Genomic DNA, 60025 nt, shown 5'->3' on the forward strand with positions numbered 1-60025 from the left:
TGGTTTTCATCTATTTTACGCAGGAAATTACGTCATTACGGAAGATCGATTAGTGCAAGGACGAATGAAAATTAAATAAGTACATTGTATATTTCAAACTATATTAGTTGTACTGTTTGTAGTTTACGAACTGTGGTTTAGTCGTAGATGTAGGTGCAAGCCTAGGCTTACGATGTGTGAAGTACACATATTTCATTTTCTTTTGTTCTTAAAATGCTCCACATTCCGTATTGTGGTAATGCTCAGAATGAAATATATGTGAAACACATGTAAACGTATTCCCGTTATAACTGCTAGTTGTAGACGTAAAGTTATTTTGTGAAATTGGCTCCTGGTGTTTATAAAACTTTTAGAGTCTAGACTCAAGACTCTATTAGAGTCTGAGACATTAATGTCATGGCAACGCCATACACTCTGTATGCGTGTGACGTCATTAGAGATCCGAGTCTAGACTCTAAGGTTTTATTAGCACGGGAACTGATACAATGTTGGCAATACAATAATATAGAGCTTACATAATAATATAGAGCTACATATGTAGATTTTCTACCCCCAAAACATAAACGTTCTGCAATTACATTACATTACTAAGAACACGATCTAGTCTGGGAGTGGCAGTCCTCTTTGTGGCGATGTAAGAAGGATGGAATCTACCGTAAACGATTTCCTCGGGAGTAACAAATATTTCGCTTATTCACCACTAATACACACACTACAGGAAGAAACAAGTCAGCACCTACGTATTTAACCGGAATTGTTGAAAGGGGGTGCTGTTGGGTTTCTTCCTGTAGTGTGTGTATTAGTAGTTACTTTTTAAAGTATTTGTTATTGACAAACTCAAAAATGATCAATGTAAAGGAATTTAGCGTCAAACATAGGATTATTGTTGTATTAGAGTGGACATCTTTGTCTACCGTGTGGTAGGCAGCCATTCCGTGTTTTCGCTAAAGAATAATCTCTGACTGAGAAAGCTACCATAACCGTCCAAATGTCCGTCTAGTTCTCGAACGACAGAGTAGGCCTACTTGTTCGAACTTTTCAAAAATATTTTCCCTGAATTAATGAATGTATGAATGCAAATGACAGCCAACTTGATCATGAAAAATCGACATTCAAGTGAAAAATGTGCATACCCCCTTTTGTGAGGGGAGGTGGGCTGCTCCACAACGTACGTAAAAAAAAACGTGTTGTACCTCGGTTTTTTTGTGTGCTGTTGCTGTCTTCTGTGTTTTCGTTACAGGTGTTGTAATCGTAGTCTGTAGATCTTTGAATGCGCTGTCTGCTTTCTCAGTCTTTGATTTGTTTTGGAAATTTAACTGAAAAAAATTATAAAATCACCAGACATGTAAAATGGCTAATAATAAATTATTCCTAATTCACAAAAAGAACTAAGCAAGTAAAATAAATTAAGCCAAACAAACAAACAAACAGACAGACCTAAAACAAAAACAAAAAAATAATAATAAAAACCCTTTATATACATTTTCAGAATTAAATGCCAAATTTCTAAACTAGAAAGTGTAAATTGTGGACAATATTTATTCCAAATAATGCACTGTAATAGTGCATACACATTCATTTGGTAATGTATCGAAAATGTATTTATTTTTCTATTTTCCTTTTTAATTTACAGATTTAGCTAGTGGCTACAATTTTCTACAATGTAAATGCTGAATCCTACCTTCTTTAAATTTGTTGTCACACGTTTTGTCTTCGATTTCTTCACGCCAGTTAATTTCTTTGGCGCTGACTTCTTAATTTTCTGACCTTTATTCTTTGCCATTGTCACTAGATATGAAATCAAAACATTTAATAAACATCTGAGTCAAACATATGATGTATAAAATACACTGGTGTAGCCAATATAAATATATATATATTATTATTTATTTTATTTTTTTTTGGGGGGGGGGGGGGGGGAGGAGGGGGGTGTCACCCTAACAAACGTTCACCCTTAAGTCATGTCAGCATTGGAAAACAGGCCAATATGTCGGTGATAAAAAAGAGTAAAAGTCACACTTTTTATTTTGAACAGAAGGAAAGGTATATAATGCAGAACCATCTTATTATAGTGTGTATTGATAGAAACATTTTCTACCAATGGGGAACCCACTGAACATCAACCACATGTATCTTATACGATGGTAGATTTCCGCACCATTTTCTTTTCACACACCCCATATTATTTTATATATATATATAGAATCAAAAACACTTCTTTATTTCTACAATTTGCCCTCAGTTTCGAAAATTCCTTTGATGTCACCGACTGTAACTAATATGTCCCACGTGGGACTCCGACTGTCTCTGAAAAAGTCGACAGCTGTCGTACGGACAATTTCACTTGTAGAATATCTTCAAAAGGAATTCTTTACGTGTTGATGGCAAAAACTACACTGAAAAATTAAAGGAGTACATTTTGTCCTGCAACAAAATACTATGGACAGTAAGGAAATATTATGGCGAGTCATTCGATTATTATTTATAGTAGGCATAGGCGTACGGGCTCTCATTTTTGTAGGGGGAAGGGAGATGCAGGCTTCTTCTTGTTTTTTTGCCCGAATTAAACGAAAATTCCCGAATCTGGATAACAACATTTATTCATAATAGCTTTACCGCGAAATATATATAGGTTGCAAACGAATCGCTACGCATTTTTACTAAATTTGCGAGTAGAATGATGGAAATGCACAGTAAAAAGGTCTCAGGTTAGCACATTTTACCAGAATATCTCAATCGTTTTTGCCCGAATTTGTGGATTTGATTCAGCAATAGGGGGACAGTTGACCCCCTCGGCCCCTGTCTCCTACGTTTATGATAGTAGGTAGAGTACATTTTCATTAGTATTACATTTTGTTTTGTATCAAGCATCGTTTTAAAACTAAGACAGATATCAAAATAAAAAAACTGTATCATCAATGCACAATATAATAAACTTGTTTTGTAAAACGTTCAGTATTCTGCATTCCATACGTTTCCCGCTAGTTGGCGTTTCCATGATATAAGGCGGAAAGGACATGGCTACGACCAAACCAGTGATAACATTATATAAACACGGAGTGGAATGTTTAACATTAGTATAAGATAATGAAACATTAATAATTTATTTCGCTATTATTTTTTTTACATGTATTTTAAAGGGACATACCTTAGTTTTTAAACACTAAAGAATATTTTTGACTATTAGAGCCGTTTTTGACAACTGAAATCATACTTTACTTAGATTTTATTGGTTAGATTATCTATTTCCGTACATTCGAAGTGTTTTTGGTCATCCTGGTGTTTTTAATATCACAAAATGCATTTCTCATATTTTTAAAAACGCACTTGCCTCTGAGAAGTAACAGTTATGGAGTCGAGTTTTAGTCTTATTTTAGAGGGTATTTCATCATTTGAAAGTCACAAACTCATGTTTCACTCAATTGTAACTTTATTCAAATGTTTTATAGGTTTGTAGTGTGCATTTTCATGAGCTCAAACTAGGGTCTGTCCCTTTAACACATTATAAATCGGATATTAAACGAGCTTCCATTTCGTATCATGTTTATGTCACGAGTGAAATAATTTTCAACTGTCACGAGCTTTACCGAGTGATAATGAAAATTATTTCACGAGGGTTTTATATCGTATTTATTACCCATAATCAATCTTAATTTTTATCACTCATCTCGTTTCGTTGACGTTCCTATAAGGTTGTAGTGCGCCAATCGATGACATCATAGTCTGACGTCGAAGTATTACGTCCCACTTGGCATTCTAGTGGGAGGACGAATCACTTTAATATGAATCAAGATATTTTTAATCAAACATTAAAATTAAATTATCTCAAATATTCCGATGGACCCCCCCCCCCCCCCCACACACACACACACAACATACACACGCACGCGCGCTCGGTCCGTGTGCCTGGATGACCAAGTTCGGAATATTCCGTTCAAGCGTCCGCATTTTAGCATATCCTACTTGTGACTGTATCGTGTTTTAGACATGAAACACGTGTTTGTCCGTTTTGTTTACGTGAAGCTGTGGACTTGCGGTGTGTCCGACAGATGTGTTGGCTACATACAGCTGAATGTAGTAATTAATCTAACTCTACAGTATAAATACTAGTACTCAATTTGGAGAGTTAAAACAACTATAAAAGTTAAAGTTTGTTTGTTTAACGACACGACTGGAGCACATTGATTCATTAAGATTTCATCGGCTATCAAACATTTGGTAATTCTGACACGTAGTCATCACAGGAAACCCGCTACATTTCTCCTAATACTGCAAGGGATCTTTCATATGCACTTTCCCACAGACAGAAAAGCACATACCACGGCCTTTGTTCAGTTGTGGTGCACTCACTGGAACAAGAAAAGAAAAAAACCCAATCAGCTGAATGGATCCACCGAGGTGGTTCGATCCTGCGATAATAATAATAATAATAATAATAATATAGCGATCAAGGAAAATATCGTCTCGCAACTGCTTATATCGCAGAGACAATTCATAATAAAGTGTGTACCAGAGTGTAAATGTATGTAGTGGACGAAAGAACATACAGTAATCCATTTTATTATTATTATTATTATTATTTTACAAATTCCTGTCTTTTCGTACCCATAGTAAGCATGTTTGAACCCTCGGAAAAGAGTCAGTTAAAATCTCGCATGCAAACAACGAATTTATAGGCAGACCAATCAACATATAATTATGTACAATTCATCATAAAATGTGAACTAAATAACAAGCGTATAAAACGGCAATGAGTACAAAACGTAAACATTAAAATTAAATTATCTCAAATATTCCGATGACCCCCCCCCCCCCCCCACACACACACACAAACATACACGCGCACGCGCGCTCGGTCCGTGTGCCTGGATGACCAAGTTAGGAATATTCCGTTCAAGCGTCCGCATTTTAGCATATCCTACTTGTGACTATCGTGTTTTAGACATGAAAGTTGAAACACGTGTTTGTCCGTTTGTTTACGAGAAGCTGTGGACTTGCGGTGTGTCCGACAGATGTGTTGGCTACATACAGCTGAATGTAGTAATTAATCTAACTATACAGTATAAATACTAGTACTCAATTTGGAGAGTTAAAACAACTAAAAAAAAAAACCTGTTACAACTTTACCTTGTTGGGTATTTTCCTCCCTCTAATGGATGATCCGCTTGTCAAGTGAGAAGACTGTAGGGTATACTATATCAAATAATATTTCATAGGCGACCATGTTAAAGGGACATTCCTGAGTTTCTGCCTTGTAAGATGTTTTCGACTATTAAAATATTTCTACGATTAAACTTACATATTAATTATATTTTCTGGTTTAGAATATCCGTGTCTGTATATTCAATGTGTTTCTGGTCGTCTTAATATTTGTAAGAAGCCCAAACTGGATTTTGTCTTCAAATAATTTCGTACGTACGAACAAAAATATTTTAGGAAACAAAATGAAATTTAACCTAGTACAAATACTAGAACGATCCGAAACACGTTTAATATACAGCCAGTAATATGTAATTACAATCGTTAAAAAGTCTCTGTTAGTAAATTACATCTTAAAAATTGCAGCAAACTCAGGAATGTCCCTTTAACGTTTGTGTTTAAAAACATTATATGCAATATATCAACTAATCTATGACCCATAAATATCAGTACTACAACCCCTACCTCAAAGTATTAATTAAAGAAAATGGTACCTTTCATGGCTCATTTTCGGTATAACCAGATGTTTTTAGAACGCCCCTAGTTTCACACAAAATTTGATTTTTTTTTTTTTACGTTTCAAGCACAAGTCTACTTGACACAGTGGTACTAGATGAAATAAAATTGTATACATTTTTTGTAAAGATGAAACTAATGTGGGGTTTTTTGACAACAAACACTCACATTTATCACCAATGGCAGGACTTGTGGTATTGACTGCTTCATCTACAGTTCGGTGCACCTCGAGCCATAAGCGTACGAGACAGGGGTTGGGGTGAGGCAGTGCTGAAGAAAAACATCAAATTCGTAAAAACATTATACATTATTCGTGCAAAATGTGCTAACCTGAGACCTTTTTACATCATTCTACCCTCAAAATTAGTTATTATTCATGTAAAAATGCGTAGTGATTCGTTTGCAATCCTATATAGCTGTTTGCTAATAACAATAAATGTAGTTATCCAGGTTAGTGCATTTTTGTTTAATTCGGGCAGAAGCCAGCCCCTACAGTGATGGAAGCTCGTACGCCTATGCAACTACAACTACTAGTCCGACGGACGATCTGGTTTTGATAATCAAGGTGTGAGGGATGGAGGAGGGGGGAGGGGGTCTTTTTTTATTTCGTTTGCCATGTGATATTGATCACTTGGCCAACCACGTGTTATTTATTACTAATGTTTTTGTCAAATGTATATCTATCATTTGAAATGTATATTATAATATTGTTAAACAATAATATTTTGATCTATGGGCTGGTGGACTAGTAGAAATACTGGCGGGCTAGTACATTTTGCACCCCAGTAGAATGGCCCGATCGAAGACTTGTAAATAACCATTACATCTGGTACCATAGTTATTCTTTGTGGAACCAATCGCTCAGTTCTATCGCGTGACCACAAGAACGCAGACGCTAGTCTTTAAATTCATGTGCCGGATGTAGATGCCATTCTGATAAAGAATGTTCTTTAGAAAACGTAACAGGGCAGCCTGGGGTGCATGGCACTGATGTGTAACAGTCTTTACCTACATAGTGACCAACCCTTAGACAGGCCCGTACGCAGAAATTTATATTGGGGGGGGGAGGGGGGGGGGGCTTAATCGACGACGTAAAGGGCCAGAGTTGCTAGGGGGTCCGGGGACATGCCCCTCCGACATTTTTTAAAATCTAGAATGCAGGAGATGAATTTTCCTGCATTCTGGGAAGTAAATTTGAAATGTTTCTTTGCCTCAAAATATGTCAAATATATTTTTTACACATCCACGGATGGACCCCTCGCACCCCCCGCGTACGGGCCTGTTAGACCAAAGTAGATGTAGATAATCCACACTTCCGGTTGGTGGAACGCTTCGCAGTTGTCTTGTATAATAATATCAGCGATCTAAAAAAAAATTGGAACCATTTCCTACAGCCAGGATGCCCCACTGCAGTACCCGAGACGAGACGTAGCCTAGTGGTAAAGTGCTCGCTTGATGCGCGGTCGGTGTGGGATCGATCCCCGTCGGTGGTCCCAATTGGGCTATTTCTCTTTCCAGTTAGTGCACCACGACTGGTATATCAAATTGCCGTAGTATGTGCTATCCTGTCTGTAGGATGGTGCATATAACATATTCCTTGCAGCTAATGGAAAAATATTGCGGGTTTCCTCTCTAAGACAATGTCAAAATTACCAAATGTTTGACACCCAATAGCCGATGATTAATAAATCAATGTGCTCTAGTGGTGTTAAACAACAAACACAAAAAATGCATTACCCAAAACGAGCTACCTTTTAAGCTGAAACAGTGAATATCGTAAACAGAATGTACCCACTCCCGAGACTACCAATGCCTGTGAATTGGTTACGTCTCTGGTTGCAAGAGTCTGACTGGATATGACACTAGTTGTGCATGTAAATAGTTCCTTTGGGAGTAAACTGAACTGTATATTTGTAATCTTGAGAAATAAACTGTTCAAGAGAAACTTCTTGCATGTGCAGTGGTGTATGAAACCAGCAAATCATCTTGAATGATAAATGTCCCTACTTGTTGCAATTTTTAATCGGGTTAATCTATATTCTTTATTTCGAAGGCAAATTCTCACGAATAAACTGAATGATATGGGTGCAGAGGTATTGGTACTAATATAATTTTTTATGGTGGCTATCGAAGTTGACTACTATTAAAGTTAAAGTTTGTTTGTTTAACGACACCACTTAAGCACATCGATTCATTAATCATCGGCTATTGGATGTCAAACATTTGGTAATTCTGAGCTTCAGAGAAAACTCGCTACGTGTTTCCTAATGCGGCAAGGGATCTTTTATATGCACTTTCCCACAGACAGGAAAGCACATACCACGGCCTTTGTTCAGTTGTGGTGCACTGGTTGGAACGAGAGACAAAAAACAATCAGCGGAATGGATCCACTGAGGTGGTTCGATCCTGTGACGCAAGCACCTAAAGCGAGCACTTAACCGACTGAGTTAAATCCTGCCTCCTTGACCACTGTAATGTATCTTAGGCAAGTGGTCCATTCTACTGAAGTTGAAAGCTATTTTACCCACTTAATCGTTTTATCATGTAAGGATCTCTTGATTGCCAGCAAAGTAATTATGGACGTTTCATACTTTTCAGTTAGTTTTGTAAATATTACTTTCTGTCGTCTATTGTGAAAGCACGCACGCACGCACGCACGCACGCACACACACACACACACACATATATATATATATATATATATATATATATATACATAGATCTATCTATCTATCTATATCTATATCTATATATCTATCTCTATCTCTATCTATCTATCTATATCTATATATCTATCTATATCTATATATCTATATATATACATCTATCTATCTATCTATCTATCTATCTATATATATATATATATATATCTATATATATATATATATATATATATATATATATATATATATATATATATATATAACAATGACCTATTTAATTACTTGCATGGTATCTATCATTCACATTCAAGGCAGTACCTCACACATGAAGCAGTGATACCATTAACGCCAAGGTGTCATATTTTAACCATCACCATTGACCTAGTTATTAATCCAAGTTATACATATCATATTATATTGGTTTGTAGAAGACTTTAATATCAACATTTCGAGTGGTAATTTGATTGCAAAGTTATGATGTATTTTGTTTCTCCTATTTGAAAAGAATTTGTCCTCGCCTCGTTATATTTTCTGAGTGGTACCCACCAAAAAGCTACTCCTTGCAAAAGTCTATTACATTAGTTTATTAAGTGCAGGCAGATACCAGTTACGGATCTGGTACATGGACTATTTGTTAAAAGACAACTCAGCACTAGTATGGTTATTTCGACACTTTGGTAATTCTGACATATAGTCTTAGAAAGGAAACCCGCTACATTTTTTCATTAGTAGAAAGGGATCTTTTATATGCACCATCCTATAGACAGGATAGCACATACCATGGCCTTTGATATATCAGTCGTGGTGCATTGGCTGGAACAAGAAATAGCCCAATGGGCGCACCGACGGGGATCGATCTTAAACCGACCGCGCATCAAGCAAGCGCTTTAAGCTTGGTCTATGTCCCGTCCCTTAGATCGAGAGACACGCAGAGAGAGAGAGAGAGAGAGAGAATGAGAGACAGACGGACGGACGGACAAATGGTGGGCTGTCTGTCGTGCAGCACGTACACATAGGCGTAGATAGGAAAATACTTGAATAGTTTAAATAGCTGCGGTTTGTGAATGAGTGGAAGGTAACACTTAACAGCTACAATCTCCATTTATTTCCTGGCGGTGTTTCCGTAATTAGTTTGCAGGTTCGCACCTGTTCTTTCTGTTACGAGTATCAGTTTTTTTTAACTATCAACACCTTTGTACAATCACTCATTATAAAATTGTGCTGGGTATGTTGCCGTACTTCTTAACCATCAGGAGCGGGACGTAGTCCAGTGGTAAAGCGCTCGTTTGACGCGCTGTCGGTCTAAGATCGATCCCCATCGGTAGACCCACTGGGCTATTTCTCGTTTTAGCCAGTGCACCACGACTGATATATCAAAAACCGTGGCATGTGCTATACTGTCTGTTTCCTCTAAGACTATGTCAGAGTTACCAAATCTTTGACATCCAATAGCTGATAATTAATGTGCTCAAGTGGTGTCGTTAAACAAAACAAACTTTAACTTTAAAATGAAGGTTTGGCAGATTACTCTCTCTATACTAGTATACATTATGTATATATTATACATTATATTGGGTTGTTTTTGTTTGTTTTGTGTTTTTGTATTTGCTTCAATTTGTGTTACTTGGGCTTATTTCAATTTAGCGTCAGTGAAGCGTGTAACACAATTCAACTGATATCACCATCAATCTTTAAAAAATAAATGTATCATAAAACTTCCCAAACACAAAGAGCAGTTGCATATTGATGTTCGAGGGTTGGGGAAATGTTCCACGTGGTTCCCTTTAACGTGTGGATAAACCAAAAATCATTTTACTGACGCGGTAGGAGGCGGTCTTCAAAGTATACAAACAGAAAGCTACATTGTTGTTATAAAAGAACCATCGTGTCTCATATGTCTCCGAGATTTTATAAGAGACTCAGCATGAATCCCCAACCCCTGACCCGAAACTCTTTTTTTTAATTCAACTGCTTAGATGCATGCTTTGCCCTGTTTCATGGAATTCCTATTGACGAAAAAAAAAGAAGATATATCCTCGCAAATTCTTAACGCTTGGTGGATTTTATACAAGAGACTCTTTCTTTTCGACTTGAATCTGACGGCACAAAAACCGGGCGTTCGGTGTATTGGGCTGCCCAGGTATTGCGTGGACAGTGAAAGCCATTCGGACAGCTTTAATCATTGCCTCTAACTAAAACCAACCCCGAACTCGCATACAAAAAATATTTTAAATTTGTCTGCTGTTGTTGGATCAATACAGCCTGACTTGTGGCGTAGGTCTACCGAGATATGCGCTTGGGATTATAAGGTGGCTGCTCGGGCTATGTTTTGGGACCTGGTGTAAAGTTGAGCGACCACTTTAATAACATACGGTTGAGCGGAAGACTCCGAGTGTTGTACCAACGGGGAAAAGATGGAGTACGGGTTTCTTCCTCTTACCTGATGTTACAGGAATGTATGGAACATACGACTGGACGTATTTAATGAGCGGATAACACACCCCGACAAGGACAGCCATGGAATGTCATTTTGTGGCAATACTCCTGTTGGTCGTCTCCGTTTTTACAGGTGAGAATCTTGTGTGTCTGTGAGACAGCAGCTATTTCGTATTTTATTATCTATTTACAACGAAGCGGGTTTTATTTTATAATTCAATCACTTCCATTTCCAGTCACAGGTTGGATTCGTACGCAATTACGTATTAACAAGACTTGAACCTACCTGTGTGATTGTGAAATGGTACAGTCCATATTTCTTTTTTTATTATTTGTTTTTTTTTATATAAAAAATGTTCCTTTTAGCTTAAAAGATTCATTTCCGTGTAGATGGAAACACAGACAGACAGACCAGACAGACAGATATACAGACAGACAGACAGACGAAAGAATGATAATTATTTGTCTAACTATTAAAATAATCTTCGAAAACCGTTAAAATTTTTCATTTATTACATTATTGTTTTTTTCTTCAAATGTTAGGAAAGCGCTTAAGAAACCATACAAAATTTAATAAAAATATAAACATTGGAGGCGGGGGAGGGGGTATGCTTCCGTATCCCGCTACATAACTATCCTTCACCCATCAAAACCGTCAAACAGCCTCCCTGAAGGCCTGTTGGTGGTCATCTCTCGGCGTTCTGGACAGTACAAGAATAGTGAGAGTTTAATACAGTTCAAATGAATTATTTATTTCTCAAAATCTCTTCCAAGATGTCTTCGGACAGAAAGATAGATATGGACGAAGAACCATGTTATAAAATCCATCATCCAATAATTATAATGTGAACTGTCTGAGCTTAATTTACATTAAAATCAATTCTAGCATGCTAAGAGTCATCTGATCAAGAAAATTAATAACTAAATATGTGGTGGGCAAGGCTCGAACTTAACGGCGGCACCGACGGCAAATGCCGTCGTTGAGATATAAATTACCGTAGGTAGAGAGCATCACCGATGGCACAATGACGAAATGTATACACGTGGTGCACATTATCTGCCAATATTTAACATTTGCACATTTAAAAAGATGTCTACATATAACAAGATAGCCTTTCAGTCAGGTTTATTTGCTGCAAATGTCAGTTTAAAAAAAATTGCCATAGGCAGGTTCAAAATTGCCGTCGGTGGACTGTTTCACCCATTGCAATTCTTTTAAAAATTGCCGTGGGAGACAAATTCTTAAGTTCGAGCCCTGGGTGGGGGTGCAGTTGCTATCCAGAAAAATACCAAATGTTTTGGGGTTTTTCGCTAAGATCGTATATTACTATGTCTCGATGTTTATTTATTGTCCCCCCCCCCCCCCCCCCTTAGTTATTTTATGATATATACAGCACTCATAGTGTGTCTTTCACCTCTTTTATATATGTCATTTCTTAAACAAATCTGAAGATAAAAAATGAAGAAAGAAAACCTTTAATAATAAGAGATCATGCATAAAGTAAATAATTAAATATTTCAAAATCTTTGGTAAACATAAGTAGGTTTACATGTTTTCTAAGTAACGGTAAATAATACTCATGTTGACATTGCAAATTTTGTTATAAACAAACTGATTTTGCAATGAGATACGAATATAATTTTTCTATGTGACTACGATGGTATTGCGCATAATTATATTGTCCAAAGATCAGTCTAGAAATTTTTTCATCTTTTAATTTCAAAAACATAAAGGTTCACAGGGTAACCGATTAGCGGATCGCGTACGGTTCCCCTGCTGAAATGACGGTGTGTACATACGGGCGTTACCCCAGCCTCGCCTGTCAGACAGACAGCAGGTGTGTCTCGGTCTCTGTACGTCTATTGAGTGGTACCAGCTTACAGACAGGTGATGGCAGATTATCACGCAAACATCAGGACGTGAAATTAATATAACATATCCAAAATTAATTACTGCCTGTGAACCAAAGTGAAAAAAAAGAGTTTGTTCTGTTTAACGACATCACTAGAGCACATTGATTTATTAATCATGGGCATTTGGATGTCAAACATTCGGTCATTTGTCAGGATTATTAAAATGTTTGGCATCCATAATCCAATAACCGACGAGTAATAATAAATCAATGACAAAAAACAACAACAACAACACCCCCCCCCCCCACCAACAAAAAAAAAAAAAAATACCCCACAAAAAACAACAACAAACAAAAAAAAAAAAAAAAAAAAACTACCACAAACAAACCCTTCACAAAAACATTGGTATTAGGAACGCTTTCAGTTTTTATTCCTAAGTCCAACCAAGTCGTTTTAAAAACGTACACGTAAAAACAAGGGGCGGGACGTAGGCCAGTGGTACAGCGTTCGCTCGATACGCGGTCGGTGTGGGATCGATCCCCGTCGGTGGGCCCATTGGGCAATTTCTCGTTCCAGTCAGTGCACCACGACTGGTATATAAAAGGCCGTGGTATGTACTATCCTGTCCGTGGGATGGTGCATATAAAAGATCCCTTGCTGCTAATCGGAAAGAGTAGCCCATGAAGTGGCGACAGCGGGTTTCCTCTCTCAATATCTGTGTGGTCCTTAACCATATGTCTGACCCCATATAACCGTAAATAAAATGTGTTGAGTGCGTCGTTAAATAAAACATGTCTTTCGTAAAAAGAAATGTGGTAGAGTATATCGTCTATGTTTTTGTTTGTTGGGTGTGGGTTCTCTCTCTCTCTCTCTCTCTCTCTCTCTCTCTCTCTCTCTCTCTCTCTCTCTCTCTCTCTCTCTCTCTCTCTGTCTCTCTCTCTCTGTGTGTGTGCGTTTTTCTTGTCTGTATGTGTATGTATTTTGTCTTTGAGTGCGTGTGTGTATGTGTGTGTGTTGACATTTTTATCGTTGAGATACGTTTACTGTTTAGTTGGGGGTTTTGGGGTGGGTTTTTTTAGTCGGTTTTTTTTTTCCCTGGTGTAATTTACAATCAGCCACGTTTTAAAAGAGAGTTCTAATGTAAACAAGTTTTCTTCTTCTTATTTTCTCTCGTATTCTGTGTTGTGTAGAAATAAAAACGTGATCTAGTATTCTAGAATTACGCATAACACGTGCATGCATTACCCACTGCCGGACTAACAGTTTTGAAACATTTCGCTAACGTATCCGGCATTTCCTTTAACTAACAGCTGTACATAACTGTATACATACCACATCATCAAAAGCATACCTTACCGACACATTGCTAAAACACCATTTACCTTTATGTCAAACAGATGACACTACCCAGTTAGCAACATAAATTAAACTAGATAACAACATCAAAATAGTAGTATTTGTGTGTCTGGTTTGTTTGGGTTTTTTGTGTGTTTTGTTTGGTGTTTATTGATGGCTTTTTTCTTCTTTTTTTTCACTGTTCTAATTCTTTTTTGTCTTATTCTTTTTTTTCTTATTTCACCACAACAATATACAATATATAAACATATAAGAATAAAATAGATAATGCATTATAAAAGGGGCTCATACGTATTAATATTATAAATATTAACGTAATAAATCTGTATATCAATTTTGTAAATATAATGTACCGATAAATAATTCTGAAAGATAAATATACATTATACTTTATACAGTTAGTTTTCTCCAACAATTCCACTTTTCTTCAAATTGGTTTGTTCTGTTATTTATTATGGAAATATACTTATCTATATTATGGGAATACATGTTCAGACTATTCTGGAAGCCAGTTAACGTTAACATTTTGATTTGTATATGCATGGTTTGGCAATTAGCAGTATTAAACTTATAATATTATATTTTTTTAGAATAGTTAGGTTTGCCTAAAACAATTGTTTGTGCATTCACATGAAGTTTGATTTTAGGTTTTTTTAAAGAATATCCAGTTTATAACACTCTACATAACCAACTGTAACATGACAAAATTCACATTTATCTGAATCTTTTATACCATATATTAGCAAGTGCATGTTTTTGCATTGTTCTTATTCTTCTTGTTTGGTTTTGTTTTCCGTAAATCGGGCATCACACTATCATGTCATTTGATACACCAGTTCTGTAAAGGTTATTATTTTTATGACAAATATTGGAATTTTAGGACACGCAATATTTTAATATTTCGATATATTTTATGTTTAATAGTTTATGCTCTAAATATACGAGGGTGTTATTTTGTAAATGTTATTTTTTTTTACAATCAAATACCCCTTTAAACATGGAAGTACTGCCATTGTTTGATCTGTCTATTGGTACCAAATCCCATCTCCTTCCATCCCCTCCCATCCCATTCCTCCCCTCCCCTCCCGTCCCCATCTCTCCCATCCCTCCCATCCCCTCCCGTCCCCTCCCCTCCCTTCCCTCCCATCCCTCCCCTCCCGTCCCCTCCTTTCCCTTCCCGTCCCGTCCCCTCCGCTCCCCTTACCCTCCCCTCCCTCCCCTCCCGTCCCCTGCGCTCCCCTTCCCATCCCCTCCCGTCTCCTCCTCTCCCTTCCCCTCCTCCCCCCCCCCCACTCCAGTCCCCTCCGCTCCCCTTCCCATATTTTCGTCCTTATATCGAATTACGGTTCAAGCACGCTGTCCTGGGCACATTCCTCAGCTATCTAGGCTGTCTGTCCAAGACATTGAGTTAGTTGTTAGTTGTTAGTGAGAGAGAAGAAGGTGTAATGGTCTTACCATACACCTACCCACTGAGTCGTTAACACTCACTCTGGGAGGGAGCCAGTACCGGGCTGCGAACCCAGTACCTACCAGCCCATGACTTAACACGACATCACCGAGGCCGGTCAACACGCATCACTGAGAAAGCCCGCGGCTGCATGACTCTGCATGACTCTGCTCATCAACCATGACTTTGATCACCAGCCACGGAATCAAGCACGCGAATTGTACCCCTGCTTAGCATCAATGACCAAACTAGTCACTGTTTGTCAGCATTTCAAGCACACGTGTGTGTCCATGACATACGTGCTTGAACACTCGGTGCATGTAGGCATGTCTTAAAATTAATGATTGCTTTGGTAATCCAGTCACTAAATGGTGCTCTACCATGCTGATTTTGAGGCATCCTTCCTGCAGAAATAAACGTACTGGTCAGCGTATCTCTAGATTTATCAGCCTAGGCTTGCAGAGAGAGATTCTTCTTTCATTTGTATTTAGAATGTCTTAGGTTCGCCTTAAGCTGCATTAGGTCTTTGGTCATGTTGGGTCAAACAACCTGCAGGGGGCGGGACGTAGCCCAGTGGAAAAGCGCTCGTTTGATGCGCGGTCGGTTTGGGATCGATTCCCGTCGGTGGGCCCACGGGGCTAATTCTTGATCCAGCCAGTGCGCCACGACTGGTATATCAAAGGTCGTGGTATGTGCTATCCTGTTTGTGGGATGGTGCCTATAAAAGATCCCTTGCTACTAATGGAAACATTTAGCGGGTTTCCTCTCTATTTAAGAATGTCTACTGGCATAGGAAGATGGGGGGGGGGGCAAGGGGGACACGTACCCCCACTTTTCAGATATTTTGCTTTATATTTGCTTTATAATAGTGTAAAAGTGTGCCCCCCCCCCCCCCCCCCCATACTTTTTGGTACCTTCCTACGCCACTGATGTGTAAAAATTACCAAATGGTTGACATCCAATAGCCCATGATTAATAAATAAATGTGCTCTAGTGGTGTCGTTAAAGAAAACAAACTTTTTCATTTGTATTTAGAAATAGAATGTCTTAGATTCGCCTTAAGCTACATTTGATGTTTGGCCATGTTGGCTCAAACAATCTGCATGTACTTGTACATCGAAGTCACCCACATCTGTGCCAGAAGCTACTAGTAAGACGTGTAACTACTCATTTTACAGTAGAAGAGCCATCCTTAAAAACTGCTTCCACTGAGAAGTTAAAGCACGCGAAGTATAATGTTGACACCTGTCGTGCCTTAGCCTAGGTAGCCACCTCATTCTAGCAATTTATAAAAGCATTTAAAGGTATAACGAGGACATCAATGGTGCGTTAACCAAAGTAGCCACCTTATTCCAAGCAATTTATAAAAGCCTTTTAAAAATATTCCTCCCCAGGATGGTTGCCGTCTTATAGAAGTAAACGTGGGCATATTAAGGTTCACCCCACCCCCCCACCCACCCCGCACCGATTAGGGAACAGTGACGATTCATGGACACTCAGAAGCTACAAAATACTAATAGGTGTACATCAATTCTTGTAATTTAATTTGAACCTAGAGTCATAGCATTGTACCAGTTATTATAGTGTTCCAAACATGTGCGGGGTTCTTCAGAAAATAAGATGACATTTTTGTGCGCATCACGTAATTTCTTACACACCCGTTGGTGAGAACACCATACGTTATTTATGATGACACATACACGTACGTGCGTTAACAATTTCAAGACATACGACTGGCTGCTCTTAGGTGATGACCAGGTCACCAGTGCCATATATCCAATGAAAAACAACACGATGGAAATCGATTACATTGTGACGTATAGTTAACCTAACAATCATGTGACTGTGACGCGAAAGTCAGCTACAAGTGCAAAGAGTTGTAAATATCTTTTAGTAAAAAAAGATGTTAAAGTGGAAACCTGGTTTTTGAGGATATGTAAGAAATAGAGTAAGTAATACATTCGTGTCCGTTGATATCACAACTCGTTGTTTAAAAACGTATCAAACTCGCTTTTGCTCGTTAGATACATTTTAAAATTACTCGTGAGATAAATGGTATCTAACAGCCACTCATGTAGTATTCTCAATGCAACTAGCAGCATAACCTCCATTGTATTTTGATTTATTTCAGCAGTTGTAGCCACATATGTTACTGTTGTTTGTGGGAGTCGAATTGATGGTACACATATTTATCTGTTCTGTTTGCTTAGAGGCGGCTTTATCATTTCCTAAACGAATTGCCTGTCACGTTTGTATACGGCCGGTTAGAAAATATATCTAGGATAAATAGGTCGTACTAAACGCGAGTTGTGACATCTATTGAGATTGTTCGACAGGTCGTTTTTAAGTTTAGATGTCGCTGTTTGTTTTGTAGGGTAACAGTACAAACATTGGATTTAATTTCATGTGTAGCATAAAGACGTGGTGTAGATCTGATGTAGATCATAAACATGTCTTTAATTTACTCTCTCTCTCTCTCTCTCTCTCTCTCTCTCTCTCTCTCTCTCTCTCTCTCTCACACTCTCTCTCTCTCTCTCTCTCTCTCTCTCTCTCTCTCTCTCTTCTCTCTCTCTCTCTCTCACACACACACTCTCTCTCTCTCTCTCTCTCTCTCTCTCACTCACACACTCACACTCTCTCTCTCTCTCTCTCTCTCTCTCTCTCTCTCTCTCTCTCTCTCTCTCTCCCTCTCTCTCTCTCTCTCTCTCTCTCTCTCTCTCTCTCTCTCTCTCTCTCACACACACACACACACACACACACACACACACACACAGAGGGTCGAACCACCTAGGTGGATCCATTCAACTGACTGGGGTTTTTCTTGTTTCAACCAGTGCACCACAACTGTTCAAATGCTGTGGTATGTGACTTCCTGCCTGTGGGAAAGTGCATATAAAAGATCCCTTGCAGCAGTAAGAAAATGTAGCGGATTTCCGCTGATGACTGTGTCAGAATTACCAAATGTTTGACATCCAATAGCCGATGATTAATTAATCAATGTGCTCTAGTGGTGTCGTTAAACAGAACAAGCTTTAACTTTTAACTGAAGACCCTCTACATTTTTCCATTAGCAGCAGGGAGTATTTTATACGCGACTACCCGTCTTAATCGGGATATTGTCATTCTCTCCGCTGTTGACGTTAGGCCCATTGTTAGTAGCCGTTTAATATAGTAACATGATTTTTTATATTTTAGAGATAGCTAATATATATATATATATATATATATATATATATATATATATATATATATATATATATATATATATATATATATATATATATATATACATAGAGACAGAGACAGAGACAGAGAGAGAGACAGACAGACAGACAGTGAGAGACACACACACACACACAGAGAGAGAGAGAGAGAGAGAGAGAGAGAGAGAGGGGGGGGGGGCAGACAGACAGACAGACAGACATGCATACATGCATGCAATTATGCAATAGTCAAACCGACATGCATACAATATATAGATATTCATACATTAATACATACATACATCAGTACATACATACATCAGTACATACATACATCAATACATACATCAATACACACACACACACACACACACACACACACACACACACACAGGGAGACAGACAGACAGGCAGACAGTTAGACAAAGAAAGAGAAAACACAAGCTAGACAAATGGTATAACTACCTATAGAAAAAGATCCTCGTGTATTTAAGTGCTGTAAATACCCGCAGAGCATTTTCTAACATATTAACAGCATGCAGGTAATACACCTAAAACTCATCCCGCGGGGCATTCAAGCAGCTGTGAATATAAACGTGTTTTATGACTTGAATAAATATTGTCGCAATCCATACCGACTGGGCTGTTTGAATATGCACAGTGGAGTTGGTCCGTTGATATGAATACCGGCATACAGCGGGCTTTGTTTTATGGTAAATATTCAAATGACGTCTCAAACAGCACGTTGGCTGCCGTGTCACACGTTGTAAAAGAAGTGTTAATGCTTGAACATTAAATTTCAATCGATACTGTAAAGTTATACCTGACCAAACAGGGTAAGTGTTCAGATGAAATGGACACCGCTACGTGCGTTGAATTCTTTTGAATTAAAACCTGTGTAGTGAAACTATTTTAACCTGATGTGTGAAAAGGGTTGTTGAAGAAAAAAAACAATTATATCAGCGGGCTCGTTTCAGTCAGTGCACAACGAGTCACTGGTAGATCAAGGAAATGTTTTATCTAACGACGCACTCAACACATTATATTTAAGGTTATATGGCGTCGGACATATGGTTAAGTTCCACACAGATATTGAGAGAGGAAATCTGCTGTGGCCACTTCATGGGCTACTCTTTTCGATTAGCAGCAATGGATCTTTTATATGCATCATCTCACGGATAGGATAGTACATAGTACAGCCTTTGTTACCCCAGTTGTGGAGCACTGGATGGAACAAGAAATAGCCCAATGGGCACACCGACGTGTATCGATCCTAGATGTATCTCGCATCAGGCGAGCACTGTACCACTGATCTACGTCCCGCCCCTCACTGGTATATCAAAAGCCGTCGTATGTGCTATCATGTCTGTGAGGTGGTGCATATAAAAGATCCCTTGCTGCTAATGGAAACATGTAGCGGCTTTCCTCTAAACCGATGGTTATTAAATCAGTGTGCTCTAGTGTGCACAGCATTACCAATGTAACAGTTCCAGAAAGAAAAAACAAAGAGAAAGAAATGTTTTATTTAACGACGCACTCAACACATTTTTTATTTACGGTTATATGGTTAAGGACCACACAGATTTTGAGAGGAAACCCGCTGTCGCCACTACACGGGCTACTCTTCCGATTAGAAGCAAGGGATCTTTTATTTGCGCTTCCCACAGGCAGGATAGCACAAACCATGGCCTTTGTTGAACCAGTTATGGATCACTGGTCGGTGCAAGTGGTTTACACCTACCCATTGAGCCTTGCGGAGCACTCACTCAGGGTTTGGAGTCGGTATCTGGATTAAAAATCCCATGCCTCGACTGGGATCCGAACCTAGTATCTACCAGCCTGTAGACCGATGGCCTACCACGACGCCGCCGAGGCCGGTCCCCAGTTCCAGAAGTGCAGAGAAAAGACTTCAAGCCAACATGTTGCCGTAGGTGTCTATTGTTCTCAAAAGAGTACACATTTAAATTATTGGCTTTGCTCAAATTTAAGTTTAATCATTCAAGTAAATTGCGGCGCTCGCCTGATGCGCGATCGTTCTAGGATCGATTTCCGTCGGTGGGCCCATTGGGGTATTTCTCGTTCCAGCCAGTGCTCCACAACTGGTGTAACAAAGGCCGTGGTATGTACTATCCTGTCTGTGGGATAGTGCATATAAAAATCCCTTGCTGCTAATCAAAAAGAGTAGAAATTCTCAGTACTTATTCAGTTAAAATATTTTATTTTTGACAAATAGCGTTTGTGCTACCCACTGAGTTATTAAAACTCGCTCTGGGTGCGAACCCTGTACCTACCAGCCTTGTGTCCGATGACTTAACCACGACGCCACCGTGGCCGGTCATGCATTAATCGGTCAAACTTTCTAACATTCTTGGATGACTGCTTACCAGAGTCTCAACTATAAAATATAAATAAAAATTACTGGATAGCTCAATCTAATTAAAATTAGCTCCACTGGTTAATTACTATTACCTGTGGATCTAACAGCACCCCGTTGGAGCTCAAGTTCAGTTGACCTTTCATTCGACCAATCAAAACCTTACTTGCAAAATCATGACAGTAATCTTAAAAGAATTTAAAAACATTCGGGATTATGCCGAGGGTATACGAAATGATTCGGGTGAATTACGAAGCATGCCGGAAATTAATTTCAATATAAAATTTTGAAGAAAAAAAAACCCGTGATGGTATAGCCATAAAATCTGTTTAAACTAGTATACAATCCAGAATGTATTACTGCACTCCCCCCCTCCCCCCCTGTTTTTTTAATGTTGAAATAGACCAACAAGTTCGCCTATTGCATAAATAGTCTCGCCCGATATTTTTAGAATTTGTATGCTCCCAAATAACGCGATAAAAGGCGAAGTGTAATTGGTCGATATTTAAATTATTATTTATAGATGAAATGTCACCTGGGCATGGGAGCCCACGCAATGCTGTTAGATCTACTGGTAGACCAGTAGAGCTAATGTTAATCAGATTGCTCGATAGCTCCATTTCTCATGAAAACTGCGCAATCTTTATATTTTTTACTTAATCCTACGGGACATTTGTCGGGCTGCCGGTGCTTTCTCGCCAGCACGAGCGGTCCCTCCTCCCACCCACCCCCAAACCATTTCCAGTCCTGGATGGAGGAGCCGGCATGGGCCGACACCTGCGCCCATGGCAAGCGTGTGCTAAAACAGCTTGTTCTGAATGAGCATGTTAAAACCTATGACCTGACCTGACCTGACCTGACTTAATTTGTGAGTATTAGAGAACCAAACCACGGAGCGGATATCTGTAATAAGAGTTACGTTTTAGCTTCACTAATAAAAGCCAAATAGAGTTAGCTCATGGAATGTAACGAGGCTTCTTTCCTTGGCGATGACTGAACAATATTAATTACGAGCAGTTTAGCGGCTGGCGCAGATATAGCAGCCAATTAAACGTTGACCAGCTGTGAGGCACTTCCGCGGTTATCAGAAGAACGTCGGTGTTTAGGTGTTACCCAAGTTCTTTATCCAAACTGTAAATGTGATTAGTCGTGGTGTGGGTGAGGCATCTTGTAACTGATGATAGATACACGTGGATGATGTAAATAAGGCAAGACATGAAACTATAAATCCACATGGCTGATAAGAAAACAATAAATTTGCATTCAGTGTACCATTAACAGTTTCCACAGGGGACTGCCAGGATTTTTTTTAAAGGTGTTTATACACTCCGAAATAAATTTAGTACATGTACTAGTATATTTAAATATTTCCCTGAATATCTTGGTCTATGTGGATAAAAATTAGATTTATTATCCACATAGTTCAAGGTATACAGGGGAATATAACCAGTATTATAATCATAATTATGACACACGTGTGTCATACTGGTTATATTTCCCTGAATAGCTTGAACTATGTGCATAATGACATGTGGCCGAAGAGATTCCTAGGATTCCAACGTAAAAAATAAAAAAAATATAATAAAAATATAACTAGCAAAATTTAGGCTGGCGGGCCCCTAGGTAGCTCCTTAGATTCGCAACTGATGCTAGTGTTCAACCATCCTTTTTTTTATTTCTTCCCGCTAAGAGCAAGTTGAAGTTCAGTGGTATATCCAATAATGTTCTACCGTTCCAACCAGAATCCCACTACTGGTATTCCAAAGACTGGGGTATTTAGGGTCCAGTCTTTTAGCAGAAGTAAGCCAAGCCCATTGGGTATATCAAAGGTCGTGGTATGTGCTACCCTGTCTGTGGGATGGTGCATATAAAAAATATCTTGCTACTAATGGAAAAATGTAGCGGGTTTCCTCTCTAAGACTATGAAGAAGAAGAAGGAAATGTTTTATTTAACGACACACTCAACACATTTTATTTACGGTTATATGGCGTCGGACATATGGTTAAGGACCACACAGATTGAGAGAGGAAACCCGCTGTCGTCACTTCATGGGCTACTCTTTTCGATTAACAGCAAGGGATCTTTTATATGCACCATCCCACAGACAGGGTAGTACATACCACGGCCTTTGATATACCAGTCGGGGTGCACTGGCTGGAACGAGAAATAGCTCAATGGGCCCACCGACGAGGATCGATCCCAGACCGACCGTGCATCGAGCGGGCGCTTTACCACTGGGCTACGTCCCGCCCCCTGTAAGACTGTGTCAAAATTACCAAATATTTGACATCCAGTAAATCAATTAATTATAAATCAGTGTGCTCTAGTAGTGTCATTATCCGAAACAAACTTTAAACTTTTGTAGAAGTATCATGTGTGGATATCCTTTTTCAAACCTAAAACCACATGTCGAAATGACACACCAAACAGCCATCGTTTAAAACGCGTAGAGGTATAGGTAAACACACACGTAGCTCATTTCATTCATCCTCTATAAAACTGTAATACTATATATAGCAAGAATAACGTTTAAAATGTATTCAGTGTGTTAAATATCTGCGTGCATGCATGCGTGTGTGTTGGTCCATTAAACTGGTCACCAGTATAATTACTACAGTGGCATATGGCCAAATAACTGATACCAACATTAACTCAAGTGGGTTGATGAATGAAAGTGTGTTGACAAGATAGTCTTGTTTCGAGAGGGGTTTTTCTTCAGCTGTGACACCGCACAATCAGGTCACAGTGTATAAAACTCATTCATCGACACAAGCTTCGTGACTCGACGGCTGTTTTAGCGAAATATATACTCAACAACGAAAGTTCAGCAAATATATTTTATGACTTCTAAATTTGCCATGGTTGAATAAACTTAAAAGAAAACCAGGTCCTCCTGTTGTGTTAAGTCAAAGGTTGATGAGTTTATGCTGTTTGTACATGGTAACCATTTCAGATGTGAATACTAATTAATAAAAATAGGCTAATTTATAAATGTTATGCCATTTCTTTTAACATTAGCTAAACTTTCGTTGTTGAGTATACATCACCATGTAGTATCACTGTTAGGGGAGGGACGTAGCCCAGTGGTTAAGCGCTCGCTTGATGCGCGGTCGGATTAGGATCGATCCCCGTCGGTGGACCTATTGGGCTATTTTTCGTTCCAGCCAATGCACCACGACGGGTATATCAAAGGCTGTGGTATGAGCTATCCTGTCTGTGGAGTGTTGTGTATAAAAGATCCCCTGCTACTAATTGAAAAATGTAGCGGGTTTCCTCTCTAAGACTATATGTCAAAATTACCAAATGTTTGACATCCAATACCCGATGATTAATAAATCAATGTGCTCTAGTGGTGTCATTAAACAAAACGAAACATAACTTGACATTACTGTTTGTTTTATTTATAACAGCCAATACAACAACTTAGCTTTATTCTCCACCACACACGCTTACAGGACGCCTGTGTGTGTGTCGACGTAGGCTTATACCATGTCTGTTTAAACGTATGCAATCATTGTCAGTTCACGGTACATAACAAAACATTCTATGTAATATGGGAACATAGGATGGTTGTGTTGTTAATAAAAAGAACTGTTGTACATGTATAGGGAGAGTGCGTATACTTTTAATGACGGGATATGCAGTCTACGCAAGTCAATTTGTGTAGAATGTCACTTACAAGTTGTATAGTTGATGCGTACATGGTTAATATACACGTACATGCCATTTGCATGTTTAGGTTATTGCTTTGGTTTGCAGGTATGTGTGTGTGTGTGTGTGTGTGTGTGTGTGTGTGTTGTTTGATTTTTTGTTTTGTTTGTTTGTGTGAATTGTGCTTATACCCAAAACCAAGCATTTACAAGTACAGATCGGCGATAGGACAAGGGTGGATTTGGAAAAGAGGGCGAGAAGACATGGCAATGTAAGACAGCAGGGTTAGAAAAATGTTTCAATTTAGTGGTAGCCCACCGGGCTACCAGGTACATAAATTGTGGTAGTTCAGCATCATACTGGTAGTCTCAGGATGAAGGGGTATCTTTTAGTTTTCCACGGGTATCGCCGTCAAGTGAACTACGGTTTGTGTTACTGTTTGTGTCGGTATGCATACCATTACACGTGTACCTTGAATCGTGACATCGATACTGTCGTTTAAAGTACACTGCATGTTCTCTGTACAGTTAACTGTCCATGTTCATGCATTTATCACTGCACTACAAACTACTAGACCCATCAACTACAACAAAAATGCCAACAAATAAAAACAAATGGAATTAAATAACAACCAATAAACCCTCCTACAACAAACAATAACAAATAATGAAGTTGGATATTCAGGCAATAATTCTGAATCAAAAATATTATTGGTAGCAAATCTTAAGGCAGAGATGAATTTTACTTGTAGAATGCAGGAAAGTGCACTTCTGGACATCTAGTTTTCAAACTTTTACGGGGTAGCATACCCCCCGAACCCCTTAAAAACGTTGCTTTGCGCTCTCGATCTCAGTCACCACCCACCTCCAATGTCTATTTGCTTTCGCCGTACAAATGGTTTATGTGTGGGTTTTTTTGCCAAGCTGCAGATATATATAGATATATCTATCCTTGGAAAACGACTTGGTCATTGTAAATAATTGTGTTATGGGCGGCAATGACGCCAAGTCAACCTGCTAACAAGTGACTTGTACAGGAGATGAACGACGCGATACAGAGTTGGGTATACGTTTTCACCGATCTGTAAACGAGGATAATGAGGTGGATTAGTGTGTGTCTAGATTACACCAAGATCTGGCTGCCTGTCCAACTCCACATTCCTAGAGTGACCCCCAACTTCGTCCACTCCCTGGTCCACGCTTTACTTGGCGACTGACGGCACAGTCGGTGTCTCTACGTGTCACAAATTCAGAAGCCGTAATGTCTACGTCATCGAGTTAGTTCGGCGAGCAGACGACAAGTGCAAGTCATTGTTGGAAGTAACTTGATGGGTGTAAAATTAGCGGAGACTCTGAATGCAGTCAAACTTGCTGTAAAGGGCGGATTATATAACAACACGGGGTTTCAAATGGACACTTGTGTGACGACCACCCAAATAACAAAAGACAATTAAAGCACGGCGGAAGCACGTATACATTTTGTGTGTGTGTGTGTGTGTGTGTGTGTGTGTGTGTGTGACTGAGATCTAAGGCGCAAAGCAAAGTTCCTAGGTGGTTCGGGGTATGCTCCCATGTAAAATTTTGAAAAATAGATGTCCTGAAATGCAATTTTCTGCATTCCACAAGTAAAATTAATCTCTGCCTAAAGATTTACTACCAATACAATTTCTGACCCCCTCCCCCATCCCCTCTGCTCCTCCGTGCCTGTACTTTAGATATGCGAGGGATGAATATTAAATATTTGGAATGGTAACACGAGAAGAAGGGTTGTTGGGAAGGGGACCCATTTTCATACTTAAAAAAGAAGAAACAAATCAGGCTGTTAGAAGACTTCTGTAGTAAAGTGCTGTATTTAAAAAAAAAAAAAAAAAGTGTTTTAAAGTTTTTTTGTTTAACGACACCACTAGAGCACATTGATTCATTAATCATCGGCTATTGGATGTCAAACATTTGGTCATTTTGACATACAGTCTTAGAGAGGAAACCGCTACATTTTTCCATTAGTAGCAAGGGATCTTATATATGCACCAACCCACAAACAGATAGCATATACCACGACCTTTTATGTATCAGTCCTGGTGCACTGGCTGGAACAAGAAATAGCCCAATGGGCCCACCGACGGGGATCAATCCTAGACTGACCGCGGATCAGGCGAGGGCTGGGCTACCACTGGGCTACGTCCCGCCCCGTTTTTTTGTTTTTTTTCAAGCCAAAAATGGTGACTACTTCAACAGTATGTCCTCACGTTTAAGTACATTCAGGATATTTTTTATTGACAAAATGTTGCATCTATTTCTCGTTCCAGTCAGTGCATCACGACTGGTATTTCAAAGGCCGTGGTATGTACTAATGAAAAAAGAAATGTAGCGGGTTTCCTCTCTAAGACTCTGTGTCAAAATTAACAAATGTTTGACATTCACTAGCCGATGATTAATGAATCAATGTGTTCTTGTGGTGTCGTTAAACAAAACAAAGTTTAACTATTCACAAACGCCTGGCGCCCCACGTAGAATGTATAAACGTATATATTAGTACTCGGCTGGTTGAAATAAGGTCTTGACGCGACCTACATTTTGGTTTTAGCAAAGCATATACAGATGTCTTGTTTTCGTTGTTCGTCAACATTGTATTAATTACGAGGGCCGCAATGCTTTTATAATACTCTGCATCCTTTGGATCTAATTCTTCCAAACTGAAATACAATACAGTGAAGCTTTCTGTGAAAACATTTGGCAGTTACTTCTAAAAGTTTACTCGTCGTGTCTTTTCAAAATGGCGGGTCAATAGGTGTGTGCAGACGTCGGCTTCACTGTTCGGCTTTTCATTATGAAAACGGTCTCCTCAAATATGTAAACTGGACACCGTACAATGTCGAACTTTTAAATCCGGAATAGCTGCAAACTGTGGAAAATTCCCAGCGATGTTCTCATTATCAGGTGAATGAATTGCCGAAATCTCATCAAAATTCCTTCAGGAACCAATTTGGCAGTTAGAAGAAGGTGTATAATTGCACACACGCGGACACACACACACAGACGGACCAGTCTCGTCACGGTTTAAGAAACGAAGGTCGTCTTTTTCGCTCAGCCGGTTTCGATTTAATTTAAATCCCAACTTTGTATTCAGCTTATTTGATGTCGACCGAATAATGTATAATCCGCCAGGCGATACGGTATTATAGAAATCCATTTCGTATTTACCGGGGATAATACGTCTCGGGTTACAAGGGCGCCGTTTTGTGTGCTAGTCGCTAGGACAGGCCGCCCCACAATTCGATCCTGATATGTGTAAGTGCATTGATAAGTACAATCATCTATATAATAGATAGGCTGCGCGCAGTGTTGTTGACGTGCTATTGAGGTGATAAAAAACCCCCACCAAAGCGATCACAGACTATACACACTAAGCTTACCTGGAAGTTGTAGATGCGATCGTTAGAAAGACGTTACGGTGACAATAAGGCGTTTCCTCATCAGTGAACCAGAGTCAAGGAGTTTGTTTTGTGTAACGACACCACTAGAGTACATTGATTTATTAATCATCGGCTATTGGATGTCAGACATATGATCATTGTGACACAGTCATAGAGAGGAAAGCCGCTACATTTTTTCCATTGATAGCAAGGGATATTTTGTATGCACCATCCCACAGACAGGATAGCACATACCACTGGCACTGCACTGGCTAGAACGAGAAATAGCCCAATGGGCCCATCGACGGGGATCGATACTAGACCGACCGTGCATCGAGCAAGCGCTTAGTAAATAAGGAGATGCTACTCAATTTGCTGCTATTGTAATATGTTTTCGACCAACATAACCTTTCTAACGCCCTCCCGTCCCAGGACTGGCCACTGGCGAAGTCAGATCTCAGACCAGGGATGGGTGTGCCTGAACCTTTTCGATAGGGGCACGTTAGTAGAGTTTCCAGTTCCTTTCTAATGACAACAATTACACATTAAATTTACTTTCTTATTTAGAATATCAGTGTCTGGTCGTTCTAATGTTTTCAGTAGCTACAACGTTACCTTACTTCCCAACGTAATTAATTACGTACGTTCATATATATACACACACACATGCAGACATATGTACGCGGAATCGATCAAGTAGCTTGTAGGCCCCATGCATATGGTTGAGTTAAAGAGCATTATTTCTAAGGGTGACTCGATATCTCAGAACGTATCGTGGCAAGTCTGCAAGTTGCGGGCGATTCGATGTCACATGTTCGAGTCCCAACAACGGCATGAGATAATTTGTGAGGCCAGAAATTGTTTTAATTATCCCCTGCGCCTGTGCGTTAATATCTATGTATGTAATAGTCAACCTCGACATACATACAATATATAGATACACACACACACACACACACACACACACACACACACACACACACACACACACAGAGAGAGAGCGAGATAGAGATACATACATACATACATTTACGCAATAGTCAAACCGACATACATACAATATACAGATATTAATACATCAATATATACATACATCAATACATATATACATCAATACATACATTCATCAATACATACATACACACAGAGAGATATGCGAAATTAATAGAAAGTAAACTCGACATTGGGCTGCTACAGATATTAGGACGGACAGAAAGTCGTTGGACATACCGAGACTGGGATTCTCCTCTAAGCATACCGCACACGAGACCTATCAGCTAAGCAAAATGTTATTGGAGACGTTGTGCTCAACTGATAGCTCTCGTGTGGGGGCTATTTTGTTGATTTTTTCGCCTCGCGTGGTCGTGAAGAAAATATCTATCGTGTTTGATATTTTTGGCCACACGTGGCAAAAATCTCAGTATGTGGACTGCGTGAGCTTATCAGCTGACCTGTATTTACCAACTGATCAATGGAATAGCAAAAATTGCGTCAGAATGACGTCATTGGACAGTCGTAAGAAAATTAGCTCAGCACTTAGTAAGATCTTCGTATGCAGTGAAATTGGAATGAGCAAACAGCTGAGAAAAAAGTAACATTTTGCTCAGCTAATAGCTGTCGTGTGGGGTAGGCATTACATTAGGTGTAAGATATAAATCTACTGTTATATTGACGTAATAAGATGGTTGTCTTGGATGACGTCAATATCTCCTGTTATACTGGAGTCATGAGATGGGTGTGTTAAAAGTTAAAGTTAATTTCTTTTGTTTAACGACACCACTAGAACACATTGATTAATTAATAATCAGATATTAGATGTCAAACATTTGGTAATTTTGACATATAGTCTTTGACAGGAAACCCGCTACATGTTTCCATTATATGCAAGGTATATTTTGTATGCACCACCCCCCAAACAAGATAGCAGATATCACGGCCCTATATACCAGTCGTGGTGCACAGGCTGGAACGAGAAGTAGCCCAATGGGCCCATCGATGTGGAGCCATTCTAAACCGACCGCGGATCAGGCGATCACTTTACCACAGGGATATGTTAAATTGACGTCATCAGATGGGTGTGGTGAATGACGTGAATCTACTGTTAGATTGACGTCATGAGACGGGTGTGGTGGATGATGTTAATCTCTCCATAGCGTGATATTGTGTAAAATGTTAACGTGGTTCAAGTCCGCTGTCCAGAATGTATAATTGTATATATGTATACACCATTCCCTGTATTATTACTCTTTGTTGTTGTTGATCATAGCGTGAGCAAAACACTGCAAATTTATCGTTAAATATTTTTTGGCGTTGGTCTGTATCTCGTGACACGACCACTTCAGGCACGTATACGGGTGGGTGGAAGTGGGGTGGTGTACGAACCCTGCCTCGCTCAATCAAATTTTCTTCTCTTTTGTTTTTTCAAAACATTTGCTAGGGAAACATGTCTCGACAGCTCCATAAACATGGGTTACCGACGTCTAAACCTCCCCCACCCTTGCTAAAACGAAGATCTGCAACCTATGTAACTATGTAAATCTTTCCACGTCTGTAGACACCAGAAACACGTTATATTTAACATAGCTGTGTAAACCACTTTAATAAGATTCATGAATGTAGGGCTTCGGGCTTTGCTAATTTTGTTATTATTGTTTCAACCGATTTGGCGATGGACGTTAACGTCGCTTTGTTCATTGAATTCATGATAATGGTTTTGTTCAGCTGGTTATACAAATCGTGTTTCGCGTCTCATTGGTCAATTTAATCTCTCTCCCCCTCCCTCTCCCCTCGCCCACCTCGCTCTCTCTCTCTCTCTCTCTCTCTCTCTCTCTCTCTCTCTCTCTCTCTCTCTCTCTCTCTCTCTCTCTCTCTCTCTCTCTCTCTCTCTCTCTCTCTCTCTCTCTCTCTCTCTGTGGCTATGCCTTGATTTGTCAATATAATAGTCTGGTTGCTTTTGGTGCATAAACTTGTGTTTATAGATTAAATTAAAGCGTTAGACGAAATCAGAATTGGTCGTGTGGTTATTGTCATGGACTGGCAAATGTCATGCGAACCAATGTAGTAAGTTGACTTTGTGTTTGTACTGACTGGTAACGAGTTGTTGAACGTACCGCGGTGGTCCTCGAACAATATTTCCTGGCTTGCAAAAAGTCAGTTTTCATGAACAAGACAACATCATCAAATTTTTTCAAATGTAATACCAGCTTCATTTACTTATTTATTTACTTATTTATATATTTATATCTGTATATCTTATTAACTTGCATATCAGTTATTAAAACTAAATTATCACGGTCGTAAAGTTGTAAATGTCAGCAATTTAGCTAAAGTCAGTTTTAGAAAACAGTGGCGTAAGAAGGTGCCAAGGGGGGGGGGGGGGGGGGGGCACATTTTTATATTTGCACACTTTTAACCTATTATAAAGCAAATATAAAGCAAAATATCTGAAAAGTGTGGAGGGGGCACATGCCCCCTTGCCCCCCGCTTCTTACGCCAGTGAAAAATAATAAAACAAATCTGGTATACGTGGATGAAAATATTTCACATTATGAAAATATACAATGCGTTATGTTTTCTCAGACCCCTTCATCGACAGTCTTCCGTTAGAAGCCAGACATGACAGCTAGACCCCATACGCTGCATTAGTTGTGTTGACAAAAGTATTGGTTGTGACCGTTTCATTTCACGGCTTAGTGCACAGTAAATCGCTTCGATCAGAATGTCTTTGGTAGCGCTCAGGCGGGAACAGTCGCGATCATCGAGATTTTTCGTGACCACAAAGACGCTCAAAGCCTTGACGAAACTAACAAAGAATGTTCTTAGATCACGTGGAGTTCATTGCGCAATTCTATCTGGCCTGGCAGGTATAATTAATTGCGAGGGGAATGAAAACTTTTGTTAAGTTGTGACCGCTGCGTGCGTGTACACTGTTGCAGACGTTAAATGGCGAATTCCGTGACAATGCCAAAGCAGACGAATGATTTACGACAAACGTCATCCAGTCTGAAGATGATACACCGGAGGCTTGAAATTTCTCATTCAGTATTGGCGGTTCTAGGGGAGGGGCGTAGCGGAGCGCATTCCGTTTTATTTTTAAATGGTGTGTATGCACCAGCCACCTTTCGTATTAAACAGGAGCCTGATGAACTCTGCCCTCGAGACTAAGTACGATGTCTCGGCTGGAATATGAATTGCTGGGTATCTGCTATATGAATTGTTGATGCACCGGGGTCACGGGTGTGGCAGTTGACAGTTGGGCGTTCTCTACTTTGCAAATAGACTTCTTTTTTTTTGGGTGGGGTGTGTGTGTGGGGGGGGGGGGGGGGGGCTGGCTGAGATTGAGGGCGCAGAGCATAGTTTCTAGGCGATTCGGTCGGGGGTATTCTCCCTCGTAAAATTTTGAAAACTAGATGTCCTGAAATACAGTTTCCTGCATTCTACAAGAAAAATTCATTTCTACCGTAAGATTTACTACCAATAATATTTTGTATTCAGAATTATTGGGGTTGGGTAGAGTGGTAAAGCGCTTGCTTGATGTGCGGCCGGTTTGGGATCGATCCCCGTCGGTGGGCCAATTGGGCTATTTCTCGCTCCAGCCAGTGCACCACGACTGGTACATCAAAGGCCGTGGTATGTGCTATCCTGTCTATGGAATGGTGCATATGAAAAATCCCTTGCTGCTAATCGAAAAGAGTAGCCCATGAAGTGCCGACAGCGGGTTTCCTCCGTCAATATCTGTGTGGTCCTTAACCATATTATGTCCGACGTCATATAACCGTAAATGTGTACGTCGTTAAATAAAACATTTCCTTATTATGAATATAGAGTTTTATTTTTGTGATGTCAGTTCTGTTTTGATGTTCAACTTAACAAATGTAACAGTTTATAAATGATCATTACATTTTAGCCTCCAAAATCAAAAGCGGAAACAAACCGTGTGTACATGTAGCTCGAGTGACCTCCAGCCCTCCCCCCACCCCTTATTGATATTGATATGTAGGGGAATACTACTGTACCTTCTTGTGGTGACGTATAGGGGCGTCAGGTTTCTTCATGTAGCGTTGGTAGTGGTTAACAACATGTAAGTTGAATGTCATGACTGGACTCCAGAATAATCAAAGTAAAGCTCTGTCGCATTAGATTTAGGTAACAAATGTGTATTTTAGACACAGTAACTAAACTTGCGACCATTTGGTTGTCGACAACTGCCAAACCATTACATAGAGTTTCCTCTAGCCTTCCCTTACATATCAATATCAATAATGGGAGGGATAGAGGTCACACGAGCTAATGTACATGTAAATGACTACAGAGATGCTAAATTCGTTACGTCTGGATATAATACTAAATCAAACACCATCAATTACAACTAGGTACAAATATGTACAACCTAAACAATGTCAACTTTTTATAATATTATAGGAATGAAATTACTTTTAAAGGGACATTTCTGAGTTTGCTGCATTGTAAGATGTTTCTACGATTAGACTTACATATTAAATAAATTAACTTGTTTAGAATATCAGTGTCTGTATATTCAATGTGTTTCTGGTCGTCTTAATATTTGTAAGAAGCCTAAACTGGAGTTTGTCTTCAAATAATTTCATACGTACGAAAAAAACCCATATTTTAGGAAATTAAATGAAATTTAACCTAGTACAAATATTAAAACGATCAGAAACACGTTAATAATATACAGCTACTAATATGTTATACAGAAAAGTATATTTGATATGTAATTACAATCGTTAAAACGTCTCTGTTAGTCGATAACATCTTTAAAATTGCAGCAAACTCGGGAATGTCTCTTTAAACTAATATATATATATATATTAATATATGTACGAACTGGACATATTATGTTTTTAGCTACAAAGTTTAAAAAATTGTTTAATCAAATTAAATTATCTGTCTCAACCAGTGAATTTTCTCAACGTTTCGTTAATATACTGTTATCATCATCAAGAGAAGAATGGACATAAAAAACCAAGTACTGCAACATTTAAAGGGATATTCCTGAGTTTGCTGCAATGTTTTAAGATGTTATCGACTAATAAAATATTTCTACGATTGAACTTACATATTAAATATATTTTCTTGTTTATAATATTAGTGGCTGTATATTAAACGTGTTTCTGATCGTTCTAATATTTGTACTAGGTTAATTTTCATTTTCTTTCCTAAAAAATAATTTTTCGTACGTACGAAATCCAGTTTAATCGTAGAAATAATTTATTAGTCGGAAACATCTTACAATGCAGCAAACTCAGGAATGTCCCTTTAAAGCAAGTTAAAAATAGTTCAGTTAAAAAGCTAAAAGTTCATTTAAAAAAAAAACCAAAACACTTTATTTCTAAATCCAAAACTAAAACTGCTTCTCCTTCTGCAAATCCTACTTGTCTTCAAGTCGTGACATCCACCTTAAAGAGCTGTCTGTCAGATTGTCGGGGGTCACCGTATGTCGACCAAATTTAGCCACTCGGACACAGGTGACCTGTAGTTTGTTGTGTGCACTCAGACCCATGTCCATCTTTTGTCTGCATTGTCAGCTACTAGAATAATGAAGGACCTTGCGACAGGCATCAGCCACGCCCATTTGTCACCGGACAACACGGACACTCGAGACGAATTCAAACTGTTTGTCTGACGCTGTCACAAGACAGTAGACTTTGTGAGGCGATTTTAGGATAACCCGGCGATGGTCCGCGCGTGCATTTAGCCATTGTTATCCCATGGCTCAGTGGTTCTGGCAGATGTTTTATATAGAAATAGAAACTGCACATATTTAACTACTAATGTTGCTGGAGATGAATTTCATCATTTCATTATTTATTTATTTATTTATTTATTTATATGTAAAAATGTACAGAAGAAAGACGCAACTATCTTAATGAACACTATAGGCCGAATTTACGAAGCCTGTTTTTCTTAAACGCAGGTGTTTAAGCATTAAAAATGCATGTAGTTACACGTGTGTAAGTCATAAACAAGCTTTGTAAATTCGGCCCTATGTGAACAGACCAAATACATGTGCATGTATATACAAATTCCAGCAACTGTTTTCTTGTACACGTGTAGGTTTTCTTTAAAAACGTGTGTAAATTTATATTCATACAGGTCGTGGTTCAGCCATCGGACATAAGGCTGGTAGGTGTTGGGTTCGCAGCCCGGTACCGGCTTCCACACAGAGCGAGTTTTACACCCTCTTCTCTCACACTAACCACTGACAACCAGAGCCGGTTTAAGGATCCGTGGAGCCTATAGCACAAATAACAACGGGTTCCCCCTTTCCAGGATATATATTTTGCAACCCACTCGGGGAGAGGGAAAATATTAACTGGAGAAAATATATGTACACATGACCGCGGAGCCCCCTGAAGCGCGGGGCCCGTAGCACGTGCTGCATGTGCTACTGGGATAAACCTGATCGGCTAGCAATTAACCCACTGTCCTTCTGTCTGTCTGTCTTTCTGTCTATCCGTTCGTCCGTCTGTCCTACATATACTTTTCCGGATTTTGTTTTCAGAATGATTTGAGATATTATGTATAGCTGTATCATTTACTGTTACAGATTAAGTTTGACTTCCATGGCGACGTACCCATTTTTCATGGAGTTATGGCCCTTGAACTTAGGAGATGTGAAAAGTTGTTTTGCGGACTTTTGTTTCAGAAGGCCTTGAGATATTGACCTGGAATTTTTTATTTCTCTATCATGTACTGTTACAGATCAAGTTTGACTTTCATGGTGATTTAATCATTTTTGACAGAGTTATGGCCCTTAAACTTAGGAAGGGATTATAGGTTTTATCTCCGTCCTTCTGTTTCTGTCAAACTGTCTTTCAATCTGTCTGGCTGTCTATCCGTCCACCCGTCCGTCTGTCTGTCCCACATATAATTTTCCACATGTTTTGGTTTAGAATGCCTTGAGATAATGAGCTGAAATTTTGTGTATAGCTTTATCATTTACTGTTACAGATCAAATTTGACTTCTATGGCGATTTACCCATTTTTGACGGGGTTATGGCCCATGAACTTAAGAGATGTGAAAATTTGTTTTCCAGACTTTTTTCTGAAGGCCTTGAGATACTGACCTGCAATTATTTTGTGTATAGCTTTACCATTTACTGTTACAGATTAAATTTGACTTCCATGGTGATTTACACATTTTTGATTCTATTTTACAGATGGCTCCGACACAAACAAGAGGTTCGACATAGCATTCCGTAACTTCCTAAAGGACCATGGCTACAGAGGAGGGGCGGTTGCCGCCATGAAACAGGGGCGTCTCATCCACACCAAAGGGTACGGGGTGGACGAGGAAGGCCACCAGATTGAAGATACCACCCTGTTTCCGGCCTCCAGCGCATCGAAGTCGATCACTGCTGTTGCCATCCTCACATTAGTCCAGGACGGGACACTCGATCTGAAAAGTAAAGTATTTGGTCATGCGGGTATTCTTCACATGTTGAAACCGCTGACAAAGAATTCACCTGACCCCAGACTCCATGACATTACTGTAGATCACCTTCTGCACCACAGTGCAGGGTGGGACCTGAATAAAGGTCCCCTGTATGACCCCATGCTCAACGAGGTGTACATCAAACGTGGCAATGATGTTCCTGACATTAAGAAAATCATGGACTCTGAAAGCCCGGTGTCGTACTTCGACACGATCCGCTACGTGATGTCACAGAAACTGTACTTCACTCCAGGAACGCGGACGGTGTACTCGAATCTTGGATACACGATTCTGGGTAGAATAATCGAAGAGGTTTCGGACACGAGTTACGAGGACTACGTCAAAAGACACGTGATCAAACCCTGTGGCATGTGGCACACGCGGATTGGTCGTTGGGGTAAAAATGGAGTCCTCAAACTAGACAACCATTCGTCGAGGATGTCGAACTCGCTCAGTCACCAGTTAGCCTTTTCAATATATGAAGCACTGCATCCTGACATCATAGACTCGACCTTAGGCTGGTACACGACTGTTTTCGATATGATGAGATTCATTAAGTGCATTAACCCGAAAAACGGAAGAGGTATTCTTCTGGAGGAGTACAAGTGGCACTTGTCATCGAGAGAACCCGCAGCACCCGTCCAGCACAGTGAAAACTGGTTCGGGGCAGGATTCCGGGCCAACACTAAAGGTGTCCTCTGGCAAGATGGCGACCCGCACGCGGACGATATGATTCTGTTTCATCACAGCGTCACTAGCGAGATGCCGGATTCTTGGATTTTCTTCCTGAAAGGACGTGGTCTGAAACATTTGAAGCACGCATCCCACGAATTGATGGAGTTGATGGAAACGGGAGGAATATACAACGACTTTATTCGAGACATGTCCGACATGCAGCAGCTCGGACACGATGGCGAAAACGTGATGATAAAATTCGCAGTTGACGAGCACCATCTGGACGCGTTCGTGAACGCGTTCAAACGGGAACACTACGACATCCGTTGGATCAGTGCTTACTCGTTAAATCGCCACCGAACACACTTCACGATCATCGCAGAGGAAGTTAGCAGCTCCACCTCTAAAGACTTTGTCCTGGAGCATGGACTGTCTGAAAAGAAATTGTTCTCGCGGAAACTGGAGCTGGAGTCTGATGGTTACAACATGACGTTTCTGCAGAACTACAAGAGTGCGTCGCATGACTTCACCTATGTTTTCTTGGCGATTTTCAGAAAACACGGGTACGCGCAGACCACCCAGATGAAGTTTGGCATCCACCACTACCCTCGGCCGTACGACAAGCTTCTGGGACTTTACACTGAAAAGGCGTTTTTCCCAACAGTCCAGAGTTACATTAAACACAACTACGAAGGGAAGATATCGTTTATATTTGTCAAGGAGATACGACCACAAAAGATCCGCTTCAAGACGTATCACGGACTCAGTGAAAAGAAGCTGGGAAAGGTGGTGAAAATGAACGCTAGGTTTGGCCGGAAGCTGACCTACATCGATGCTTCGACTGCTGAGAAAACATCGTCGTTTTCTGTCGTGTTTTCCACCGAGCAGCCTGCGGTTTGGCTTTTCAAATTAGGTCTCACTAAAGATGAAGTTACAAGACTGATTCTCGACAAACAGGCGGACGGTCTGATGCCAAACCGAATTGTTGCGTACACAAATAAGCAAAAACAGTTAAAGTTTGCTCTTTATTTAGAGAAAAGGAAAAACTGATATGCTGAATGCAGGATAATGATTGAAAAATACACTGAGAAATAGTATGACAGGAGTCTGTGTTTATGGCCAGACTTCTTTTGTAGGGTATCTCTTTTGACAAAATGTTTATGATGTATATAATGCTATGTATATAATACTAGCCATTCCCTATGATCCCTGTCCTGCCTAAATATCGGACTAGAACCAACCTTACATTATTAGATAAAACACACAATTTCGACATCAACACACCACGAAGCTGTGTACGTATGTACAGTAAATCATTCATTCCGTTTCTATATTTAATAGCAATAGTTTAAAATAATTATTTTCATCTTCACCAATGCACCATCGGTGGTCCCATTGGGCTATTTCTCGTTTATGCCAGTGCACCACGACTGGTATATCAAAGGCCGTGGTATGTGCTATACTCCCTGTGGGATGGTGCATATAAATAAATAAAAACTTGCTACTAATAGAACAATGTATGACTGTATCAAAATGACCATATGTTTGAAATCCAATAGTCAAACTTTAACAAACTTCACCAATGATATTTATCTTACGACATTAGAATAATATATAACTAAATCCAACAAGCTACACAAACTAGTTTGATTCCTCTGTTATTCTTTTCATGAGAATCGTCATGGGAAATGACTTCCATTCCTCACTCCCAAGTTGAAGCATATAATAGTTATTCGCGGGAGCAAACAGTTTCACCCTTTCGACTGTCTTGTCAATACAGTATGTTTAATGGTGTTGTGGTTCAGATGTCAAGTTTAGTGTTTTCGTTAGTAATGTAACTTTGGCAACACCCAGATATTTCATCAGGACGGGGCAAGACGAAAGTTGGGTTAATGTAATATATATATATATATATATATATATATATATATATATATATATATATATATATATATATATATATATATATATATGCAAGCTCATTAACAGGGGGAATGTAATTGGGTGCTTACGCAACACACACACACAGACACACACACACACACACACACACACACACACACACACTCACACACACACCAGTTTATTTTACCAAAGGTCCACATTTTGTACTATAAAATTTAGATTTAGGTGGGGGTTTTTTTTTTGCCATTGTCGGTCCCATCACAAAGAATTCGCACCCCCTCCCCCCATTCTGCGTACGGGCCTGATATGTTTGTATCTATATATGTATGTATATATGTGTGTATGTATATGGTGTCCATAAAGAACAGTAAAGTAACCGCTCACCACAATACAAAGTACTCGAGTCCATTAGTGTGTGTAAATATATTGTTGAGGTCTGTTGTTACAGCTTGTTGTTAGTCGCCCATAACCTAATGTGATTATTAACTTATTCAAGAATATAACGCACGTCTACACGAGAGAACACGCTTTGCTAGTAGACCGCATAATTTATGAATAGATGTTCAAAGCATTCAGTGTCGAGCTCACACGAAAGCTTCCAAATACACTTATTTAAATAGTTCATTCTCATTGTTGTCTTTTCATGTTTTCCGAAAGAATAGAAAAAAATGGAAGAGCTACTCTTCATACATTGTAAGGTTCACGACCTTGGAGATTGCTTGGGACGAAAACGTTTTAAAGCAGCGCTGCCACATTTTTGTGATTGGATGATAGGGGGCAGGGGGTGTTTGATTAACCACACCTCGTAACATTTTTAACCACACCTCGTAACATTGTTGATATTTCCTATCAGATATACAGGTTAAAGAAAATGATTGGAATACCTCAGCACATTTAGAATTATGACTTTTTGATGTATAATGTGGTTGTTTCGACTTTTTGATTACAGACAGAGAGAGAGAGAGAGAGAGAGAGAGAGAGAGAGAGAGAGAGAGAGAGAGAGAGAGAGAGAGAGAGAGAGAGAGAGAGAGAGAGAGAGACAGAGAGAGACAGAGACAGAGACAAACAGACAGGCAGAGAGACAGACGGAGTGACAAACAGAGAGAGAGGGATGACAGGCTGCTACTACATAGGCTACACCTACCAGAAAGCAGCATGTGTTCTTTTTATATGCACTTTGCCAGATAGAAGAGTACATAACAGCACGATTAACGTACATAACAGCATGGAGACTGATGAGGCCGGGAGACCACTCTAACCAGTTATGAGGGGTCACTGTGACGACCTGTGGCGCCTCGGGCGAGTGCTCTACCACTGAGCCATAACCCATCTCAACACACTGTGGTAGTAAACACATCAATGAGTCCCACCACAACACGCTGGTAGTAAACACATTAGCTAGTCCCATCCCAACACAATGTGGTTTTAAACACACCAGCTGGTCCCATCCCAACACACTGTGGTAGTAAAGACATCAGCGGGTCCCATCCCAACACACTGTGGTAATAAACACATCAGCCGGCCCGTCCCAACACACTGTGGTAGTCAACACACCAGCTGGTCCCTTCCCAACACACTGTGGTAGTAAAGACATCAGCGGGTCCCATCCCAACACGATGTGGTAGTAAACACATCAGCGGGTCCCATGCTAACACACTGTGGTAGTCAACACACCAGCTGGTCCCTTCCCAACACACTGTGGTAGTAAAGACATCAGCGGGTCCCATCCCAACACGATGTTGTAGTAAACACATCAGCGGGTCCCATGCTAACACACTGTGGTAGTAACACACCAGCTGGTCCCATCCCAACACACTGTGGTAGTAAACACATCAGCTGGTCCCATCCCAACACACTGTGGTAGTAAAGACATCAGCTGTTCCCATCCCAACACACTGTGGTAGTAAACACACCAGCTGGTCCCATCCCAACACACTGTGGTAGTAAACACATCAGCTGGTCCCATCCCAACGCTGTGGTAGTAAACACATCAACTGGTCCCATCCCAACACACTGTGGTAGTAAACACATCAGACGGTCCCATCCCAACGCAATGTGGTAGTAAACACATTAGTTGGTCCCATCCCAACACACTGTGGTAGTAAACACATTAACGAGTCCCATCCCATTACAATGTAGTAGTAAACACATCAACTGGTCCCATCCCAACACACTGTGGTAGCACACACATCAATAGGTCCCATTCCAACACACTGTGGTAGAAACACATCAGACGGTCCCATCCCAACACACTGTGGAGATAAACACATCAGTTGGTCCCATCCCAACACACTGTGGTAGTAAACACATGAACTGGTCCCATCCCAACACACTGTGGTTGTAAACACATCAGCTAGTCCCATCCCAACGATGTGGTAGTAAACACATCAGATGGTCCCATCCCAAAACATTGTGGTAGTAAACACATCAGTGGGTCCTATCACAACACACTATGGTAGTAAACACATTAGCGAGTCCCATCCCATTACAATGTAGTAGTAAGCACATTAACTGGTCCCATCCCAACACACTGTGGTAGCACACACATCAATGGGTCCCATTTCAACACACTGTGGTAGAAACACATCAGTCGGTCCCATCCCAACACACTGTGGTAGTAAACACATCAGTTGGTCCCATCCCAACACACTGTGGTAGTAAACACATTAGCGAGTCCCATCCCATTACAATGTAGTAGTAAACACATCAACTGGTCCCATCCCAACACACTGTGGTAGCACATACATCAATGGGTCCCATTCCAACACACTGTGGTAGAAACACATCAGACGGTCCCACCCCAACACACTGTGGTAGTAAACACATCAGTTGGTCCCATCCCAACACACTGTTGTAGTAAACACATGAGCTGGTCCCATCCCAACACACTGTGGTTGTAAACACATCAGCTGGTCCCATCCTAACGCTATGGTAGTAAACACATCAACTGGTCCCACCCCAAAACACTGTGGTTGTAAACACATCAGCTGTTCCCATTCCAACACACTGTGGTAGAAAACACATAAGCTGGTCCCATCCCAACACACTGTGGTAGTAAACACATCAGCTGGTCCCATCCCAACGCTGTGGTAGTAAACACATCAACTGGTCCCACTCCAACACACTGTGGTAGTAAACACATCAGCTGGTCCCATCCCAACGCTGTGGTAGTAAACACATTAACTGGTCCCACCCCAACACACTGTGGTAGTAAACACATCAGCTGGTCCCATCCCAACACACTGTGGTTGTAAACACACCAGTGGTTCCCATTCCAACACTGTGGTAGTAAACACATTAACTGGTCCCACCCCAACACACTGTGGTAGGAAACACATGAGCTGGTCCCATCCCAACACACTGTGGTTGTAAAGACATCAATGGTTCCAATTCCAACACATTGTGGTAGTCAAGACATCAGTGGTTCCCATTCCAACACATTGTGGTAGTCAAGACATCAGTGGTTCCCATTCCAACACATTGTGGTAGTCAAGGCATCAGTGGTTCCCATTCCAACACATAGTGATAGTCAAGACATCAGATGGTCCAGAGGGTGGCTGAATTTAGCTCAGTCAGAATTACCAAATGTTTGACATCCAATAGCCGATGATTAATTAATCAATGTGATCCAGTGGTGTCGTTAAACAAAACAAACTGTTTTTGGTTCAGAGAAACAACAACAACAATACAAACAAGAACGAGTTAAAAAAAACAAAAAAAACAAAACAACAACAACGCTACTCTTGTAATCCATCTGTAATTCATATGTGTAATCCATATGTGTAATCATAAGTAATCAGTAAATGTTTACTGGTGCACAGCGCTGATCTAGTCCGAGTCTGACTACTCATACTGAGAATAGCCGGACACGTTATAAATCTGTGCCTATGTTTACTAGCATGCGCTATACGTCCGTGCTAGAGGTGGGGCGTAGCCCAGTTGTAAAGCGCTCCCTTGATGCGCAGTCGGTCTGGGATCGATTCCCGTCTGTAGGCCCATTGGCCTATTTCTCATTTCAGTCACTGCGCCACGACTTGTATATATCAAAGGCCGTGGTATGTGCTATCCGGTTTGTGGGATAGTGCATATAAAAGATCTCGTACTATTAATGGCGAAATGTAGCGGCTTTCCTCTCAAAAACTATATGTTAAAATTATCAAATGTTTCACATCCAATAGCTGATGATTAATAAATAAATGTGTTCTAGTGGTGTCGTTAAACAAAAATTTAACTTTTAATTTTCATTCGTCCGTACTTGAGAAACTATCCACTGCCACCGGATATATGCTATTTTTATTCAATGATCAGCAACAATTTTTCTTTTAATATTCCTTTTCCGACAGCTTGGATAGCACATACCACGTATTTTAATATACCAGTCATAGAGCACTTGTTGGAATTATAAAATCTAAATGACGTCATCAACCGAGTGGACTCCGTCCTACGATCTATTTCATGTCCGGGGCTGGATTTAGCTTCGTCGATTTAGTGTTCGCTTGACGTGCTTGCGTCGGAGGATCGAACCACCTCGGTGAATCCATTCAACTGATTGGTTTTTTCTCGTTCCAACCAGTGCACCACAACTGGTCAAAGGCCTTGGTATATGCTTTCCTGTCTATGGCAAAGTGCATATAAAAGATCCCTTGCTGCATTAGGAAAAATGTAACGGGTTTCCTTCAATGACTACGAGTTAGAATTACCATATGCTTGACATCCAATAGACGATGATTAATTGATCAGTGTGCTCCAGTGGTGTCGTTAAACTTTTTTTTTTTAAATTTTATATCCGGAAAGCGAATGTCCTACCACTGAGCCATATTATGCTGCGTGTGGCCGAGCGGAAGCTCAGAACTGATCACATTGGGGGAGGGGGAGGGGGAGGGAGAAGTATCTGTAATTGTGCGTGTCTGATGGGTCCGCTCATTTGTTTTCTCTGTGCATAAATAATTTGTTGGATATATAATGCCCTCGGTTCCACAATTTGATTGTTAGTGAAATAAACTTATATACAAATTTTATTTGTACATATATGTATACATTACTATTACATTATAATTATGTAATCGTCGCCATTGTATTATATTGTGTGTATATAGGAGAGGGCCTAGTCAATTGACAAACTTGTGCCCAATCCTTTTTTAATTTATGCAATAAAATATACTTTCAATCAAAATAAATTATTTTGTGGGTGCTGGGTATATTTAAAAAGTGTCTGTCATCCATTTGACAAGGTCAGGTCATAGGTTTTAACCTGCACATTCAGAACAAGCTGTTGTAGCACACGCCTATCATAGCCGCAGATGTCGACTTTCGCCGGCTCCTTCGTCCAGGACAGGAAACCCATGTGACCAATTCCTGAACAGTTATTAGTTCATGACAGTTTTCAGTTTGCTTGGTGTATGCCCATACAAAGCTAGTTGACTTACTCCACCTGAACGAAAACAGTATACGAAATCAATTTAATTTGGTACATTTAAAATCAATTCAGACGTAGGCCTATCGCGGCAGATTTGAGACCATTTCGGAAGATTGAAAGGGGGTTGGTCAATTTAGCTACAACGAGCGAAAACAAAACGATAACGAGCGAACATAATCGAAATATTTAATATTGATTCTAATTCAGTCTGGAAATAACACAAAATTTGATATCCTAATCAAATCCATTCACGGCACTAAAACCAGCATTAACGTGACGGAAATATTGCTGAGACAGGCACGGCGGAAGCAAGTAGACATTGGAGGGGGGGGGGGGGGCAGGGGGAGCCGACTGAGATCGAGGGCGCAAAGCAAAGTTTCTTGAAGGTTCGGGGGTACGCTCCTCCGTAACATTTTGAAAACTAGATGTATTTCAAATGCAACAACCTGCATTCTACAAGTTAAATCCATCTCTGCCTGAAGATTTACTACCAGTAATAATTTTGATTCAGATTTGATTTTGATTATTGGGGGCTAGAGCCCCCCCCCCCCCCCTCCGTCCCCAGCCCCCTCCCCGCTGCGCCGTGTCTGTGAGAGCCTATTTATTTGTAACAGTGTAAAGAGCTATTAAATAGAAAGAACTATTATATAGACATGGGCGTACGACCCGGGGGGGGGGGGGGGGGGCAAAACAGTGGGAAAACAGTGGAAAAAATTCGGGCAGTTTTTATCTGGGTACAATTTTGGGCAAATCAACCCCTGCAGCCCCCCTAAATCAAAGAGTCCCCATAAGCCCATGTATATAGAAAGAACACAATACAATATAATACAAAACTGAAGATGACTATAATTTAAAATTTGGGTATGGGTTATAATATTATACATTTGTATATACTCCAGTTTAATTCCTCATGTTCTGGTGGCAGAGGAAGATCGGTCGCCTCGTCATTTTCCACGACAATCTCTGGATCAACATCTTTTACAACAGGGACACAGAAAGCTAACACCTCTTTGATAATGCTGTGGTCTAGCATGGGTATATAGGTGATTGTGGAGATTGGTTGTAATCGGTATAAATCTCTGAAGTCACACCGTTGGTTACTAGGAGTGACAATGAAACATCGTCGTCGGGCTCCCATTTTTATAAGCGAGCAGGCTGATTTTTGCCCGAATTAAACAAAAATACCCGGAATCTGGATAAAAACATTTATTCATGTAAGCATTACTGCTAACGAATCATTATGCATGTTTACATGGATTGCAGCTAATAGTGTGGGTAGAATGATGAAAATAAATGGTGAAAAGTGTTAAAGGGACATACCCTAGCTAGCTAGTTTCAACCCGTGAAAATGAACACTAAGTTGAGTTAATCTACAAACCTGTAACACATTTGGATAATGTTGCAGTTGAGTGAAACATGAGTCTGTGACTTTGAAATGGTGAAATACCCTTTAAAAACAGACTAAAACTCGACTCCAAAACTGTTACTTCTCAGACGCACGTGCGTTTTTAAAAATATGAGAAATCCATTTTGTGATATTAAAAACACCAAAATGACCAAAAACACTTTGAATGTACGGAAATTGATAATCTAAACAATAAAATCTAAGTAAAATATGATTTAGTTATCAAAAACGGTTATAACAGTAACAAAAAATGCGTTAGTGTTTAAAAATTAGGGTATGTCCCTTTAAACCAGCTCATTTTGCTGGAATTTCTTTATCGTTTTTGCCCGAATTTGAAGATTTTCTCCAGGACTGAGGTGTAGTCACTTTCATATTCCGAATCTCTTGATGCAGGTTCAAGTTGCAGCAACGGCATGAGACAACTTGTGAGGCCAGAAAGGATTTGATTATGCTCTGCGCCAGTACGTTAATATGTATGTATGTAATAGTCAAATCAGACATACATACAATATATAGATATTCAAACATTAATTGAGACATGCTAGCCAGTGCCATGTTTTCTCACTGCTTCATGCACGTAAGCAGGGTCGATCGCATAGCTTGTAGGCCCCATGCATATGGATGGGTTAACGAGCTGAGGGGAAGATAATCTTACAACGTGTACTAAGATATTTTGTTTCCGTAGTTATGTCCCTTATTCTGTAATATACTCAGCGTCACTTATTTGAAGGTTGCATAGTACCAAAGAAGAGAGTTCCGTGTCAGAGTTCGAGGTGCACCGTGAAATATTTACGGAGTAAAAGCAGCTGTGTGTGCGATTGGTAGTAATATGTGACATTGATTATTTGTGCAAATACTATTATTCATTGACAATAAATAAATACACTTTTATTTGTCATACAGTTGTTGTGCAGTATATACCAGAGGTTGAAACTAATGCGGGGTACCCCCAAAAATGGAAGAGCAATTTTCAGCGAAAATGACGGTTGCTATTAAAAACATTAATTAAATCTCTTAAATGATACGTGAGCCCCATTTTCTTGCAGGTAGATTAGATGTGAGGTGCCACACTTTCTATTGCTGTACTTACTGGGTGTGTTGAAACGCTGCTTATATCAGTTTTATTAGTAAACGTTAACATTATCGGCAATAGGAATTGATTTGGTCTATTAGAACCTGAAGAGTCACTCATAAGTCATATTGTTAGTACTACACACATTATGAAAGAAGGAATGTATGGCCTTTGTGGAGTAGGCCCAGAGTGAGGTTTTCTAAGTAGCGTTTGGATTTCAATATGAGTAATGGTACTTCCGGTTAGAGGCCACAACAAAATGGTAAAAGTTATGCAAACACACGTACCTACTATCACCACAACAAATGGGTTGTCTCAACGCACCCATGTCTGAAATTCTGTATGTTGTGCCCTTGTAATGCGTTCTCACCATGGGTATAAAAGTGTGCATGATTGCCATCCACATATTTACGCATACTTCAGTTGAAAATGAGCCTAATCCACGAAGGTCATACATTCCTTCTTTAATAGTTAGGGTGCTGGACGGGCATCAATTAACGTGTAGTACTAACACTATATGAGTGACCCTTCAATAGTGCCGCTGAGTATAGATCACAAGTTTTGCTTTGTAGGTAGACAAGCGAATGGTAAAATATATTATTGAATCATAAAATGTATGGAGTGTATAAACATGAAAAACAGACAATATCTTATCTTATAATAGTATATACGTATAGGTGACATAGGTTTCCTAACCCCAAAGAGAATAGAAACTCAGTGCAGTTAGTTTTGGTATTCATTTTAGTTATTTGTAGGAAGGAAGGAAATGCTTTATTTAACAACGCACTCAACACATTTTATTTACAGTTATATGGCGTCGGACACATATATTGAGATAGGAAATTCGCTGTCGCCACTTCATGGGCTACTCTTTTCGATTAGCAGCAATGGGTTGTTTATATGCGCCATCCCACAGACATGATAGTACATACTACGGCCTTTGTTACACCAGTTGTGGAGCACTGGCTGGAACGAGAAATAACCCAATGGGCGAACCGATGAGAATCGATCCCATAGATCAATTGCGAATCAGGCGAGAGTTGTACCACTCAACTACGTCCCGCCCTTTGTTTGTGCCTCAATGTAATATGTCCTCCCAGACAGAGATCGCCTTGGATCTTAATGTTGATCATCTTGGTATAAACTTCATCGTTGAACTGATATTGTAAAAGTTTGTTACAGTTTATTTTGTTTAACGACACCACTAGAGCACATTGATTTCAATCCTCGATATATACATACTTATTACGTAACTTTTTTTTAGGATATGCAAGGCGTTACATTTTAATAGTCTGAGGGACTATATATGTATAAACCATTTGATGATAACTACACCACTAGAGCACATTGATTTATTAATCATCGGCTATTGGATGTCAAACATTTGGTAATTTTGACATAATTTTATAGTCTTAAAGAGGAAACCCGCTACATTGTTTCCATTAATAGCCAGGAATCTTTTATATGGACCATCCCACAGACACCATAGCACATACCGCAGCCTTTGATATACCAGTCGTGGTGCACTGGCTGGAACGAGAAATAGCCAATGGGGACCGACTGATATTTTAATGCTGGTGTATTGTGCACCTAAGATTATGACAATTACTCCCAATTTCTTCTTCTTTGCGTTCGCTGACTACATTTCTAGATTTGATCGTATGATGGAGAACATCGTCCTCTCTAGGTCCTTCTTGTTGCCATAGAGCTTGGTAGCAAGAGATTCTTGGTGAGGCCAGATGTCCTCCCTGGTCTTCTGCTGCTGCGGACATCTCTGGAGGATGTGCTCTGTTGTCTGGTCTTCTTGACCGCATGTGCATATAGGCGAGGAGGCAAGGCGGAACTTCTTGTACATGTGTAAGTCCAGCCTGTTATGTCCGGTGCGGAGATGACAGGCTGAACTCCCAATGAATAGTTCCAATTAATGAGTTGATTTGGTCGCTTGACTTTACCACATGTTCTGTGTACTTTCTTAGGAAAGGAGAAACTGTTCATTAGGTGTTTTGTTTTGACATATTTTATTCATCAGAAAAAAAGTCAAAAGGATTGCATAACAGGCAGAGCATATACATGTTCTCCTAAACAAGATGGACATCAGACAATAATCAATATTTATAATCATATATACAACATAATAACATAATGTCCAATGGCATAAAGTATTTAACATAATTAATATTTATTAATATATAGTAATATAAGGTAGAGAGTAGATATAATAGAAATGGGATAGTCGAGAAAAATTATAATAGTGATGATCCTATTGTTGGAGCTAAACCATATATGGGGTCAGTAAAAATCAGAATAATAAGTTAGTTCAACTCGAATCTCTTACTTTTAGCTATATATTTATATGTGTACTGCTTTACAAATTAAATAGTTTTCTTCATTTGGTAGGTGTATTGAGCCGGCTAATAGTAGATCAATGTCTAACATATCAAGGTAATTCCTTAAGGATGCAAATAAATCATATCTTTGTCTGATGAACAGAGGGCAGACATAAACATAATGAAAATGATCTTCACAGTTATCTCCACATGCACAGCTTGGGTTACCAGAAAGATGGCTTAAAAACAATAATAGTTTAGGTTGTTAGCAGAGTTACGAAGCTGACAATTGATAATGTTACATTTACAATTTTCATAAAGATAGAGAGTAGATGAAGGATTGGGATTTCCCTTTTTTATTATTATTTATATATATATATATATATATATATATATATATATATATATATATATATATAATATATATATATATATAGACATGGTTAATTTTGAGTTAAACTGTCAAGATCATTCCATAACTCCAAAGTTTTAGAAATAAAGCTGTTTTTATATGTATTAGTATGGCATGTTGGTGGAGTGAATGGACGTTGATTTCTGAGTGTGAAACGATTATTGGGATTAACATATAGTAATATTTCATCCAGTAGATATTGAGGTGTTTCGCCTTTAAGCAATTTATGCATTAGAATTAATTTACTATTTTTGCGACGTTTATATAATGGTTCCCAACCAAGTTCATGATATAGTTTGTCAGGAGATGTTCTTTTCTTAAGTCCTGTAATGATACGGGCATCCTCAAGTTGCACTGACTCAATTGTATTGGATTCGTCTGCTGTACAATTATCCCAAATTATATTACTATATTCCAAGATTGGTCTTATAAATGCAATATGCAATTTAGTTAGGGAATTTATATTTAATTTTTATTTTAACATACGTAGAATGTTAGGTCCTTTACAAGCTGTAGTATATATATATATATATATATATATATATATATATATATATATATATATATATATATATATATATATATATATATATATATCATTAATATGATCTGTCCATCTACCATTTGAGTTTAAAGTAAGCCCTAGATGTTTTGGGAGGTTACATTATCAAGAGGAATTCCATTAAGTTATAGCTTAGGAATATCAATATGTGGTTTTCTTGTGAATAACATTGATTTGGTTTTAGTTATACTAAATTCAACTCCCCAGCTAGTTGATCACTCATGTATAAATTTAGCGTTTCGGCTGTAGAAATATGGCCATTGACAATGCAATAAAGATAAGTGTCATCAGCAAATACTTTTATTTTATTACATTATTTACTATATCATTTATGAATATTAAGAAAAGATATGGCCCAAGTATAGATCCCTGTGGTACTCCAACATTAGGTGTAAGAGAAATGAAAGTGTAACAGAAGAGAAGATATGCCCTCAAAGAGGACTTCGTAAGAGAAGCTTGTTTTTTAGCTGTCATTTCGCCAAACTGATATATGACCTCCGTAATTGTTGTTAATTTACTAACAGGTTTACACCGAAAGCCGACCGCTACGCTACCATGCATATGTTGCGTAAGTAATATGCTGATACTGAAAATAACCTGACACGTTCTAGATCTGTGCCTTATGTTTACTTGCAGACGAAAACGTTGTCCAGTGGCAAAGTGCTCGCTTGGTATGCGGTCGGTTTGGGATCGATTCCAGTCAATTGAGCTATTTCTTGTTCCAGCCACTGTACCACGACCGGTATATCGAATGTCATGGTATGTGCTATCATGTCTGTGGGATGGTGCATATAAAAGATCCCTTGCTACTAATGGAAAAAATGTAGCGGGTTTCCTCTTTAAGGTTATATGTCAAAATCACCAAATGTTTGACATCCAATAGCCGAAGATTAATAAATCGATGTGCTTTAGTGGTGTCGTTATCATCAGATGATTTATACACATACAGTACCTCGGATTATCAAAATGTAATGCAAGTGCATATGAAAAAAGTGACGTAATAAGTATGTATATATCAAGGGTTGAAACCGTCTGTCATGACTGGTTCAGAGTCCGTTACGATGACCCATATCATCTTTATGCTAAAGGAAGTAGCGCGAAATACGATAGATAAATATTATTAATATCATGAGTTCGGGTCAAGAAAATTACTCAGATAGTTATTTTGATATAGACGACATTTTGACAACTCAAGAGAAACTCCCGTGTAAAGTAGAACTGCCAATTTATCGACTTGGTAACACATTTTCACTTTGTATTGATCACGATATTGTGGTCGAGTCAAAACAACGGACTAAGGTCGACAACAGTCACTTTTCGTACCCTTGTTTTGGCTGCGAACACAATAAATATAGCATATCTCACCATTACATTGATAATTTTCAAGTTTGTCGATGACAACTATTTCACATATTAACCACTAATACAAACACTACCGGAAGAAACCCGACAACACTCCCTTTCAATGGGAGCAGGTAACCCAACCTCAGGTTAACTCGCACTACGGTACACTCTTTAGTCTACTCATATGATTACCATTTTATTAATTAAATATACCAATATTGTAAGCAATAATATGCATTAAATATTGTTGAATATGCACACTAGTCAGTCCAAAATCCTTGCCTGATCATTCCTTTAAAGAAATTCGGGACAAATTCAAAAACGATAAGTGGTCGTAATAGCAGAGTAATATTAATAAATAAAATAACACCAAAGTTGTAGATGTCCATTTTTAATTTCGTCACAATTATTTACAGACAGTAAAGTTTTGGCCGAGTTGACCAGCATTCCTTTCAATAATGTTTGGTTAAATTAAAATATGTAGATTATGACGGGTTTCTTCCTAGTGTTTTTATTAATTATTATATATATGTCAAACATACTTATTGCTGGCTTACTAGAATATATATATATATATATATATATATATATATAAATATATATATATATATATATATGTATATATCATTATATAATAAAACAGTTTCCGATGGGTTCCCATGATCACAAGGTACAGAATCGAAAAATTTGCAATCCTATGGCCTGTAATAGCCGTCACATGTTTTTAACATTTTATAAATTAAATATACCAACATACTTGTTGTTTCTAAGCAGTAATCTGCATTAAATATCGTTGAATACATATCAGTCCAAAAGCCTTGCACAATCCCTTTAACATTCAGTTAAATCTTGGATAAAATATATACTGAACTATATCCATATATACAGGTATGTTCATGAAACGGACATCCTGGCAAATAAAAAAATATATAATTAGTTGGAAAAAGTGCACTTACCGGTATGTCACAGCCTTGTTATAGAAGATTAAAAAAGAAAGAAACTGCATGCTGTTATGGCCATGAATTTAGAATTATAGGGCCAAATTTACAAAGCCTGTTTATGTCTTACACCTGTAACTACATATATTTACAGGCTACCTAAATCCGACCCATAATGCCTATTGATACATTTTTCAGTATTAAAATTGACATAATTTTATTAAAATAAAATTTAATTCTAAAGATATTTCATGAACAGTTAGTACAAATAGAAATGAAGTCATAATATGAAACATTTTCTGGATACAACTAAAAAAAAAGTAATATACCAAAATAATAAATGTATGGCCAAGATCAAATATCTCAGTTTTACAATGATTATTACACTTATATTTTATTGGAATACATTAAAAACAGTAAATGAACAATGATTTTATGTTAAATTGTATTTTTTCACATTTTGTCGTGATGTTATAATTTACCAAGTGTGTATTGTCTGTAACCACACTTTGTTAGCAGGTACAATGTCAGGCAGGACATAGACCAGTGGTAAAGTGCTTTCCTGATGCACGGTTAGTCTATGATTGATACCCATCAGTGAACCAATTGGGCTATTACCTATTCTAGTCAGAGCACCATAACTGGTACATGTATATCAAAGGTTGTGGTATATGCTATCCCGTCTGTGGGATGGTGCATATAAAAGATCCCTTGCTACTAATGGAAAAAGTTCATGTCATGGACGGAGGAGCCGGCTTGGCCGGCTCTTGTGCCCACGACAGGCGTGTGCTACAACAGCTTGTTCTGAATGTGCACGTAAAACCCTATGACCTGACCTAATGGAAAAATGTAGCGGCAGGGTTGCTGGTATGGCACCATACCAACAATTTTTTGCAGATTTTTTTTTTTTTAAGTTAACCATTTGACAAAATTAATGACTCTTACCATTACTGTATGATTTTTGTTTTTATCCATAACCCTAAACCTAATCAATTTTCTTTCTGGGGGTGATCCCCCATATCCCCTGTCGACAGTGGTTGCATTCAGCACACACATTGCAAATATTTAATTCCATAGCGCAATACCCCCAAAATTTCTTTTTTCTGGTGCAAACCCTGAGTGGGTTTCCTATAAGAATTACCAAATGTTTGACATTTATTGGCAGGTGAAAAATAGTCCTACCTTTTTTTATCAGCAATATATTTGCTGATAAAAACTTTTGACTAGAATGCTTGGTACATTCTTTACACATGTATTCTACATCAGAAAAATATAAGTATTTAGTACCACAATTAAATTAGATTTTTGGACCCATATGGAATTAAATGATGCAATTTATTCTTTAAAAAAACCTCTGATGAGATTTGTTTGTTTTTCGTTATCAGGCTACTTGGATCCGAGCTGCGAGAGCGATGACCTGTTACCTGGCACCAAGCTCGATCTCCCGTACTGGATGGCACGAGGTTTGTGTAGTCGAAAACGACACATTGTCAGCGTCGACAGTCCCAAGCAGTATCGCACTGCATACCGCGAGATTCTCACAGCAGACGCAAATGTTGTAGATCTGCATAAACTGGGGCCATACTTCTATAGGTTCGGATCATGCCTTCTCAACTTTGAATATGCTGATGCAACAGATATTGCAAAATGTCTTCTCAAGGTTTGCAACTGTTAGAATTGTAATAATCTCAAGTCATGTATTATATAATTCAGATTTTAAAATTAATTAGTCATTCATACACACACACACACAAATCTTGCTACAGGGTTTAATTTGAATTAAACCTATACTGTATACAACTAAGAACTTTTACCATGTGCGAAAATTTAAAAACTAGTTTTCAAGACCAGGACCGGCCTCGGTGGTGCAGTGATTAAGCCATCGGACTACAGGCTGGTAGGTACAGGGTTCGCAGCCCAGTACCGGTTCCAACCCAGAGCGAGTTTTTAAGGGCTCAGTGGGTAGGTGTAAGGCCACTGCACTCTCTTCTCTCTCACTAACCACTAACCAACTAACAACTAACCCACTGTCCTGGACAGACAGCCCAGATAGCTGAGGTGTGTGCCCAGGACAGCGTGCTTGAACCTTAATTGGATATAAGCATGAAAATAAAGGGTTGTATGAATTCCCAAAGCGATCATTACACATGTATGTGTGTTTAACAACATAGTAGTACCAAATTTTCATGTCCTCAAAGGTGTCTTTATGGATGGGGGGCGGAACGTAGCTTAGTGGTAAAGCGTTCGCTTGATGCGTGGTCGGTCTAGGATCGATCCCCGTCGGTGGACCCAATGGGCTATTTTTCGTTCCAGCTAGTGCTCCACAACTGGTGTAACAAAGGCCGTGGTATGTACTATCCTGTCTGGGATGGTGCATATAAAAGATCCCTTGCTGCTAATTGAAAAGAATAGCCCATGAAGTGGCGACAGCGGGTTTCCTCTCTCAATATCTGTGTGGTTCTTAACCATATGCCTGACGCCATATAACCGTAAATAAAATGTGATGAGTGCATCGTTAAATAAAACATTTCCTTCTTCCTTCTTTATGGATGTTGTTAGTATACATGTATGATAACACATCCAACCCTGTTGTTAACAGTGTAATTTATTGCATGTCTGTCGTACTTGAGGAAATGTTTCAGGGCAACCCAAGAACAAAAGGGCACACAAATCAACTGCAAATGACATAATTTGTATACATTATTAACCGGCCTCAGTGGCGTCATGGTTAAGCCATCGGTCTACAGGTTGGTAGGTACTGGGTTTGGATCCCAGTCGAGGCATGGGATTTTTAATCCAGATACCGGCTCCAAACCCTGAGTGAGTGCTCCGCAAGGCTCAATGGGTCGGTGTAAACCACTTGCACCGACCAGTGATCCATAACTGGTTCAACAAAGGCCATGGTTTGTGCTATCCTGCCTGTGGGAAGTGCAAATAAAAGATCCCTTGCTGCTAATCAGAAAGAGTAGCCCATGTAGTGGTGACAGCGGGTTTCCTCTCAAAATCTGTGTGGTCTTTAACCATATGTCTGACGCCATATAACCGTAAAAACAAAATGTGTTGAGTGCATCGTTAAATAAAACATTTCTTTCTTTCTTTTTGTATACATTATCTACAGAAGTAGAGATATGTAGGAGAGTATTCTACATGTATCTTGTTAATAACAGTAGGCCTAAATAATTAGGATTAAAAACATAATAAAATACGTGTATTAACAACCTTTAAAGTGACAGAGCTTAGTTTTTAAACATTACAACTTAATTTTCACTATTAAAGCCATTTTTGATGATTTAAATTAGAAGTACTTAGATTTTATTATTTAGAATATTAATATTCGTATACCTGAAGTGGTTCTAGTCATCAATGTTTTTGCCATACCATAAAATGCATTCTTCATAATTCTTAAAACACACGTTCGTCTGAGAAGTAACAGTTATTGAGATAAGCTCTAGTTATTTTTAGACAGTATTTCTCCATTTAAACATCACAGACTTTAGCTTTTCACTGTTATTACCTTATTCAAATATGTTACAGGCTTGTAGATTAAATAAAATTTTCACATGCTAAACATAGGGTCTGCGCTTTTAAAATTCGTGAAATCCAATTAATGTCATTAGCAACACATATTTTATCATCTACCTGTCTGATTATCATCCTTCATTGGAAAGAATATTGGAGTTCATGTTTTGATATACGGTATGTATTTACCAAGGAATAAACTGCAACCACTGCCTGAAGGAAGTGACGTCACCTCCTGTGTTGTGTAAACTATTCTCCCCTTTGCACGGAGTAAACAAATGAAGTAATTTAATGCAAGGTTAGAGCGGGATGTAGCGCAGTGGTAAAGTGCTTTCTTTATGCTTGGCCGGTTTGGGATCGATCCTTGTCAGTGGGCCCATTGGGCTTTTTTTTTTTCCAGTCAGTGCACCATGAGTAGTATATCAAAGGTTGTGGTATGTGCTGTCCTTTCTGTGGGATGGTGCATATAAAAAATCACTTGCTACTAATGGAAAAATGTAGTGGGTTTCGTCTCTAAAACTATATGTCAATATTACCAAATGTTTGACATCCAACAGCTGATGATTAATAAATCAGTGTGCTCTAGTGGTGTCTTTAAACAAAACAAACTTTAGTTTAATGCTAGGTGCTTCACTTTGATCAGCCTGACTTGTAAATGCCCAGTTAATTTAATGAAGTACATGTATATACCATACATATTTCAATGTGTATTAACAGAAAAAAAAGGGGTTGAAACCCCGCTTGAGAAGTGATAAAGTTAAAACCCAGTAAATTCAAAGAGGCTGCCATTTTGATGATTCGACTATTACCAGTTTCATCTCATTTTGATATCCTGGATGTTACTGAGCTAAAACCTACTGATCATTTAAAATAATTTAAATTAGGTTTCCATGTTTGTACTTGGTTAATTCTACTTAAATTCTCTTCTATTTTTCCCCAGACTTTTCAGGCACGATTTCGAAGAATCATGGACTGTTCACAAAACGTTTTGAATGAAGACACATCTGTGGTGACAAGTAAACTTGATGAAATGGAAAGATCTCTGTTCTCGGACGGGCAGAAAGGACTGAACGACTTCAATAGGTGGGAGAAAAGAGAAACAGAAAAACTGTCAACATCACACATGGTCAGAAATCATCGGAAACGAAAACGGGCCGCTGTCGATACATGAAAATTAGAACATTTGACACAGACAGTAATTTTAATTGTGTGTGTATGTGTGTATATAATATATATATATATATTAATAAACCATGTATTGAAAAGTATCTTATTTTTCGTAAAAACATCCTTTTGAAATTGTATCATCACTCACTACTCGAGTTGGGTACTAGGGACCAATTTCATAAAACCTAATTCAAAATATGTATATATGTAAATCATTTTCTTTCGTTCTTAATGAGATCTGTCTTTAGTGATGGCGTGATCTTTTAATTGAAATTCATTCCAAAATATATAAAGTACCTCAAGTGTTAAATGCTGAACTGTAAACTTACGATGTTTTGTGAAATTGGCATTAGAATTGTTGATGCCAGGGTCGGAGTATTTTACATGTAAATGGTTAAACTGAATTGACAATCATTCTCTCTGCATAATGGAATATGGCTGTGATAAAGAGCTTTCGTCCAGTGTGCTGGGTGGGAGTATTTTACATGTAAATTGTGAAACTGAATTGAGAATCATTCTTTCTTCATAATGGAATATGGTTCAATGATAAAGAGCTTTCACATAATGGCAGGGTGTGACGTAGCCCAGTGGTAAAGCACTCGCTTGATGCACAGTCGGTTTGGGGTCGATCTCTGTTGATGAGCCCATTGGGCTATTTCTCGTTCCAGCCAGGGCACCACAACTGGTATATCAAATGCCATGGCATGTGCTATCCTGTCTGTGGGATGGTGTATATATACAAGATCCTTTGTTACTAATGGAGAAATTTAGCGGGTTTCCTCTCTAAGACTATATGTAAAAATTACCAAATGTTTGACATCTAATAGCCTGAGATCAATAAATCAATGAGGTCTAGTTGTGGTTAAAAAAAAAAAAAAATTCTTCTATTTTTGCACAATGGAATATGGCTGTGTGATAAAAGTTTTCATTGAGTGTGCCGGGGGGGGTGGGGGGGGGGGGGAGTATTTTACATATGGTGAGACTGAATTGAGAATCATTCTGCACAATGGAATATGGCTCGGTGATAAAGAGAGCTTTCATCGAGTGTCAGGAGTTGTAGGGTCAGTTAACCTCGGTCTCGATAGTTTTCTTCTTCCAACAAGGCGACCGGCCTCAGTGGTGTCGTGGTTAGGCCATTGGTCTACAGGCTGGTAGGTACATGGTTTGGATCCCAGTCGAGGCATGGGATTTTTAATCCAGATACAGACTCCAAACCCTGAGTGAGTGCTCCGCAAGGCTCAATGGGTAGGTGTAAACCACTTGCACCGACCAGTGATCCATAATTGGTTCAACAAAGGCCATGGTTTGTTCTATCCTGCCTGTGGATAAAAGATAAAAGATTCCTTGCTGCCTGTCATAAAAGAGTAGCCTATGTGGCGACAGCGGGTTTCCTCTAAAAATAAGTGTCAGAATGACCATATGTTTGACGTCCAATAGCTGATGATAAGATAAAAATCAATGTGCTCTAGTGGCGTTGTTAAATAAAACAAACTTTACTCTCTTTTTTTTTTACAACAAGGCAGTGGTATTTGCATTCCTGTTATTGGGAAAATAGATGTCAAACCTACTTCTTTGTGGTTTCTTTTTAGTAAGAGCAGGATTTAGCTCAGTCGGTTGAGCGCTCGCTTGAGGTGCTTGCGTCACAGGATCGAATTACCTCGGTGGATCCTTTTAAATGATTAGTTTTTTTCTCGTTCCAACCAGTGCACAACAACTTGTCAAAGGCTGTGGTATGTGCTTTTCTCTCTCTGGGAAAGTGCATATAAAAGATCCCTTGCTGCATTAGGAAAAATGTAGTGGGTTTCCTCTGATGACGTGTCAGAATTACCAGATATTTGACATCCAATAGCCGATGATTAATTAATCAAGGTCCTTTAGTGGTGTCGTTAAACAAAACACAACAACCAAATCCATCACCACCTATTCAAGATAATCGGCTGCAAGTAAGTAAACAACCAGAAGTGGGGGGGGGGGGGGGGGGGGGGGGGGGGATTTATAAAGCATGTTTATGACCTTTGTATGAACACAAGAAGGATTTTTGAAGTCGTCAGTTCCTTCGTTCTAGATTTGTACAGGGGCCTAATTTACTAAACAATCGCAATGTAGTGCTAAAAGAGGATGTTTTGTTGTCTAGCAGAGCCTAAGAGAGCTTTGTGAATTAGGACCCTGGCAGATTGTTGTTTCTTAATGCCAGGCTCACACTACCAACTTGGCCAATTTTCGACTGACGATTTCTACGTGAGCGCGCTTACAACTCGATTTTCGTCGTACACGACTTTCTACGATAAATAAGTTGTTGATCAGAGCACCGGCCTCGGTGGTGTCGTGATTAAGCCATCAGGCATACGGCCGATAGGTACAGGGTTCGCCAGCCCGGTATCGGCTCCCACCCAGAGCGAGTTTTAACGACTCCAAGGATAGGTGCAAGACCACTACACCTTCTCTTACTGACCACTAACAACTAAACCCCTGGCCTTGGCGGTGTCGTGGTTAAGCCATCAGGCATAAAGCTGGTAGGTATAGGGTTCGCCAGCCCGGTACCGGATCCAACCCAGAGCGAGTTTTAACGACTTAATGGATAGGGGTAAGACCACTACACCCTCTGTTTTGTTTCACTAACCCATTGTGCTGGACAGACAGCCCAGATAGCTGAGGTGTGTGTTTAATAATAATAATTTAAAAAAAGTGTGAATTAACCGAAAACATGTTCGGA

General features: G+C 39.2%; 2 protein-coding genes across 2 annotated transcripts; both read left to right on the plus strand.

Annotated features, from left to right (window-relative positions):
• The first annotated feature begins 10490 nt into the window (after positions 1-10490).
• On the plus strand, positions 10491-39770 carry LOC121388021. Its single transcript, XM_041519221.1, has 2 exons — positions 10491-10947; positions 36296-39770. The coding sequence occupies exons 1-2, from the start codon at positions 10896-10898 to the stop codon at positions 38293-38295; spliced, it is 2052 nt and encodes a 683-aa protein (XP_041375155.1). The 5' UTR covers positions 10491-10895; the 3' UTR covers positions 38296-39770.
• An 11646-nt stretch (positions 39771-51416) lies between these two features.
• Positions 51417-57410, plus strand: LOC121388844 (DNA replication complex GINS protein PSF3-like). The gene is made up of 3 exons (XM_041520358.1): positions 51417-51581; positions 54012-54286; positions 57086-57410. The coding sequence occupies exons 1-3, from the start codon at positions 51473-51475 to the stop codon at positions 57314-57316; spliced, it is 615 nt and encodes a 204-aa protein (XP_041376292.1). The 5' UTR covers positions 51417-51472; the 3' UTR covers positions 57317-57410.
• The last annotated feature ends 2615 nt before the right edge of the window (positions 57411-60025 follow it).

Source organism: Gigantopelta aegis, chromosome 14, assembly GCF_016097555.1.
Source record: "Gigantopelta aegis isolate Gae_Host chromosome 14, Gae_host_genome, whole genome shotgun sequence".
NCBI lineage: Eukaryota > Metazoa > Mollusca > Gastropoda > Neomphalida > Peltospiridae > Gigantopelta > Gigantopelta aegis.

Excerpts from the sequence above, each read along its gene's own strand:
- LOC121388844 (XM_041520358.1), top strand. The coding sequence starts at position 51,473 with ATGAGTTCGGGTCAAGAAAATTACTCAGATAGTTATTTTGATATAGAC. Across the intron at positions 51,582-54,011 it reads ACTGCCAATTTATCGACTTG|GCTACTTGGATCCGAGCTGC; the intron begins GTAACACATTTT and ends TTTCGTTATCAG. Across the intron at positions 54,287-57,085 it reads TTGCAAAATGTCTTCTCAAG|ACTTTTCAGGCACGATTTCG; the intron begins GTTTGCAACTGT and ends ATTTTTCCCCAG.
- LOC121388021 (XM_041519221.1), top strand. The coding sequence starts at position 10,896 with ATGGAATGTCATTTTGTGGCAATACTCCTGTTGGTCGTCTCCGTTTTT. Across the intron at positions 10,948-36,295 it reads GGTCGTCTCCGTTTTTACAG|ATGGCTCCGACACAAACAAG; the intron begins GTGAGAATCTTG and ends TCTATTTTACAG.